This window comes from Natrix helvetica (assembly GCF_964273705.1).
Source record: "Natrix helvetica genome assembly, chromosome: 2".
NCBI lineage: Eukaryota > Metazoa > Chordata > Lepidosauria > Squamata > Natricidae > Natrix > Natrix helvetica.
The window spans coordinates 229516334-229588422 of NC_138552.1; the positions used below are offsets into that span (position 1 = coordinate 229516334).

The 72089-nt window shown below is 42.8% G+C and overlaps 1 protein-coding gene across 8 annotated transcripts; it reads left to right on the forward strand.

Moving 5' to 3' along the window:
* Positions 1 to 29407: 29407 nt before the first annotated feature.
* VEGFA (vascular endothelial growth factor A) lies at positions 29408 to 57342 on the forward strand. Of its 8 annotated transcripts, XM_081944580.1 has the most exons (9): positions 29409 to 29904; positions 30312 to 30458; positions 36495 to 36546; positions 42832 to 43028; positions 45277 to 45353; positions 46629 to 46661; positions 49578 to 49649; positions 50755 to 50886; positions 53132 to 57342. In XM_081944580.1, the coding sequence occupies exons 2-9, from the start codon at positions 30393 to 30395 to the stop codon at positions 53151 to 53153; spliced, it is 651 nt and encodes a 216-aa protein (XP_081800706.1). In that variant the 5' UTR covers positions 29409 to 29904; positions 30312 to 30392; the 3' UTR covers positions 53154 to 57342. The 8 variants fall into 8 exon arrangements, with proteins under 8 accessions (XP_081800707.1, XP_081800706.1, XP_081800705.1 ...); XM_081944581.1 differs by having other exon boundaries at positions 29408 to 30458; positions 49578 to 49631; XM_081944579.1 differs by having other exon boundaries at positions 29409 to 30458.
* The last annotated feature ends 14747 nt before the right edge of the window (positions 57343 to 72089 follow it).

A 72089-nucleotide genomic window follows, 5' to 3' on the forward strand; every position in this document is an offset into this window, starting at 1 on the left:
TAAATTGGAAAAAATATATCGTAAATAAAATAAATATTTTATTCATTGCAACAATAATACACTAAAATATGATATATGCATAATAAAAACATTTGCAACATTTTATATTGCAATTATGCTTACATGCCTGTTAATTATTATTTGAATGAGTACTTTTCCATTGAATTAATTTTTTTTGTCAATGTATCATCTTCTAACAATATATTGGAAATATCTGAACAAGAAATATCCTTCATATTGAATTTTACGGCAAATGCTGCAGCTAGAGTATCAACATTCAATCTCGGTTTCTCACTTGTCGAAAAATCATTGGCAATTGAAAAAAACTCTTTCAACTGCTGCATTAGTTCCAGGGCAGCACAACGTAAATTGAACAAGTATAAATAAATGTTCACATGGAATATGTTCATTTTTGAAATGGCTGAAAATATCCACCCATCTTTTATCAATTTCAACATGTTGATTTTCCCATTGTATTAATTTTTCAGAATTTAAATATACATTCAGTCTTCTAATTTCTTCAAAGAGACAATTGTCGTCTATTTTAATCTCTAGCATTTCTTTAGATAAAAATTCAACACAAGATTCAATATCTGTTCAATATACTTGCGATGAAGTAAAAAAAACACCATTAAAAACTGTTTAATAAAATACGTCACATAACGCGCAACAGATTAGCCTTCAAATATCGAAAAGGAGGACATGTAGGAGGACACTTTTCGAGGGAGGACAGAACTTACAAAAGAAGGACTGTCCTCCCTAAAGGACGGTTGGTCACCTTACCAACAGTGACTAATCAAGCTCCTTTGGAAAATCTGCGGATACAAGCATGGTATTGCCATTCCATTTATGCTTCTCTACAACTGGTAATAATAATAATAATAATAATAATAATAATAATAATAATAATAATAATAATAATAATAATAATAATAATAATAATAATAATAATAATAATAATAATAAATATTTATTTCTTAGCCGCACCCTCTCCCGAAGGACTCTGGGCAGCGTACAACAAAACATAGGAAATAAATATATCGACATACATATAACAAAACATATACCAAGACATATACACGACATATACAAGGAGGAGGTGAAGTGATAGATAAAAACAAGTAAAAACACAATGTTTAAAAACCCCTAAATAAATTGAATGCAATTAAAATACCCCAAATAAAAAACCCGTCAGGAGCGATATAGTTGGATCAAAGTTGAACCAGGCCAGCAACTTGAAAAAGGTGGGTCTTGAGCTTTACACGAAAGGAGCGGAGGTCAGAGGTATTCCTAATATCCGGAGGGAGGTCATTCCACAGGGCTGGGCCCGCCACAGAGAAGGCTCTACTCCTAGGCGCCGCCCCTCGACACTGTCTGGTGGACGGCACCTGGAGGAGGCCCTCTCTGTGCGAGTGGATTGGTCGCAGGGATGTATGGGTAATGAGAGGCAGACGACTCCTAATACCAGTGAGTCCTTACCATAAACACTGACCTCTTTGTTCCCATGCATTTCTCTCTTATCCTTCCGCTTCCTCATCATTTTTGCCCTCCAAGCCCTTGCACCACCGCACAATAGAATTGCCCTTGCACCACTGCACAAATATCCCTATGACTGCTGGCCAATGGGGGAAACACAAAAATCAATGCTTGAAAGAATGTGCTTTCTCACCTTTGCATTCTATACTTTGGGGCAAAAAAAGAAAAGCCAAAACTGCCCTTAAGATCCAATCGAGAGGATGGAGGACTTAGTACAAGGGACCAGGGGAGAATCTGGATAGATAGATAGATAGATAGATAGATAGATAGATAGATAGATAGATAGATAGATAGATAGATGATAGACAGACAGACAGACAGACAGACAGACAGACAGATATACATAGATCAGCGTTTTCTCCACAGTAGATTTCTCCAAGAGCAATGGTGAAATTGTCATAGAACAGTGATGGTGCACCTTTTTGGCACTGAGTGCTCAAACTGGAATGTGTGTGTGCCCATGCACGCATGCCAGAGCACCAGAAACCCAAAGACAAGCTGGCCGGTGCACATGGCAAAGACTGGGCAACTGGTCTTTGCGCACTGGAGCGCACGCGCACTGGCCAGCTGGTCTTTGGGTTTCCTATGCTCCTAAAGAGTGGCTGGTGATGCCGCACATGTCCACAGAGAGGGCTCTGTGTGCCACCTCTGGCACACGTGCCATAGGTCCGCCATCATGGTGATAGAAGATCATGAGTGTAACTGTATATGTAATAGAGACTATTTTATGATATAAGCCTTGCAATTTTAATAGATGCCATTGAATAAATATTTGTCCCATATCTTCCACAATTGGACTAGCAGATGGTTTGTTTTCTAGAGGGATACTTTTTCATCTCATCATGCAACATTTTATACCCTTTTATGGAATTTTCTTTTTTTCTCTCCCTATATATACATAACGCAACCTCCCCTCACAATCAGGAGGTTGTGAGTTCAATCCTAAATAGAGGCAGATGTAGGGCATTCTGCTTGGGCAGGAGGTTGGACTAGATGACCTGCAAGGTCCCTTCCAACTCTGTTAATCTGTTAAAATATTCAGGAGTGTTGTTACAGCTTTTGGAGTATATCCAGATGCTTTCTTAGGTTTTTTTTCTTTAAAGCCTGGAAAACAGAATCTGTTCACAGACCCCAGGATTATCTAACAGCTACAAAGGATCCTTTTTGCAGGGAAAGTTAAGACCTGACTCACAGTAGCACTAGCTGTGCAATGTATACAAAAGAAATCATTTTGATCAGTATACTAGCCTGGTGATTCTCATGAATTGATGCTGAAAATCCAGAGAAACTGAGTCGCTCCCCTATTCCTTCCCTCAGTTATTCCTGCTTGAATAAATCTTTTGGACTTTCAAGTAGCCAACTCCTCCTATCTGATATCTAAATCCACTCTGAAAACCATGAGTCAGTCTCACATACATTTGGGGAAAATGTTAATTTCTTCTCCCTGTTGTTGGGTCTCTTGTGTGCCTGAACATATGGATTAGGAAAAAGCTCAGGATGAAGGAAGGCTCAACCTCATTAGAAACTTACCCTCAGTGAGAATTGCCAGTAAGAAAATCTGAATTATGTCACGCTACATAAAACTACTACAAGATGTCTACTGGAGACACGGGCAAGTGTCTTTATAGACACGTCAGTGTCTTTATAGCTGTGTTGGGCAAGGCCAAAGACAGCGATAAAGACACTGAAGATAGTAAGGACTATGTCACTCTAACAGAAATTTCAGACCTTGGGTGGCATTTGATATTTCATGAGATGAATGATTCCCCCCCCCCCCATATTTATCTGAACTGTATCAAGGGATTGCTTCTTTGTTTTCTGTTTTTCCTTCAAATAGTGGGGGGTTGACAGGAATGGTCTCACAGGATTCCCCCCTTCTAGATGATGCCAAGCATTTTCTTTTAATTCACAACTTGCAGCAGCTATCTTCCTGGGAACAAAGGGTTGCTGAAGAGGCCAGGGCCAACCACTCTGAGGAGAAAATTATTAATGATCCTTATCTTCTGGAATTTGAGTAGATTTCACAGATTGGCTGTCCTGAGCAGAGAATTTACTTCTATCCTGCTGGTCTTGTCTTCCATCTCATCTAGCATTCAGTGTGATATGCTTGAATCCTTTGGGGAATGAAAGCCTGAAGCACAGAGAATGCGAACACAAGAGAATACAGTTACGCTCAGTGGCATGTGAAGCCTTTTTCTTTTTTGAAGTGCAGGGCAGTAATCAGATAAGATTAGTTTTTATAATGACTATTTACTTTCTTATTTCTTTTTTTAAATATGGCAGGGAAGACTGAAGAAACAGAGCTATATAGAGAAGACCTAAGCTTTAAGACTACTTTTGTGCCTATGAGCAATTGCTTGGAATAATTATATAAAAGTCCAGAAAAAGATGGGCTGGGGGCCAGAGGGATAGAACAGACAACCAGCAATTGTTCTTTATAAATGCAGTTTTTCTTTCCAAGATACACATACTGTACCACATTATTTAAATCACTGTGTATTCAACAAGGGATGTCAAATACGTTTAGCATAGCTTCAACTCCATGTGACGCTTAGAGGTAGCATACAGGAAAGTTGTCATAAATTGAGAAGTGGACAGGCTTTCTAAGACTTGGGCTGTCTACATAATGTGCTTGAATTTGCTGTTGTTTCTAATTCATTCGCAGCAGTGATGAAATGCAATTTTTCTTTTACTACCGGTTTTGTGGGCGTGGCTTGGTGGCATGGCAAGGATACTGCAAAATCTTCATTCTCACCCCACTCTGGGGCCATCCATAGGTGGTATTTGCTGGTTCTCTGAACTACTCAAAAATTTCCGCTACCTGTTCTCTAGAACCTGTCAGAACCTGCTGAATTTCACCCCTGATTCTCAGCCAATCTCACTTGGATAGCTTGGTCTAGAGGCTTTATGTCAGGGGTGGGATGCTCCAGGTTCGCCCAGGTTTAGCCGATCCTCTAGCAAAGATTCTGTGGGGTTCAGTGAAGCCCCAAATCCCACTCCTGGCCTGCCACTCCCACCCTTCCCTTTTCCTCCCCTTCCAGGAGTCTCCACATGGCCTGTTTTGGATGCCAGGTAAGTGTAGGGCCTGCAGGGAGGCTTGAGGAGGGCGAAAAATGGGCCTCTCGGATGCTCAGGAAGGTCATTAATGGCCCATTTCTGGCCTCCAGGGAGCTTCCGGAGCCCGGGCAAGGCCTTTTTTGCCCTCCCAGAGGCTTGAGGAAAATACCCCCCTACCATGGTGCAGGAAACCGACTCGGGCACGCCCCCCATGGCCATGCCCATCCAGCAACCGGGCATTTTTGAAGCCCACTCCTGCTTTATGTGACTTCGTCTCAGCAGCTAATCTTTCTTTTCAGAGTGTTCCTCAGCTGGTGATGGCGAAAGTTACCTCATTTCAACCACGTGGATCACACTGGCTTCTCCACTTGCATGGCTCCTCCTTGATCTCAGTGGAGGGACCTCATTATCATGCCGTTGGATACTAATGCTGCCCAAAGACTACTCCCAGTGATCAGAGAGGGCCACAAACTATATGTTGGCAGTACTAATGCCCAGTGGATCTAACAGTTCTGGTTATAGAAGGCCAGCTGCTACAAGGAAGCCATGTGGAAGCTTGCAAATGGACTGATCTAGAGGTATTCATGGTAAGAGAGAAAGGAGAATGAGCAGCAAATACAGGTACATTGTGCAGATAACCTTTAATGAGAAGAAAAAGATAGAAGTGATTGTGAGAGGAAGAGGATAATGACAGGTTCTAGACCTAAATTCCCCATACCCATAGACTCAGGCTTTTATTATTTATGGTTAAATCCGCAGCTTTATCCTGGAACAGAGCTCCTATGACTTACAGATATATACAAACAATATTCAATGTATGAAACCTAAATAGGATTCTCAAAGATTCAATTGTTGGTGTCCTAGCCAGTATCTTATTCTAACTGGTGTTGAGTTGGGTTCTTCTTAAATTAGCAAAGGTTATACTTGACTCTAACTTCATACTGCTGCTCATCCCTACCAGTGGATCAGCCAACTAAAAGAAAATAGCACCAAGCTAAGAAACAACCGAGCATCAACTGTCCCCTTCCCCTGCACCATACTAAGATTAAATGGGCCTTAATCTCAAAGGCTCATTCACTTGTCAGTGAAGTTTCTAACGAATAAATATTTGTTTATTTTATAGTCAAACCTTCTAGAGCAGGGGTGGGGAACTGTGGCTCTTTTGCGACTTGTGGACTTCAACTCCCAGAATTCCTGAGGCAGCTATGTTGGTTCTGGAATTCTGGGAGTTGAAGTCCACAAGTCGCAAAAGAGCCACAGTTCCCCACCCCTGTTCTAGAGTATCTCAAGAAATAGATTCATTAACATTAAACAGTATGAAAGCAGAGCTCTGAGATACACATTTAATGTACTTAAAATAGATTTTGTTCCTTGTGATTATATTAAATATTATGGATTTAAATGTCATGATTTTATTGACACAAACCATGGTTTGAAAACCACAGTGGAAAGGTTTACACAAAATGTCAAATGAGATCTATCCAGATCTTGCCTGCAAGACTTCAGGAGACCACAAAATGGCAGAAGTAAGACCTGAACAGTCTTTAACTTCTGGATTAATTACATTTTAGAGTCTTCCACAATCCAGCAGTCTAGATCTGGCAGCTTTAATCAAATAATGTTATCTTCTTGCCATGATGTCTGAACCCCATGATTTTAAAGCATAATAATGGGGTTCAAGCATTGTGGGTAAAAAAAGCAGGGCTGAGCGACTTAGGACTTCCATGAAATACTTTTTTTTTAAAAAAAATGTAGATGTCCAACAAATCAGAAAAAAGATATGAAATTTCTGTCCCAGTCTTCTCCATTGTTCACTACCATGTTTCACACACTCTGGATGATGAAAAGGTGCATTTGTAAAAGGCACAGGCTTGCCTGCCCACAAATAGTTTGCTTGCCTTTATTATATGCTATAATCAACAGCCACAGTATTCAAATTCACATGATTACATTGGCAATAGCCCAAATCAAACAATCTTATGAAATCAGCTACAAAGATTTCTTTCCATTCAGGTAGGGTTATGGTAGAGTTGTGTCTGTGTATGTGCTGAAATAAAACAAAACCCCAACTTTCTATTTGCTTCACTTCTGGCGCCTTGGAATGGTAGAACGTTGTTTGCTCCAACTGTGAGTAGTTATTGCTATTTAAGAAGCCTAAAGAATGTTCTAGTGGGGGTTTTGTAACTTCCTGCTGAGATTATGTTTAATGTGGGATACTGTAATTATTTCTGCATTATTTCAATACCTATTTAGGCATTATGTAGATTATTTAATTACAGGAAATATGTATTAATATGGAATACTTTGGTTGAGCTATTAATATTTCTGTGGCTATTTAAATCTTGTAGACATGTCTAGCGATTATGAGCACACTACTTTCAAATATTGCTATATTCTGTCATTTCTGGAATTAAAATATAATATGAAACTTTTGAGTTTATAAAATAGAACATAAATAATCCTAAACTTTTTCAAGGGGGGGGGATCCCTGAAAACATAGACAGCTCCTACTCCACAGCCATTCTAAAAATCAGTTAAAATTGGCTTGTTCCACTGACCCTTAGTTAAATTCAGTGGTGCCTGCAATGCATTAGATTTCTATTATTTATATTTACTATTTATATACCTTTTAGCATCCTGTTCTTGATTTGTGATTGAGGATATTTTAAAAAAATCCAGAAATAGCTGATGGTAAAGCTGTCTGAGTGACTTTGGGCCAGCCACTCTCTCTCAGCCCAATACACTTCTTGTTGGGAAGGAAGGAAAGAAGGAAGGAAGGAAGGAAGGAAGGAAGGAAGGAGAAGAAAAATTTGTATCTTTTCCACCTTGGGCTGTAGATTAAAAAAAAGGTAGAATAAAAATATAGTAGTAATAATTATTGCAATACTAGTAACAGTCTAAACATCTAGAGGACTGTGTAACCAACTATACTAATAATAACTATATAATAAGTTATTTTTTCATCATTGTCATAACTATGGGTGGCTGCTAAACAAGGCAGTACTAAAGGAAACTACCTGAACATATAGAAGATATGACGAAGAAGAAATTGCATCTGCCACACCTTGCAATCTCTTTGTATCCACAGTAGCTTTTGCAAGCATTAGCTTCATTTAAGTATTTACAAATTATTTACCACAACATATGAGAGAGCAGAATTACGAGGGTAGCATTATTTCCTCCCGTCTTCCAGGAAGATGGCACTTTGTATGGTGTAAAAAAGCAGGAGCAATCTCCCATTGACAACTTCCACTATAGGACCTCTACCTGAACCTGTTTGTACCTGACTACAAAGGAAGAAAGGGGAAAAAGTTTGGATGGATCTAGTATATTCATTTTCATCCTCCATCCTGTATGTAAGTTGTAAAATTTCTAAAGACAGCTTGCCTTTCCCTTACAGGCTATTTAAAGCAGTGGCGTAATTTGTGTATTCGTTTAAATGCTTTTGGCTTGTTTGTTTCTTCCCTCTGATTGCCTTTCTTTTAAATCCAACTACTTCTGCTGGATTTACTAATAAATCCTAGTGAGGTGATCAGTGATCTTTCCCTTAGCCACCATTAATAGCTTAATGAGCTGGAAGTACTTCAAGTTTATTTGGTGGGTAGGTACTAGAAACCCACAGGCCCATTTTTGGGAGGGGGGAAACATGCTTTATAAATTCGGTCATATGACCAGCCAGGGTGACCTCACCACATGACTCACATGGTGTGACCATGTGAGGTGACCAACTGACCACCTAAGACCTATAAAAGCAGGAGAGAACTGAAACAGGACATTTCAGCTGAGTTCTACTGATTATATTATCTAGCTTGGCGAGGAAGCATTCAGAAATTAAACATCAAACTTGGAGGACAAACCACCACCAACTTATAAATTCTCACCACAATAAGGAGTAGATGGGTTGGGGGTCACTGGTGGGCAAGGATGTTAATGCTGAAAACAAAAAGAATTCCTTGAGGAAAGAGAAAGATACTATGTTTGAGTAGGATGATTGTAAAAAAAAAAGGAAGGGAAACAAGCTTAGTGGAAAAATAATACAATAGCAGAGTTGGAAGGGACCTTGGAGGTCTTCTAGTCCAACCCCCTTCCTAGGCAGGAAACCCTATACCGTTTCAGACAAATGGCTATCCAACATCTTCTTAAAGACTTCCAGTGTTGGGGCATTCATAACTTCTGGAGGCAAGCTGTTCCACTGATTAATTGTTCTGTCAGGAAGTTTCTCCTCAGTTCTAAGTTGCTTCTCTCCTTGATTAGTTTCCACCCATTGCTTCTTGTTCTACCCTCAGGTGCTTTGGAGAATAGTTTGACTCCCTCTTCTTTGTGGCAACCTCTGAGATATTGGAACAATGCTATCATGTCTCCCCTAGTCCTTCTTTCTCTTAAGCTAAACATACCCAGTTCCTGCAACCGTTCTTCATATGTTTTAGTCTCCAGTCCCCTAATCATCTTTGTTGCTCTTCTCTGCACTCTTTCTAGAGTCTCCACATCTTTTTTACATCGTGGCGACCAGAACTGAATGCAGTATTCCACGTGTGGCCTTACCAAGGCATTATGAAGTGGTATTAACACTTCACGTGATCTTGATTCTATCCCTCTGTTGATGCAGCCTAGGACTGGGTTGGCTTTTTTGGCAGCTGCTGCACACTGCTGGCTCATATTTAAATGGTTGTCCACTAGGACTCCAAGATCCCCTTCACAGTTACTACTACTGAGCAAGGTATCACCTATACTGTACCTGTGCATTCCATTTTTGTTGCCTAAATGTAGAACTGTAGAAATGTAGAACTAAATGTAGAAATGTAGAATGATGGTAGCATGGCAAAACTAGCTATACATTTAAGAGTTACAGCTTCTCCTGGAGCGACCGAATTCCCCATCCTCCCATGACCATAGAATCTAATCTAATCTGTTCAAAAAACCTAAATGTGTTACTACTTCAGAGGTGGTATTCAGCAGGTTCTGACCAGAACCGGTAAATACCACCTCTGACGGGCCCCGCCCCCATCTATTCTCTGCCTCCCAAGTCCCAGATGATCGGGAGAGAATGGTGATTTTGCAGTAACCTTCCCCTGCCACACACACCACTCCACGCCCACCAAACCACACTCACAGAACTGGTAGTAAAAAAAATTGAATCCCACCACTGCACCATTAGGTTAGAAAAAAAACCCTTAGTTCTAGTCCCTCTTTAGGAACGAAAGCTGGCTGGATGACTGTAGGTCTGTCATTCTCTCTCCCAGTCTACAACATCAAGCTTGGTGACAAGCTGATTGATTAATTCCTGTCAAAACCAATGGATCAACACTTGGTTGATTTAAAAAAAAAAGATCCTCTACATGCACAAAAGCAAAGCAAAACAAAAAACTCTAGGAAGGAGACCTCCTTCTGCTTCATTCACAAGCTATAAATTTTTTAAAAAAATTACATTTAACCCTTACCCACTCCACCTTTATGGAGCTCAGGCCTTCATCTTCAGACAGTCTTTTCCTTTGCTTTATAGACTTGTAAAGTGAAAGTCGTAAAAGTAAGGATTAGTTGCAAAGTTACTTTTTTCATCACTGTTGAAAGTGAAAGAAGCTTTGTTGGAAAGTCAGTTGTACATTACTTGTCACAAACTGTTCAAGACTCTAGCTGATCTCCCATACTATTTGACATCTCTTGGGAGAGTCAACTAGAAATTTGGAAGGAAGTGTCTTTATTTTTCCTTTTCATGTCCTGGAAATGCTAAGAAAGTGCTAAATTACTCTCTAGAATAGTTAATCATCTAGATATAGACTAATAAAAGAAATTACAGGGAATTATACTTCAGAAGTTCAAAGGTTAACTGATGGTAAACAAGTTCTAATCTTGCTACCGTGTTTCCCCGAAAATACGACAGGGTCTTATTTTCTTTTTACCTACAAAATATGGCTTGGGCTTTATTATGGGGGAAGGGTTTATTGTTTTGGCGTTGCTGGGCAGCTGCTCTCTTGCGAGCGGGCTCCCAAAGAGCCGGGCACAGCCTCATGGGCGAATGGCTGTGTTGTGCTGTCGCAGCAGCGCAACACAACAGCCATGAAGCGACCACACTCGTGAGCAGCCACCCGGCAAACCCCCTTTGCAGCTGGGCACAGCGCCGTTCACTCACCTAGGGATATTGCCAAGCCGCATGAGTGCGTGTTCGCCACCGCCCAGCTCCCGCCATTTAGCCCCTTCCAAATACCAGTGAATGATGCTCTGCACGGCTGGAGATGGGGGTTGCATGAGTGGCTTTTCCGCTCTCGCTCACCCCCCTCCCAGCCTCACGATGCATGGCCCAGCTCTCATTACGGAGCCAGGGCACCTCCGCCACCGCTGCCATCCCAGCCTGGCTTTTTCCGCGGCTTCCAACATGAGTCTTTCGGAAGTGGCTGCTCTGGGCGCACGCTCTATGGTTGTGGGCCAGCTGCCTGCAGAGCGTACAACCATAGAGCGTGTGCCCAGAGCGGCCACTGCTGAAAGAGTCAGGTTGGAAGCCGCAGAAAAAGCCAGGCTGGGATGACGGCGGTGGAGGTGCCCTGGCTCTGTAATGAGAGTTGGGCCATGCATTGGGAGGTGGGTGTGCATTTGCATTTGCATTTGGAAGGTGCCAAGCCGCGGGAGCCGTGCGGTGCTGAACAGGCGCTCACGCGGCTTGGCGATACATGGGGCTCCCCTTGAGATGCACCCGAAGGCTGCAGCTGGTTCAGAATGTGGCCGCGCGGGCAATTTCGGGAGTCTTTAGCTACTCCCACGTAACACCTCTCCTGCGCGGGCTACACTGGCTGCCTGTGGCTTTTCGGGTGCGTTTCAAGGTGTTGACCATCATCTTCAAGGCGCTCCATGGCACAGGACCTAGTTATTTGCGGGATTGTATCCTGCCCCATACATCCCTTCGGCCGATTCGCTCACACAGAGAGGGACTCCTCCGGGTGCCGTCCACTAGGCTGTGCCAGCGGGCGATGCCTAGGGGAAGGGCCTTCTCTGTGATGGGCCCGACCCTCTGTAATGACCTTCCCCCTGACATTAGAATGACTACGGACCTCCACTCCTTCCGTCAGAAACTCAAAACCCACCTGTTCCAGCTAGCCGGCCTGGCCTAATTCCAGCTTTCCCACCTCAGTTTTATTTTTAAATTTTTATGATTGGTTTTATGGTCTAAGTTTTTAATTTTTATAAATTCGTACAGGGGCTATTTAATCTAATTTTAGCTATGTATACTATTGTTTGTATGGTTTTTTAAATTTATACCTGTACACCGCCCCAAGTCCCTTCGGGGAGAGGGGGCGGTCTAGAAATCTAAATAAATAAATAAATAAATAAATAGGTCAGTGAATGGCGCTGTGCCCGGCTGCAAAGGGGTTTGCCGGGTGGGCTGCTTGTGAGCGTGGTCACTTCATGGCTGCTGTGTTGCGTTGCTGTGACAGCACAACACAGCCATTCGTCCATGAGGCTGTGCCCGGCTCTTTGGGAGCCCGCTCACAAGAGAGCAGCCGCCCGGCAACCCCCCTCTTCAGCTAGGCACAGCACTGCTCACCAACCTAGCGGTATCCCGAAGGCGCCAAGCAACGCAATCACCTTTGCCTCCCCCCAAGTTCCTGCGGCTTGGCACTTTCAGGATACTGCTAGGTTGGTGAACGGCACTCTGCCTGGCCAGAGATGGGGGGTTGTCCAGGGAGCTTATATGCGGGGGGGGGGGGCTTATATTTTTGCCCACCAGAAAAATAGGGCATGGCTGTATTATGAGGACATGTCGTATTTTGGGGGAAACACGGTACTAATTTACCAGTGCTATGAGTTTTCATATTCCTTCTAAACAGGGGTGGGTTTCAAATTTTTAAACTACCTATTCTGTGGGCGTGGCTTGGCGGTCATGTGACTGGGTGGTGGTATAAGTTACATTATGGCTAAAGGTTTTACAAGATTTAGAGATATAGGTAATTTCAGATGCTGCTGCTGCTCTGTCAAAATAATTGGTATTTTTCCAGGCAGAACTATTCCAGGTAGTGAAACCAGGAAAAGAACTCTGCTTATCTTTCATTTCACTTGCCAGGATTCCTGATTTGCTATTATATGCAAATTAGAGGTGATACTTTAATCTCTGCTGCTCTTTGTCCAAAAGGGCAATAACCTATCTTGAAATGTTTAAGTAACTTGCTTAACAAGCTTCTACTTTAAACCATAGTTTCTACTTTAATAACAAATCAAGAATCAGAACAAGAACCAGAGCGCTTTCCTAGTCACATTGGACAAAGAAAGGGATGGGTGAACACCTGAATTGAATATTTTGCTCAAGCTTTGCAGAGGCTAATTCAAATAGTGCTTAACTCCAAACAATGCAAATGAGTCTAAATGCAAATAAAGCCAATGAATGAACTCCATGTTAGATAGATAGATAGATAGATAGATAGATAGATAGATAGATAGATAGATAGATAGATAGATAGATAGGAAGGTAGGTAGGTAGGTAGGTAGGTAGGTAGGTAGATGATAGATAGATAGATAGATAGATAGATAGATAGATAGATAGATAGATAGATAGATAGATAGATAAGCAGGCAGGCAGACACACACTGTAGATAGATGATATTGTAGACAGTTATCTAGATTAGTTATCCTAGTCATATTGGTTGTAGCTGATAATTGCAGTCAGCATCTAAAAAGTTTATCTGCTTGTGTAAGCAGATGAGCAGCCCATCCAAACTGGTTCAGCATAAAAGCTAAATGGAGCAAGTAGGTACACAGCAGTGGTGTGTTCCGGGAAGTAAAGCCCAGTATGGGCGTACCGATGGTAGCTGGGAGCAGCAGCTACCATACCAGAATGGTGGGCCATTTGGCCCACCCATCCGTCTGTGTTCCTTACCGCTTTTTAAGGCAAATGGGCCAATTGTGCAATCACGCACAGTGTGCAGCGCCTGCGTGACCTCCGCCAAGCAGCTGAGTGTCACTGGGTGGTGGCGTGTGTTGAGGACACCCAGCTCTGTCGCAGCGTACCAGTTGCAATGGGATCCAGATCCCACTACTGGTACACAGGCTTCTGAACATGAGTGGTTAGGGAAGAGTAATTGTTCCCACCCATTCCACAGCTCATATATCTCAAAACGTTCAGTTGGTCCCTAATTGTCTTCAGGATTAGAGCAGGCCCTCATCCCATTCTCTAGTATAAGTTATGGCTCACTGAACAATTTTGAGGAAGACTTCTCGTCAAGCAGCTGATAAGAGGTAATGATTTTAGAGCGAAGTAAAACTATATGGCGTGCATTAGTCTGAAAACAATGAGTATATTGTGCATAGGATCACTGTCTTCTTAGAAAAATAAGGTCTGAAAGGCAAGATGTTGGGTACAGGTACAGGTACTGGGTAACTGTAGCAAAGAAAGTGCTACAGTTACCCAGTACTTTCCTCTATTATTTTCTAAATGAGGCATTGCAACATTTCTTGACAATCTCATACACCGTATAGAGCCAAGGTGGCACAGTAGTTAGAGTGCAATACTGCAGGCTACTTCAGTTGACTGCTAGCTGCAGTTCGGAAGTTCAAATCTCACCGCTCAAGGTGGACTCAGCCTTCCATCCTTCCGAGGTGGATAAACTGAGGACCCAGATTGTGGGGGGCAATATGCTGACTCTGTAAACCGCTTAGAGGGGGCTGTAAAGCACTATAAAGTGGTATATAAGTCCAAGTGCTATTGCTATTTGTACAGAGCTACTGAAGGAAACATACTGCAGATTCTGATAATTTTGCTCCTACCAGCCCACTGTCAATATGAAATATCTGGCTGGCCAATTTTTGCTATAGGTTGAAAGCGGTTCCAAGAGAAGAATTGAAAAAAAATGCTATTAGGAGACGTTATGAGATAAACAGGCTAAAAGCCATCCTGTGCAGAAGCTGCCTTTTCAAAGAAAGCAACTGATGTTACAATTGCGTCTTTTAATCTGAAGAACAGATTGCTTTGATTATTATAGCAACACAGCAGCAATTCTAGTATTTTTATTAAATTTTTTATTAAATGTGTGAGGTCACCCAATCCTATTGCAAATCTCAGCAGCATTCAATACAACCAAGAATAAAATACTAAGAATCCCCCCACCCAATAACCAGAAGAACCAACATATAAAATCACTGTAAATAGCAAAATCCCTAGTACCTAGTCTTTCCTCTAAACTAAACTTGGGGGCCCAGCCAGATTTTCAAGGTTCTTTTAAACACAATCAGGATGGGGGCCAGATGAATCTCATAGAAAATGGTGCTCTAGAGGAGAGTGTTGTAGTGGTCAAGGCATCCTTCCCAGCTCCCATCAGATGGCATTGCTTCATGGAGGTGAATTTTAGGATTCCTATATGCCTGATCAAAGTAGCAGGGCAGTAATGATACCATAAAAGGGGGTGGGGGTGGGAGGAAAGGACCTGCACTACTGTCATAGGAACTATGTGGTGGCACAGTGGTTAGAATGCAGTACTGCAGGCTACTTCTGCTGACTGTTGGCTGCTGGTAGTTTGAGTCTCACCGGCTCAAGGTTGACTCAGCCTTCCATCCTTCCAAGGTGGATAAAATGAGGACCCAGATTGTTGGAAGCAATATGCTGACTCTGTAAACCGCTTAGAGAGGGATGTAAAGCACTGTGAAACGGTATATAAGTCTAAGTTCTATTGCTATTGCTACTGTGAGTAGGCATCTATGACTGTAAACATCTGGGACAACAAAGAAAAGACCTGAGGATTAGTGAAGAGGGACAATCCCTAAAAGAAAAAAACATGCCAGCCAGCCTTGATTTCCCAACGTAGATAGGAGGGCAAGAAACAGACAAATGATCAACCTGATCTAGCCATGACTGTACACCAACCCAGCCCTATTGCCAACGCTCTGAAATCCGGATGGAATTTCTGGATTTGATTTAAGGAACAGTCAAGCAGCAGCATGGGAGACAAACACTTGGCAGTATGGCCACAGTCTAGAAATGTAGTTTATTTTTCCAAGTGGACTGAATCAGACTATTGCCCTAAGAAAGATGCAGTAGCCTGGCATCTTGCCACTAACCAGTCTCATAAATTTAATTAAGTAAGTATAAGTATAATCTTTATTGTCATTGTACTTAAATACAACAAAATTGGTTTTAACCTCACTGGTGCAAAATTATAACAGAAACGAAAAAAGAAAGAAAAATAAAAAAAATTAGCGTGTGCATGGAGTGATTGTGGTTGTATTTAAAAGTCTCACAGCCCAAGGATAGAAACTATCTTTAAACCTGTTTGTTCGGCTGGCTATACTTTGATGTCTTCTGCCTGATGGTAGAAGTGCAAAGAGACACTGACCAGGGTGTGAATCATCTTTGAGTATCTTCCTTACTCTGCTAAAGCAGTGAGATCTGACGATGTCATCCAATGGTATCAGAGGGCAACCAATGGTTTCTTGTGCCAAATTGATCACTCTCTGTAGTGCCTTCCTGTCTGTGGCTGTTAAACCAGCATACCATACTGTAATACAATATGTGAGGACACTTTCTATGGCGGGCCGATAGAAAGAGGTCATCAGCTGTTATTCCACCTGATTTTTTCGCAGGACTCTAAGGAAATGAAGTCTCTGTTGGGCCTTTCCAATCACCAGAGATGTGTTGTTTTTCCAGGTGAGATCTTGACTAATAAGCACTCCCATGAATTTAAAAGATGAAATCCTCTCCACACAGCCCCCCTTGATATACAGTGGGGCAGGTTCCTCTCTGTGCTTCCAGAAATCTAGCACCATCTCCTTTGTCTTACTAGTATTTAGATGTAAGTTGTTTCTTGAGCACCATGCGGATACCTGCTGTACTTCTTCCCTGTATGCTGATTTGTCCCCTCCAGTTAAGAGGCCCAGCACTGTTGTGTCATTTGCAAACTTTATTATGATGTTGGATGGATCAGAGGCTATGCAGTCATTTGTATACAGCGAGTACAAGTATGGGCTGAGCACACAGCCCTGTGCTGAGCTTCACCGTGGAAGATGTAAAGGACCCAACCCTTACTGTTTGTGGATGATCCATCTTCACAGAGTGACCTCTGCCTCGGAGTTTGTGGCCGTGGTTCCCATGGCCTCGGGCCTTGCCCCTTCAGACTCTGTCAATGCTGGAAGCTCATGGGGAAGATCAGGTAAGTGTCTAGGTTTTTCTATTCTATTATGTGATCGCTCGGGGGAGGTAGACCGGGACCTAGGCGTTTGCTCTGAGCTCTCGGTGGCTTGCCTGTAGGATAGGCCCTGTTGCTTCCCCGCCATGTTTAACTCCCTTTGTCGATTTTGTAGCTTATTGATATGGCGCCTCCAAACTTGGCTGTCCTCTAGTTCTATCAGGTACGAGCAGGGGCCCATGATTTTTCTGACTACCCCCGGGACCCATAGTGGGTGGCTGGCGTAATTCCGTGCATAAACTGTTGCGTTTAATGGAAAACTCTTAGGCTGACTGTGCGAGTCTAAAGGCTTTGAAGGGGCACACTCTGGGTGTAGCCTGTCTAGTGTTGTTCTGATTCGCCGACCCATTAACAATTCCGCCGGGCTCTTGTTTGTCATGGAGCATGGTGTGGCATGCTGCCATAGCAAGTATGTGTCTATGTCTTCCTGCCAATTGAGGGAGCAAAACCTAGCCAGCGCTTCTTTCGCTGATCTGACTGTGCGTTCCGCTAGGCCATTGGCTGCTGGGTTGAAGGGGGCTACAAAAGTGTGTCGGACCCCTAGCCTGGCAAAGAAATTGTCTAGCAATGCTGCAGTAAATTGGGGCCCATTGTCAGAAACGACCAGATCAGGTAACCCGTGGGTCGTGAACACCCTCCTTAACACCTTGATAATGGCAGGGGCAGTGGTGGTAGACAATAATGCAATTTCAACCCACTTAGAATAAGCATCAACAATAACAATAAAAGATTGGCCCTTTACTGGGCCTGCCAAGTCCATATGAATCCTGGACCATGGAGCCCTTGGCTGCTCCCAATTCTGGATGGGAGCTCTGGGACAGGCAGGTCGGGACTCCTGGCACTTAGAACAGCCAGAGACCCACCTCACAATGTCCTGGTCTATGTCTGGCCACCAAGCATAGCTGTGGCCCAGTGACTTCATCTGGACTATGCCCGGGTGGCCCTTGTGAAGAGTTGTCAGCACCGCTTCTCGCAGGGAGGCAGGAATGATCACTCAGCCACCCCACAGGAGGCAACCCTGATGAGAAGAGAGTTCATGTTGCCTGGTTGAAAAGGGTTGCCACTCGGTGCCCAGTGGTTTCGCTGGCCATCCCCGTTCAGTCCAAGCCAGCACCTTGGCGAGTAGTTTGTCCTGACTTGTGTGCTCATCAGCTGCTGTTATCGGTAGCTGCATCTCGTCGATCAGCAAAACCTCAGAGGCAGGCGTTGGGTCTTTCACTGCGATGGGCAAGGGGCACCTGCTCAAGGCGTCAGCATGGCAAATGTGCTTCCCCAGTCTGTGATGCAAGGTATAGTTGTAGGCAGCCAGGAACACAGTCCATCTCGTGAATCTGGGAGATAGAATTTGGGGCGTTTGTCTGTCCCCAGCGATGATGCCCAGCAGGGGCTTGTGGTCCGTCACTATGTGAAAATGACAGCCATAGAGATAAGAGTGGAAGCGCTTCACCCCGGCTACTATAGCCAAAACTTCTCGATTTAGCTGGCTATAGTTCCTTTTGGGGCGAGGACAGGATGAGAGAGAAAAATGCCACAGGGGCTTCTAGTCCTGGCTGCAGACGGTGGCTTAAGACTGCACCGACCCCGTAAGGAGACGCATCACAAGTCAGAATCACAGGGAGGGATTCGTCGTATTGGAGCAGGACACTCTCAGATGTTAAGAATTTTTTAACATTGTCAAAAGCTGTGGCTTCCTTCTTGCCCCAAACCCACTTTGCTAAATGGTCTAGCAATCTGTGCAGCGGTTCCACAACAGACGCCTTGTGAGGCAGGAAAATATTATAAAAATTGAGCAGACCCGGGAAAGCTTGAAGCTCAGCTTTGGTGGTAGGCGGAGGAGCCTGACTAATAGCCCGCACTTTCTCAGGGGTTGGATGAATGCCTTTCTTGTCCACTAAAAAACCCAAAAATTTGACTTGGGGAACTGCAATCTGGCACTTGGTCATTTTAAGTTTTAAGCCAGCATCACGGAAACCCCCGAAGTACGGTTCGCAATCGGGCCAGTAGGTTGGACAGGGAGCGGGCTGATATCAGGACGTCATCAAAATAGGGAACGACGCCTGGTATCCCTTGTAGCAGCCGTTCCATTAAATTTTGAAAAACTCCAGGTGCTACGCTGACCCCAAATTGTAAATGGTTACACTTAAACACGCCCCTATGTGTAATTATAGTCTGGGCTTCAGCAGTCACCTCATCCACAGGCAACTGCTGATATGCTTGAGCTAGGTCAAGCTTCGCAAATATGGTTCCCTGACCCAGGGAGTGCAGCAAATGCTGCACCACGGGCACGGGCTATGCGCTCTGCTGCAAGGCACCGTTCAAGGTGCATTTAAAGTCAGTGCAGATGTACACAGAGCCATCATGCTTAACTGGTGTAACAATGGGAGTTTCCCAACGGGCATGGTCAATAGGCTGTAACACCCCTTGGGCCAATAACTTGTCTATTTCTGCGTCTACTTTAGGTTTTAACGCAAATGGTACCCTACATGGCTTCAGACGCCGTGGTGGTACCTGGGGGTCTAGGTTAAAAGAAATGGGGGTGCCAGTGTATTTTCCCAATCCTTCCCCGAAAACTTCAGGAAATTCTTTGATTAGCATGTCAAGGTATGGAGTGGTCTGAATCTGATCTATTCCCGTTGAAGACCCAGGGCTTCAAACCATTCCAAACCTAACAAGCTTGGCCTGGCACCCTTGACTACAATAAGAGGAAGCCTCTTATGATATTGTTTAAAGGACACCCTACAGAAAAACTGTCCCAGCACTGGAATGGGATTTCCCTGAAAATCCCTCAACTTTAATGGGCACGGTTTCAATCTCGCTTGGGAGATATCTGGCACAAGTCTCTTAATCCCTGCCCAAGATATATTATAGACACGGCTGAGCCCGTGTCTACCTCCATCTGACAGGGTTTGCCCTCCAGTCTAATGGTGAGGAATATTTTCCCTCTCGGGGTATGGACAATCTGGTCTACTTCAGACTCATCTCTGTCCTCACTGACTGCAAAACAGGAATCCTGCTTCCTGAACCCTGCACTCCTACCAAAACTGGAGGGTTTTTTGAAACCCTAGCTGGTGCTGGGGGAGTTCCCTTCTAAAGCACTTGTGCAAGGAGCAGCTGCCCTACAAACCCTTGCTAAATGGCCCCTTTTTCCACAATGGAGGCAGGACACATTTTTGAAACGGCAGTCCGCTCTATCGTGCCTACCCCCACACCCTGGCCAATTTGTTCGGGACATGGCCTTACCCTGCCGACCTTTGGATTGCTCACCCCATAGGCGATGTACTTCGTCATTCCTGGTGGCCCCGGTGTCATCGATAACGTCGTCCTAGTGCACCTCGGTAGTCTTATCTGCGGGTTGTGATTTGGAGAATCTCTGGATTTCCTCCATAGATTTCGTTGACAGCTCTACCGCCCTGGCTTCATCCAGGGCCGTCTGTAAGTCGAGTTCAGGTTTGGCCAGCAGGCAGCATTGTATATGGAGGTCTGTAACACCCCCCACAATCTGGTCTGTCAGGGCTTCATCTAAGTCTTTGAATCTACAATGAACAGCTGCGGCTTGTAAAGCAGCCACATAGTCGTTTATTGTTTCTCCCTCAAGCTGGACCCTTCTGTAAAAGGCAAATATGCGCGTTGTGTGGGACAGTGCTAGGGTGTAATGATTCTTTAACTTGGACATTAAAACGTCCCAGGTCACATCATGGACGGAGTGCGGGGCAACTAGGGTGTCCAAAAGATTAAACATCTACGTACTACATAAATTTAGGAAACATGCCTTTTTCCGCTGTTCAGTTAGGTCTGTAAAGCCGTTGGCTTCTAAAAAACACTCAAAATGGGAAATATAGCAGCCCCAAGTCTCTGCAGTCACGTTAAAAGCGGCTAGTGTGTTCATTGAGGCCATCTCTGAGGTAACTTCTTTCTTCGTTGATTAAACAGAGGCAGTCTTCGTAGGCAAGTGACTCACTCGACCTCTAGTTGAGTGATTCCCTGAGGGAATTCAGCTCTCAGTGACTTAGCTCGTAGGTTAGTGAGTTTTCACAGCTCTGCCTGGGCTCCGTCTGTTGATCCCATCCTTGTCGCCAATGTTCTAGCTGGGAGAACGCGGGTGGACAAACGGAGGCGAACCAGGACTTAACAAATGCTAACAGTTTATTGCTAACAGGTTGCCAAATGCGGCACTTCACATTTCGTGCGTCTCAGCTACATGGCAACAGCTGAGCCCTGTTTGACAGCCCTTTATATATGCCGGCTGTCAAACAGTCAACCAATCAGCGTCGAGCACAGCACCCCCTAGCGAAACAGAACAGAGGGAAAACTATGATACATAACAAGGTCAGTCAACTTTTCAATGAGAATTCCTGGTAAGATGGTGTTAAAGGCCGAGCTATAGTCTATAAAAAGCATTCTGACATAATTCCCAGATTTCTCAAGGTGGCTCAGTGCAATATGTAGAGCAGTGGTGATGGCGTCCCCTGTCGACCTGTTGCTTCTATAAGCAAACTGGTGTTGATCAAAATTTGGTGGAAGACAGGACCTGAGGTGTTGTACGACCAGTCTCTCAAAGCACTTTTCCAAATGTAAATTGATTTATGGTCTGTCCCCCATCTCCCTCTCTTCAAATATCCATTCAAAATGATTAGCACATACAGTATGTTCTAAATACATTATACAGCAATAAAGCAGCTATGAATTGGTGTTGCTGACATTTCCTCCAATTAAACTCTAAGCGGTAGCTAATTGAAAAAGTGGTTTTAATGCCATTGTCGGCTCTACCACATAGCTCCCAAGCTGCCAATCAACTGTTTGAGATGCAAAACAAGTTCACCCAACAGCTGATCGGCAGCTAATAGAGACTCACAGTAAAGGAGGCTCCCCTACAACCCCCCCTATCCCCCCCAGCTGCAGATTGGCTGTTCAATGAGTTTGTTTTGATAGGGTTTTCACCATTTTAAAATCTGCTATAGCTACAGTCAAAACAATGGCGGGAGGACCTGCACAATATAATGTGGAGTGCTAATTCTCTCCAAGTCTGAATTTCACAGAGATGGTTCTCCTGCTTGACCATGACATTCTACCAGTCCACAGATCTACTGCCTGGCAAGCTCCAAACAGGGGGAAAATATGGTGATAGACCATCGTGCTCAGAATCCAAGTACCTGCAACAGTCTGAAGTATTATAGAGCTGTCCCAGGATCAATGGATGGCAGCGCCAATAGAAGAGCTGACCAAAGTGCATCAGCTTTAAAAAAACCAGGGGGAAAACCAGAATCGCTTAAGCCTTTCTCACATACAGGTTGAGAATGAGATGAAAGCAGCATCATAGAATCATGGCTGAATACCCTGTTTCCCTGAAAATAAGACCTCCCTGGATAATAAGACCAATGGGGCTTTTGAGCACATGTGCTAAAATAAGCCCTTCCCCGAAAATAAGCCCTTCCTGAAAACATTGCAGCAGAACAGCAGCCATGAAGTGACCACGCTCGCCACCTCCCGCACCTCAAAAATAATAAGACCTCCCTGAAAATAAGGCCAAGTGCTTATTTCGGGGATCAAAAGAAAATAAGAACATGTCTTATTTTTGGGAAAACATGGTAGTTGTCAGTGCATGTTAGTAGCCTGAATAGATGGCAAGTGAGGAAGCTGACTAATATTCTTTGTTTATCCAGCACTCTCCTCTCCTCCCCCCTCCCCACATATCCAAGTGATGCTAATATAATAGTTGTAGAGAACAAATAGAAACAGTGAAAATATGGTCTTCAAAGGGTAAGAAACTGATACCAAAATCAGGACGGCTGAGGTTGTTTCTGAAGAGCTATCTATAAATAAAAAACATATTCATTTTTTTGCCTACATTTAACAAATATGCACCTTTTTTCCCTAACTAGTTCAATTTTTGGTTGGATCTGGAAGCTTATGTGTGTGTACTCCATAGAACTTGTGAACATTGTCTCGTGGTAGCACATTTATACATCATGCTTCTATAAATTAAATGCATTGCAAATATAGAATAAAATTATTACTGCTCAGTGAACTGCACAGGTTCCCAATAGCTTTCCAGGTGCAATTCAAGGTGGGCTGATTCTCACATGTAAAAGCCTACCTGGCTCAGGACCAGGCTTTTTAAAGAACTGCCTAACTTTGATTGTGTCTGCTCATCCCATGTTTTTAATGAACTCAAAGCTCTTCTTTTCCAATTTTGTTGTTGGGTTTTCTATGTTGGCTTTTGTACTCTTAGCCAACCAGAGTTATGGCAATGAGATGGGTGAATAACTATTATAACACATCGCATTCAGTTATAAAATCATAGTACAAAATACAGAGCTTATAGATTCAAGGTCAACATCTATGCATTAATATAGTAAATAGATTAAAAAAATAAAAGTTGAAGGCTTCATGAGAGTGTGGTGGGGTGGCGAAGCAAAATAAGATTTTTTAAATACTTATATAAACTTTTGGGGAACTGGGTTCAAGTGTAATTTGGGAATTTGGAGGAACAGAGCCAAGTGGGAAAAGTTTCTCAGGTGTAATGTGATCGTTCTTGTATGGGGGAGGACTAGTTCCTCCTGATCTAGTAGCTAGATCAAATGCACAGGCTCATGAGCCACCATTCGGTCTTTCAAATAATTGGGCTTGCCTATATGCAGGACAAGGTGGATCAGCACCCTTGGTATGTTGCATGAATACTAGGTAGGAGCCAAATAAAGAAAGCCCAGAACAGGAGGGACAGCAGCATTATGGCCTCACATAAGAGGGCAGAATGAGATCTCAGGTAACCTGACTATTGGTTGCTACATTTGTTCAAGTAGAACCCCATCAGGTGCGAAATAATTGCCTAGTTGTTTTAAAAATACGGAACCAAAGGATTGCAGTCACACTCACTCAATAGAAATTACAGTTTTTGCATTTAATGAAACTCTTTAAGCACAGGTGTCAAACCTGTGGCATAACATTGTCGTCACGTGATGTTTCATGGCATTTCCCCCGTTTGCGGAGATGGGATGGACGTAGCCTATGCGTGACGCGTCTGGCCCATGGGCCGCTACTTTGGCACCCCTGGTAAGATATGCTTGTGTTGATTTGCATTCCCAAGATCCCCAGGATCAAGGAGATCTAAGGGAGAGAGAAGAAGGGAAGGGAAAGGAGCTTTAAGATGAAAGATATTGGGAAGGCATTAAAGTTTTTAAAGAACGAACCTATCTTTCTTGTGAACAATTTGCGGTGTTTCTCATTTTTATACTGTAATGTAACAGACCCATACTAGTGTAGCTACTGTAAAACAAATAACTAAATAACTAAAGTCATCAGACCAGCCCTTCCCCAGTCCAATCCTTCAGGCAGAGAGACTAATCTTCTCAAGAAGTTTTTGGGCTTTTCGGCAACAAGTATGAGAGAATCCCGGAGTCATTGTGTAAGCAAACTCCTATGTGCACTTGGGACAGTGATGGCTAAACTTTTTGTCATTGCGTGCCAAAAGCGTGCGCGTGTGCATCCATAATGCAATGAGCATACAACATCCGCCCCGGGTGCTCCCCCCCCCTGTACATGCACGGCAAAGACTTGAAAACCAGCTGGCCAGTGGGGAGGCACACTCATGCGCAGCGGGGCTCATGTGGGGTGACAGCTTGCTTGCCCGCAGAGTGGGCTGTGTGTGCCACCGGTGGCACATGTGCCATAGCTTCGCTATCACGGGCCTGGAATGTGTGCTGTCCATTTTGTATGCTGCTATTAGTTGAGAGACGGAGAGGAGGGGTTTGAATCAAGTTGTGGGAGCCTGGTGGAGCTTCATACATGAGCCTGGGATAGGTGGGTTCAGCAGATGCCACCAGAGAGAAATGGTTCAAGCATATCACAAAGTGATGTTATTCCCAAGAACGTTTGAGCCCTGAAGCTGCTACTTCTGTTACCATAGGCCCTCACACTCCTAGATCTAGCAGATTTGGGCTACAAAATATTGAGGTCAAAAAGACACAGCACATTCTAACCCTGGTCTTGTTTGGATTCTTGTCCGCCTTTAAAAAAAAAACCCAATTAAAAAAAATACTGTATCTTTGATACACTCCCTTTACATCCCTGTAATTTTGTATAAGAAATGACTGTCCTGAAAAAGGAACTTTTGGGTTAAGGTAACAACTACTAATTCAATTCCCAGTTTGAACTATAATGGAGCTACTAGACATGGTCTGGAGAGGTTCCTGTGACTCTGTTTCCAAGAGTTAAATACAGAATAAAGGGAAATGGAATCATTTTTAAATATGTATGACACTCTGAGTCACTTGCCCAGGAATATCCAGTTTATTTCAGAGAGATTTGTAGGATTTTTTTTCCATGATAGAGAATTCTAAATCTGTCTGATTTAGCTCAGGATTAGGAGTTCAAATTTAATGCATACCTGATCAACTATTGACTCACTGGCTGTCAGTGCTGGGGGGAATAAAGGCTGCAACTTATATGGAGTAACAAGAGACTCTCAGTTTTGAATCCTTTTAACTATCTCAAGATTTATTTGTCCTTAAAACCTATTTTACTTTGTGCTTCCTGAATGTTAATGGAGATGAAGCTGGGCTTTTATGAGTTGTTGGTTGGGAAAAAAATAGCACAATGTTTTTTCCAGTCATTAAAAAATAAAAACTGGTGGAAAATTGAAGAGGAATATTTTAAGTACATTTGGGGAAAAGCAATGCTGCCTTGCCTGGCATAGCACAATTTTTGGTCTAGGGCTGGGTAGGGATGATAGGATTTGTAGTCCAGAATATGGAGAGGGCACTTGCGTAAGGAAATGTAACATTTATGTTACATTTGTAGTTTCACAAGCTCCTTCCCAGCCCCCCTGATTTGTAACTTCTATTTCAGGACCTCCACAAAGCACTGGTCTGATTAATCCTCCCCCCACCCTTAAGGAATTAAAAGTAGCTGTTATTCTCTGGTGTAAGAAGCAGCAAACCCAAAGCTATTGCCAAACATAATATTTAAAGAATATTTCATTTCTGTCCTACATACTAAATGCTAAAAGCATGAGTGGATTTTCGATTTAAAAACGAGCTTGGCTAATTTCTAGAATGCCTGAACAGGATGGCTACTAAACAAATATTAGGCAAAATAGTAATCTTAGCAATGTATAAGATGGTGTGCAAAGACAGGCAACATGATGTGTAAATTTCACACCTAACGTTGGCGTTATGTCTTCAGCCCTCTGCATGTTTATTCAGAAGTTAAACGCATCAAATTCAGCGGGCTTTTATTCCTAATTTTCCATAGGATTACATCTAAAGCTTCTCACTGATGCTGCCTGTAAAGGCAAGAATTGCTGAGTGTATTTCTACTTCTGTCACACCAGAGGGAGTGTTGGCAAAGCAATGTTGAAAAGGAACAGCCACTGTTTACAACGTGTATGGAAGTTAAACTAAACGCTACCAAAGACCTTTCATCGCTTGTACTTAAGCGTATCAATGTGCCCTGGCAACAACCTTCATTCTGCTGTAGTTCCATAACACTACCTTCATCTCACCTGCAACTTATTATTGACACTGACTTAAGTCATCCTTGGGTGTTAAAAGTTGAACACCCCCCCCCCCTTTATTCTAACACTGTCTTCTTCAAGATGTACAAAGTCTACCAGGCTTTGTTGCCTTGGAAAGAACTCAAGAAATGACACTTACTTAAAGTCAGTAGGGACATGATACAGACCAGCAGCGGCTATAGCAAACAAAACTGCTATAGTTTTCTTTTGTTTCAAGAATGCCTAGATGGCACTTCAAAGTCAGTAGTAGGGAGAGGGTTTGCTAGAAATATAGAAGCTGAAAGCCGACACATCTGGAAGCCAGAGTATGGGTAGTCCGTGTTAACAGCAGGGCTGCATAGCAAATGAGCTAGAATTCCTTAGTACGGTGACAGTGGGGGTGGGAGGGAGAAAATACATTTGTCCCCTTTCTACTGCAATTCAGGTGGAGGTTTCTTCCGAAGTTGGTGTTTATATTTCAAGGGAAGTTTCTGCTGATGTGAACTGTAGGTTTATCTGAAATGTAAACAGCAACATCAGAGAATCAACAGAAGGGAGTTTATAGTTATAGAAAGTGCCAGTGTCCTTTTTTCAGGTCACGGATAGGTAACTTTGGGAACACTTTTTGTTGTTGTTGTTGAAAGGGTTGAAAGAAAAGCAAATGAAAAACATCGACAAAACTTTAAGAACAATTAAAAGGACCCAAGAGTTTAGATGACAAAACAGATCTTATAAGACTGGGCTAGTTTGTGAGATTTCCGTTATTTTAATTTTTTTTTTTTATAAAGGGGTGACAGGTGGCATAGCACAAGCCCTGCATTTAAAGTGTTTCTCTTCACTCCATGCTTGAGGCAGTTCAGGCTACCCTTAGCTTCCATTTACATAACAAAGGAATGTGCCTATTAATTGTGCTCATAACAAGTCACGCTCTCTTGTTTGACACCTAGCACTACACCATATTTGTCTCAAATACAAGGCAAATGCCCTTGCATGGGAAACAGGGATCTTCTCTGCTTGAGATGCCAAACTATGTTGGAGAAAAAAGTCAAGTCCAGCTGAGCTAAGGGAGAGACAGACATAGATTCAAGGAAAGATGCAAGCTTTCCGCTTGGCATCTGACCACTGTTGGTTTGCAGCTGTTATACCAGGCCTGCCAGAGTCGTGGTGGTGAAGAGCCTCCCTTTCTTCATGTATCACTTAACACTGCCAGAGTAACGAGCCAGGAGATGACCAAGTAAATCCACAGGTGGGCAAATAAAGCTATAAAATACCTAGCTAAGATGTCCAACTGGAAGCCACATGTAGACTTTGAATGCAGATGCTTGACCTCCATTCAGACTGCCAGCAAATTTTACGTTGTTGTCGTGGAAGTGTGTGTGTGGGGAAATGATATACATGAAGCATTATAGTAACAAGTCATCAATGAATCGGTTATTTTCCAAACCTAATATAGATCAGGAGTGTTCCCCGTAACTTTATAGCATCACTCACTACAAGCAGCTAGCAATATAGCCCTGTTCCTAGTCTTGATATATGTCTGCAGGAGAATGATTGGGTGACTCTACACAGGGGTGTCAAACTGGTGGCCCGCGGCCTGGATGCGTCATGTGCAGGCGACGCCCACCCCAGATCCGCGAAAGAAAAAACCCATCACATTACATGACGGCAATGTGACGCCGTGAGTTTGACACCCATGCTGTATAAGATGCTGGGGCTTGTGCAATGGCATTTTAGTGCCGTGACATAGCTGGATGTTCATATTGCCAACTGCATGTGAATTTCATTTTTTTCTTACATGGAAATTCTTGACTGGAGCAGTGGGGGGAAAAATTAGTGGAGTTCCTTTCCCTTCACTTTCTCCTACCTGCTGAAGAAGAACAGGATATTTTCTCAAATTTCAAATTGTTACCACCAGGTTGTGCTACAACCATAGTAAGAGCTCTGTCCTTTTTTTCCTTCCATGGTCAAATGCAGACTGCTTTCTAATGATATTTTCCTCACATACACCAGCAATCTTGCCCCCCTCCCCATTTTCCCCAAGTACTAATTTTTCTTTGGACGAAGCTGGGAATATGTGAACGTTATTTATTTCCAGGGTATAAAATAACAATTTTGGCAAATAGAATAAAATTATTTCCCCCAGGACTGAAAAATTGCTTATAGCTTTGCAAAACCAAAGGTGACCAAAGGAGAATCTAGTAAGCAGAGGGGGTGGGTGGGGAGGGAATGGTGATTGTCATCTTTGGCCAAAATGTATAAGGAGATTTATTTGTATCCACAAATTAGAATAAGAGTTTTATTTGTATCCTTCTCAGAATTAAGGTGATCCTTGTGATGGTGCAACAACATAGTCCTACCCAGATCCCTTGAGATATTTAGGTCTTTTCTGCTGCCAAAAGTGAGGGAGGGGTGAAGCCCCACCCCACCCATTCAGTTGTAAAATCAGAAAAAAGAAACACCAAGAAGGCCCATCAGAATTCAGTGTGGTGTGATTGTCAAAATGCTAGTCTTGGACTGGGATAACCAAGTTCAAGTTTGCTTTGGACCTCAGGATAAGTTTGGGCTAGTCACTCTCAATCAATCCATTTCAGGCGTCTAAGGATAGGGGGATATTTTATGGGGATAAAATTAGGGGAGGGCGGCCATTCATGTCACTTGGGAGTTTTTCAGAAAAAAAAACCCCAAGTATCTAAAAGTAACTTCCATTCCCTTCCCTTCTCCATTATTCGTTTTTGTAGAGCAAGTATCATTAATTGGGGGTGGGGGGTGGGAAGTGCGCGACTCTTAGTCGTGCCAGGAAGCCATCTGTGATCGATCCGATCCATTTTTACAGATTTCTGCACTGAAATTATATGATCAGGCTAAAAGAAGGTTCAAAGGGAATACACCAGCCAAAGATTCCTCCCCCCCCCCCTCAATTTGCTGCCGTTCGTTTCTCCAGAGGAAGAGAACATAGAGAAGAAAATACGTTCCGGTCTTATTCTCACCCTGATAAACCTACGAAACCTTTTGTGTGTGGCGGGGGTGGGGTACGGGGGGTGGGGGGACGACGACGACAAGAGATGTTTTAATTGAGAGGTAGAGGTAGGAGGAGTGGCGAGAGGGAGGGAGGAGGCGGAGGAGGGGCTACGAACACTGAAAAGCTGTGAGTGCCATAGCTTAAGAGAACGAGAGACAGCGCTACCCGGAGCAGGCTGGACTTCTACTACTCCGCCTAACATTCGGGAGAGAGAGAGCGAGAGAGAGCGAGCGAGACCGGAGACGTTCATTGACATAAAAGTGAAGACGCTCTCCCGGTTTAAAAAAATAAGCAAGCGAGATCGGGCAGGGAAACGAGATCCAGAGTTCTTCCTTCTCTCCCTTCCGTCTTCCTTGCGCTCTAAGGATCTGCGATTCATTCTTTATTCGCCCTTTATTTATTCCCCTTTCCCTTCATCTGCCGAGAAATCTCGTCGCTTAAAAAACTTGGATTTTGCCCTCTTTGGTGAAGGAAAAAAAAGGGGGTGTGTGAAGAATTTTCCCCCGGGTTTTTTTTTTAAAGCCAAGAAGAAGAAGGGGCCCGAATCGAACCGGGCTGAATGAAGAGTTCTTCCTAAAAAGCTTGCTGTTCAAACAAGCCCAAACCATCCAACTTCAGCTGGGAAGCAGCGAGCCATAGCAGCTGTAAGATCCGAGACCTTGGAAACGGGGGAAAAAATGCACTAAAAGTTTTGGCAAACTTTTCTTCTTCGTCTCGGCTTCTTTTTCTTTTTCTCTTTTCTCCTCCTCCCCGGTGCTTGTGTTGGTGGTGAGAGCGAGCCGCTCGCCTGAGGTGCTTTTGCCACCGAGGGATAGAGTGTGCGTAGAAGAGAGGGGGAAGAGGAAAATCGGTTACTATTCGCCGTGCTGCCGGGAGGGAATTGTTCGGGAGAAGCGGAACCGGCGGATCGGAACCAAGCCGAGCCGAAGACCTTGAGCGCGCGGCAAAAGCGAGGGCAAACTGCGTCTCTGGGGCCTCGGGAGAGCGGAGCTTATGGACGGGTGAAACCAGAGTCTAAATTCTACCCCCCTCCCCCCCTTCAACCCCTCAGCTTGATCAGAGCGACCGCCGAGCAAAGGAGAAGGGCTTTAGACAACCCGACCGAGCCGATCCACCCCTCGCTCCTGGAATCATGAACTTTCTGCTCACTTGGATCCATTGGGGGTTGGCGGCGCTGCTTTATTTCCACAACGCCAAGGTAAAAAGAGAAAAAAGAAAAAGGGGGCGGGCGGGAGGATCTGGGGCGGCGGGGAAGCCTTCCTCCTCCTCCTCCTCCTCCGCATGGCCTGTTCGCCGCATGTTACGCTTGAACGTGCGTGACGAGCGCCAGGGGATCGCGGGGCCCGAAGGGAGCCCACACGCGTCGGAGGAGAGATCGGGTCCGCAAGGCGCCAGGCAGACCCGCGGCCGGGTTGTCCCCGCGCTCAGCCCGCGCGCGCGCTTGGTTGACCTTGTGAAGGGGCAACGCGGCTATCTCGTCTCGGCGCTCTTCGGGGCGGCCGACAAAAGACCGGTCACCGACCCCCCCCTCTTTTTTGGGGGGGAGGGGGGAAACCGAGGGCGAGCGAGCAAAGCCTTTGCGTTATGGCGTTTGAAAGCTGTGACCGCACCACCCGCGTGGGGCCTGCGCGTGCGATCGCAGGGCTGGGAAAAGGAGAAGTAGACCAGAAGCTGTTGCCCACCCCGGCAGGTCTGGCTCCCTTCTTGCACGTTGCCTTAGCCCAGTGAGAACAGTTCCGAGTAGGTTTCCTTTCTCTTCCTGTCTGGAGAGCTGGGTAGTTTGGAAACCTGGTTTTTTTTTTTTTTGGAAGGACGCCCTACGGAGGAGGCACGTCTCTGCATCGTCATTGATCGGAGCATATAGGCTGACTTCTTGTAGCAGCAGCAAGCGGCGCGCACGCTGCTCTCCCTCCCTCCCCCCACTTGCTCCTCCTGACATTGCAAAAGCGGTGTTTTTGGCTTGTTTGCTTTAGTTAGTTAGGCAGGTTTACTGACCGGAGTTCAAAATTCCTGCCTTGCAAAAGCAAACAGAGATCAAAGACCGCCAAATGAATTCTGTGGCTCTTCCAGATTGATTTTCAGACGGAACGACCCTGCTGAGTTTCCATAAATAAGAGTTCCTTCTCTATACCGTCTCCCCCCACTTCTAAACTCCTCTCATCTTTATTCGTTTCCTTATTATAAAAAGTACGATAGAGGCCATTACCCGAAGACCCCACTAGCAGGAGCTTTTGACTTGCTCCTTAAAGGAATTAAATAAGCTGGGATGGTTGTGGCAGTTTGCTTGGGTTTAGGTCCTGTTTGCTGTTAGGTAGTTGATTCACAAGAAAGAAAGTGGTTTTTAGGGGAGAGAAGTGAAGTCTTTTAAAACCCTCGCTTCAAATGCAGGCGTGCTGGCCTTTGCCACTTTTCAGAAATCTTGGTCCAAAAGTCTTCTCATCTCTAGCCAATAAGTCACCTGGTGGCGTCATGTTAAACAAGAGTGTAGAAATAGTTATAACTTTTTTCCCCAGCCACAGATGTAAGATAACCTGCCATTTCAGATCGGTCTGGTTAGATGTCACCAGCGTTCCAAGCTGTTTTAAGTCCAGCTTTTATGCAAGTGACAGCAGCGTATTCATCTGTTCAGGACAGATGATGTTCTTTGGGAAAAAAAACTTGTGAATGGGTTAATCTGAGACGGCCATGCTTGCTTTTGAAAATGATCCTCAGGTTACACAGTTTTACCAAGCCTACCCAGCCTGGTTTTACGGATTCTGTCATCCTAAACAATCTGCCCAGTGATGATAGGAGATTTCATCCAGCGTGCTTGGATGCCACTAGATTAAGAAAACTGATTTATGCATGAACTACTGTGAAGACAAGTAAAAATAGAAAATAAAAAAGTACACAGAGGCAGAATAGGTGGAATGATTAGAAATATATATCACTCCCCCATCCCCATTTAAGGAGAGAGATGATCTTCAACTCTTAAGACCTGACAATCTCTTAGGTACATTGCTAGGGGCCATAGTCTTATACATTACTAACCCAAAGCAGATCCAGTCTATGAAATATGAATCTCTGGGGAGTAGACAATAAATGCATTTGCACTTTTTGACCCCAGTAGTTTTGAAACTGCTTAACCTATATTGAAAATGTGGAAGGAAAAAACTATAGGTGAGAAGAGAATTAAGTTATTCGATGCAGTATGGCTCTTTAAAGGAGCGTGGAAGGCAAGTGTAATCTTTTGCTGAAAGGGAGATAGCATTTATAATATGTTATTTGGGACTATTAATGCTTTTATTAATATATAATATAAACTGATTTCATAGGTTTAATGCTTTTATTAATTATGTAATACTATTAGGAACTAATTGTTTTATTTATGTTACTGCTTTATTGCATTGCTGTTCACTGCCCAGAGTTTCTCTTAGTGAAATGGGGAGTGATATAAATTTGATAAATAAATAAAATATCCAGCCTTGACTTGTTAAATAAAGCCGTAGTTAACTTGTTTGATATATTATGTGACGTTTTAATCCATGGTGCCTTTATGGTGTGTTAACCATTATGGTTAACACACCATAATGGCTGGATTCAAAAAAGCAATCTGTCAAAGCCAAACAAACCACAGTGTAGCTTAATGTAAGTTGTGAGCTCATAAGTCAGGTGAAGGAAATGCAGGGCATTGGTTTCCACTTACAGTTCATCTGTTGGCTGTAATAATGGTGCAGTGTCGTCCCCCCCCCCCCAAGTGATTAATCACTTTTGAAAGTGTTACTCTTGGAGTGAAGCATGTGTTTGTTAGTGGTGAGAAGACCCATGGATGAAAAGACTGAAGAATCCAAACCGAAATCTGCCTGCCTTTTCCGTTTTGCTACATTGGCAATACTTGCGTCCCCTTTTATTATTACCTGATGTAATCGGTGGGTGATTCCAAGTTTGTTGCAGTGAGCAAGTCCTGGGGCTCTCTGTCAAGACATCTTTCTGGTGGGACTGAGCAAAGATCAAACAGTAAGGGTGGAAACGAGCGTGTGACCAGACTGCTAATGATCTCACAGCCATCAGCCTTTTGCTCAGGCCACATTAGGGCTCCTGCTTACCACCCAGCTGCTGTTTCTGAGGGAAGGCAGGGGGTCACCTTCCTCCTTTTAACTATGTAGCCAAAGGTGGAAAACTCTCCCAGTCATATCTCTTCCTGATACAAAGTGGATGTTGCAGCCCTCTTCCGTGTATCCTAGTCATTTTCTGGATTGGTTTTCCCTCTACTTTGGGCCATGTCAGAAATCCCTTCCTTATTGGGCCATTGCACTTTCTTTCTCCTTTGAGTGCATAGCAGGGAAGGAGTGGGGGGTGGAATGCAGCATTTTAGGCAAAAAATAATAATACTAGAGGAGGCTTCCCTCCCAACCCCCAGCACCTAAGGTGGCATGGGTTTTTAACTCTGGTCTCAGGGGCCCTCCCAAAGTGGCTGGATTGTTTGCTCCAGTCCAAAACAGTTACAAAGCTCTTTTAATGAGGCTGCTGAGATTAGGGGGAGGGGGAGGAGAAAGCTAGAGAAAGAATGGTTTTGATGTGAAAGAATAGGAAGTGTGTGTGTGTGAGTGTAGAAGCAATTTATTGAGTTAACCTTTTCCTTGCTTCATACAGGAAGAGTAGGATGTAAGAATAGAATTGCCAGCTCCCTGCCAACTTGCTGTTGCTCAAGCATTAAAGGAGATATTTCTCCCATTGTCTGTGCTGATGAAAAATCTAACACGAGACAATTAAGTGTCTCAACTCTCAACGGGGGAAACAATGAGTAAAACCCCAGGCCAGGGAAAAGAGATGGGTACAAGCGATGTGACCTTCAAAAAGGGCACTTGTCCCTTGAGGAAAAAAAAGTTTGTGTTGTCCTTCCTTTGATGGGAAGGGAGAACATTTACGCTCTTCATTTAAAGCCCTGATACTTGGGTTAAAAGTAGCCTGTCAGCAGCCATTGGCCAGAGAACATGTAAATTCATCAGCATAGGAGCAGAGACGAACCTTCATATTTCTCAAATGGATTCAAGGTGACTCTGCTGTATAAATAGCTCCTAGATTCAAAGGCAAATGGCATGAGCAATGGGGTGAATAGGGATGGCTAATGGGGTCCTTTTCTTTGTCTGATTGGTGAATACACTGCTTCCAGTTTCTGCTAATCAGGAAATAGTAGTGTAGCCGTGATAGGTAGTTTGAAAGGGGGGGGGAAGCAGGGAGGAGGAAGATGGATGCAGATGATACCAAGTCCCTATTTGCTATCTGAAATCTCTTCTAGTGATTTTTCAGGTCTCTTTCCTAAATGATCTTCACAAACACCCTCCAACCCCCGCTTTGAGAGAGAGAGAAGGAGAAGGCTGCTTTGGAGAAGGCGAAGCAGCAGCAAGGGGCAACTTTAGGTCAGAAGTATGGAACAAGTTTCTAGCTGATGCTGCAGCTGGGTCAAGCAGGGCTTTGAAGGATTGACGCCGGAGGTGTCTCCTTCCTCAGAGCCCTGACCAAGTTATGGCAGGGCTGCATGCTTGGCTGCTCAGTCAGGGCACTTGCGGGCAGCGTGTTTGCCACAGTCCCATCCTGCAGATGGAGGAATCCCAGGACAGCCTGCCACGGCCTGCTGGCTCATAAAGACTACGTGCTCGACGCGATGCTAGAGAAATGGGCGGACACCTGCCTTGACAAGGAGCTGTGGCAACTTGCCACCTCACCAGAGGAGAGCTGCCTGTCTGAAGCGTCTTCAGACGCAATAGAGGCTGTGCTCGGAACGGATTGTAGCAGCTTGCTGTCCCATGAAGGCCTTGGTGATTAAGCTTCGTCTCCCCGCCCCCCCCCCCCGGCTTGTTTGCAAAGTTGCTGTGACCTTCACCCAGAGATAGAAAAACCTTGTCAGCTTAAAAAGGAACATGGTCACCTGTGTGCTGCCAGACACCCTTCTTTGCAGATCCAAGTGATTCTATCAGTTGGGCCATCCCGTAGATCAATCCTCCCCCAATTCCAGGAGTTCCTAGTCATTGGCCACGTGGGCCGGGAGTTCTTGGAAATGTAGTCCCAAGTCAGGTAGAGGGTATCAGTTTAGAAGGGACCTGCGTAGACAGTGCAACAATTAGACATGCACATTGCATTCTTAGCCTCTGTTACCTTTTGCTGACAGCCTAGTGAACCAGCTGGATTGCTTTGGAAACCCACTGGCTGATTCCGACTCCCATAATTTGCAAAACGGGAGGATCTGCTGGTTCTTCCTCTCTGCTGAAACTGGGCTAATGACCTTGGCTAAGTACCCCAGAGATCTGAAACACTGACGTTCAGATTCCTTGTCGTGTCATTTTTAGAAGGTCACCAACATTGTTTTCCCTTTTGCCAGTCTCCTCCCCTGTTCAGGTTTGTGTTGTAGATTTTGATCTTAATAATAATAATAAATGCCTTAAAGCAGATTATTCTGCTGCCTAGGAAATCGGAGCGCTGTCTGAGAAAACTTTTGAGTTCTTTTTGTCCCAAGTCCAGAAAGCAGATATATAGCTGTGTAGCTTCTTACTGAACAGAGATCTTGGTTTCTCACATTTGTACCCCAGGGAATCTTGTCTAGAGTATGATAATAGCTTAAATCTACTTTTCTTACATACTTAGAAAATGACAACTCAGTGTTTTGCTAGGGTAAAACCTGTATTTTCCCAATGTGTGTCTATATTTTTAGCTCCCTTTTAGTTCTGTGATACCTTTCTGTAGTATTTCCCCCTCTAAAATAGCTCCACTAGCACGGAATCATAAAAGCAACTTAAGTGTAGTAAGCCAGCTAAAATGCAATTTCAAAAGTCAACGATTATTTCATCTTTTAGACAACAGGTAAGCTGCAGTTTGCCAACTTTGCACTCCAGGTGTATGGAATCAAAGTGGGAATGCTGGCATGGTATGCAGCCCTTTTAAAAGCAGGTCTGGAATCTGGCCACGTACAGTATATTTTGTAGACCACCACTACAGAAGCAGAAGCAGAAAGTCTCCATTAAGTTCCATATTTCCAACAAATGTTTTGATTCACAATTCAGGTGCATTTTCTTTTTGGATTTGGGTGTTAGGATATAATGGGCATGTGCCATTTTTGGTTTGCTTTTGTATTCTGCAAAGTGCAACAGATTCTGATCTTTATTACTGAAACCTGCAAACCTGATCGAAAAAGACCTTCAGGGTTTGTCGGGTGAGGCACCGGATTTGTGTTCTGATTAGTTCTCTGTTGGTTTTGCAGGTGTTGCAGGCTGCTCCTGCCCAGGGGGATGGAGACAGGCAACAAGGTGAAGGTAAGTACTCTCTCTCTGTCTCTCTGTCCCCCCTCTGCCTCCCTCCCTCTCTTCTTTTATGAGTACATACTAAAGGTCCCTTCAAGAAGCTGAATGTATTGATGGTTTGAGGAGGAGGAGGAGAAGGAGGAGATGAACTGGCATCATTCCATTAGCTGGACTGCTGGGAAGGGAATCCTCGCTTACGTTGCTAACTTTTGGAAAATGAATATATGTGGGGGTGTGGGATGAAGGTGGTAATTCTGTGGACAGAAACAGTGGAAGTGACATCACTAATTGGAGTGAAGTCGACTAAAGATTTCCAGCATGACCACTGAAAATGTTTAAATGAAGACGTGGGGGGGGGGGGGGACTCTTAGTTGCCAGATTTGACATCTTTGGCTTCATGATTTCCCAGGATTTTTTTCTTATCAAGCAGCTGCAGTTATGCACAACAGCATTTTGCTTTAAAGGAGAAATGAGATAACACCATGTTTTTATTAAACTTCAAAGAACTACCTTATCAACCCAGATGTGTTAGAGTACAGCTGCAGATCACACAGGCTGTGAATGGCAGGAGTTCAACCTCTACATGGAGAATATCCAACTGAAGAAGGTTGTCAGGGAGAATTTATTGGACTGGAATGTTGGCATTTTAGTGTTTTTAAAACCTTACTTAAAACTAAGATCAGGCATCTCAACAATTCTGTGAATAATAGTTAGAAGAATTTACCATGATATTCAAAGTGAAGTCACTTGAAAATTTCTTGTCTCTCATCTTTTTTGCTGTCAGACCTTTGACCCATGTTGTTTTGCTCAGACACACAAAAAAGTTATCGAACTGTCAGTGATTAAGTTTGCAAGGAACATGGCATTGGCCAACTGAACAGATGCTTTTCCAGAAACAGTTATGAAAATGTTGATCCATCTTTTTAAAAACCACAGTGCTGCATGCCTACATGGGAATATGCCCTACTGTAAGGAATGGTGGTTTCTTCTGCACAGCATTTGCTGTTGGTGTGTAGAAGAATCACCTGCACCTTAAGGTTGAGTCTGGGAGCATTTGTGCAAATAGGCCATTATAACCAACTGCACTTGCTGTATAGTTGGATATTGTATTTGAATGTGTCAAAAATGGAATAGAATGGAAGCTCCATTGTGCTTCTAAAATTTTAGGCCAGTCATCTCCAGCCAGGTTCCTGGATCTGCATCTATGGAAATGTTTACTCACACCGGATGGGGATTATGGAAGCTGCAGTCGGGAAGCTATCAGGTTGCTACAAACAGTTCTGTTACATCTGGAGCCAGGATACTCTGATTTTTGGCAGTGTGGGTCTAAATGCAATTTGTCTTTTAGCCAAATGCTTATTAGACTTGGGTCTTGCAAGAGATTTCTCATAAATTCCTCAGCAAAGACAATTTGTGAAAATATTCAGTAACCGTCAACTCTTATACAGTACTTTGCAAAATATGTGGCAGGAAGGAAGGAAAGGAGGAGATGTAGAAATCGGACCTACTACCAGTAAAAAAAAATTGAGAGGGATTTAGGGAATAATGGCAGTTTCTAAACTACTGATAAGAGGGCAGGGAGCACTGGTTTAAACTTAGTATCAATCCTCAAAGCCTTCGAAGCTTTAGGCAATAGATGGTCACCTAACTTCAAGATTTGTGGCAAACAACTTGTTTTCCAAAGTGTGAAATTCTGCTGTGGAATCCCTTTAGTTTGGGGCATTCAGGGTGTGGCACTTGCTGCTGTTGTTAGAGTTAGACGGCAGCAGGGGGCAGCCTTTTCTCTTACCAAGGTTAGTTTCAATTGCAATCAGGTTTTTGGCCTGGTGAACTTGGAGGAGTGTTGTCAGAATCTAAGGGGAGCATAACTTTGTAAGAGCACACCCTTATATTGTAATCTGATGGCTGTTCTGGTTTTAACATTTTTTTCTCCCCCCTGAAAATGAACACATGGTTGTTCCTTTTTCTGCGTATGTGAGAAAAACCACTGGCAGGTTGTTCTTTAAAACAGCTTGGGCCCTTTTATCTCGAGCTGCAAATGCATGAATGACATTCAAACACTGGCTTGTATTTTGTGGTGCTACTCTTTGTGACAAAGGGGTTGTTTGGATTTCTTTGAGCTCAGCGACTGATACGAACTCTGTGGAATGTTGCATTTCGGAAAAGGCCAGCGAGGGTTTTGCAGGTTATCGTAATTACATTTTTTCCTTCTGCTTAAAGGTTAGGTGTTATGTCACCTAGTCAACCGGTAGCCAGATAAAACCAGGCGCTCTCACGGAGCCCTGATCTGATTGACATAATTGGATATCAAGAGATGTGATTAGCAAGCAACTGCAAAACAGTTGCGGCAATAACTTTGCACAATGAGATAATAAAGGGTTTCTGTAGAACCGTAGAGTAACTCATAGCGAACTCATAGTGAAGCTTTAAAGCAGGGGTGTCCAAACTTGGGAACTTTAAGACTCGTGGACTTTAACTCCCAGAATTCCCCAGGCTGGCTAGTGAATTCTGGGAGTTGAAGTCCACGAGTCTTAAAGTTCTCAAGTTTGGACACCCCTGCTTTAAAGAGTTTGACTATTTAAGACTTCACATTATTACACATTAAAGTGCAAATTAGAAGACCAGCAACCCAGTAATTGCCTCTTTCTGCTTGCCTATCAGTGACTAGTCTCTCTTTAAATCTCGCATCTCTCTGCATTATTTTGTACCATTTCTCTTGTTTGAATATCATTCACATGAAAGGATGAAAAGCAATAATGCGATTTCTTACCTCCCCCCCCCCCTGTTGATGTGTCTGTATTGAATCTGCTTTTGTAGGGTTCTTTTGTTAACAGATTGGCAAGTTAATTTAAGGAATGTTACTTCCAAATGAAGCAGAAGAATAATGCTTTTTGCTAGAATTGTTACCTTAATGGAGTGTGCCAGCAACGGAGTTCATTATTCTTGGGGGCATTCCAGGTTTGATATCACTGAGATGCCAACCTAAGTTTCATGTAATTCATAATTGCATAGGAAATAAGCAAAGAACTCAGAAATAAGAAGGTTCCTTTATTCGCTTTTCATATCATGATGATGATGATTAGTTTTTAGAAGCTGATAATTTCCCCATTGTCCTTCTTCCTTTTCAAACATATTTATATGTTTGAAAGTGATGAAGCAAAAACAACAACAAAACGCCCTCTGTAGAAGGTGCTTAAATGTCTGCCAGCTATATGTGGACATAGGATGCGTCTCTTTGGATGATCCACAGGTTACATACTACTTTGCATTTTAAAAAAATCCCAAATCATTTAGGACAGCCATTTAGTTACCTTTAGAAAGATTTTAGAGTCACCTGACCTGGTGAGATGGGCAGCACATAAATTTAATAAATAAAGATTTATATGAAGTTAAAGGGTGAATTAGCTGCTCAGGCAAAGACAGCACCTATTTGGGATACATCCCCTGCAGTGTATGTGAGGTGTAAGATTTCATTACAGGAAGTCTTTGACTTACAACAGTTCATATAGTGGCCGTTTGAAGTTGCAGCGGCGCTGAAAAAGGTGACTTATGACCATTTTTCACACTTATGACCTTGGCACCATCCCCATGATCATGTGATCAAAATTCATATGCTTAGCAGCTGGTTCATATTTATGACTTGCTGTGTCCCCCAAGGTCACCTGTTGTGGCAAACAACGTCAATGGCGATGCCAGATTCACTTAACAACCGGGCTACTAACTTATCGACCACAGTGATTCATTTAACAACGGAGGCAAGAAAGGTTGTAAAATGAGACAAAATGTACTTAACAACAGAAATATTGGGCTCATTTGGGGTCATAAGCCAAGGGCTACCTGTTCACGGGAAAACTTCTTGAATTTGTTTCACGGCACGAGAGGCAAGTTGTTTGAGATGCTCAGTCTCTGTCTATTAGCTTTCTTCTGAATGCAAAGGTACAAGGAGGCAGCTAATAATGTTTTCAACTCAGTGTTGTTATGACAAAGTTTCTTGCGCTCTTAATGCTCAGAAAGAAGTGAATAATCAGCAAGGCGTTGCATGTCTGGCTATGTGCCGACAAGTTTTCCAGACACTAAATTGTTTAATTCTCCAGTTTATAGATAGCTGCATGTTAAGATTAAGGTCAACCTGAAAGGGAACAAGGAGGAGTTGGCCCACGCTAATCCCAGAAGGCCCGAGAGGCTGATACTAGAGTTTGGGCTTGGACATAAGGCTGCTGTGGATGGAAGAGCTCCTTTTGAGCTGGAGACCGCTCGTCACTACACATTTTCTCTCTCTGAGCAACTGTCTCTTTAAATAGGCACCTAGGCTGGGCAGCCAGTAGAAATCCCAGGCAGGCTCCTCCTCAGATGGTCGCCCTCTCAGCCCCACATGACCAAGAATTAACTTTCCGCAATTATCAAGAGCCCTGAGCTCACCAGGCAGCTCTCTTCTCTCTCTCTCTCTCTCTCTCTCTCTCCTCTCCTCTCCCCACCCCCAGCACGTGCCTGCACTTCAGTGGAGCAACCTTTATGCTGGTTTGTCACAGGTTCAGGACTGTTCAAAACGTTTACTGGTTTCTGTTTTTTCCATGATGCAAGCAATTTGTGCTTGTTATCACACTGGGCTATCACTGCAGGCCTTGGAAGGAAGGCAAAAAAAAAAAAAGGCACTCAAATCAAACAGTATCTCCTGCTTCTGTAAGAAATCCCTTCGCTGCTTCTAATGTTCCTGTTGGAGGAACAGGCAGAAACGTAAAAGATCTCACATTCGGTTTGGAAGATAGATTTTGTACTCTTGCGTTGAGCCATGCCTCTCTATCTCCCGTCCTCTCTTTTGCAGTGAACCATTAGCTTTAGCCTGGTCATGGTAGAATTGTGGGTTTGTGTGTATGTATAAATCCGTTAGGGCTGGGGACTTTGCATTCTTTTTTTCTCCCCTCTGTTGCATAAAAAAATTGGAGCGGGGTGAATTCCAATTTTCATGTGCCTTTTCCTGTATATTTGGATCAAACTTTCTCAACCCTAACTGTAGGCTGTTCAGATGCTTTGGACATGACAGCTAGAATTTCCAGCCATTAGCCATGCTGGCTGGTAACTGATAAAGGCTGAGCTAAATTCTGATGACTGAGCTGGAATAAAATACATAATTTCCCAGGTAGAAACTCCCTCGTTAATCTAAACACCTTTCTAACATTAAAACTTAATGCGGTAGTAAATATCGTAATCTGGAATTAATAAGGGGCACTGAAGTTCTTTTGAACTTTAGTTTCAATTGGATTGTAGCCTCAATCCACCCCAGAATCAAATTCTACAGTGATTGAGGCAAATGATGAGGCCCTTTGGGTAAATATGAAATTATGAAAATGGTTTGCCAGCCATCCAGAGTGCACAGCACAGAATGGTGGCAACGCTTTTGGGGGGAATGAGGTGATTGTTTGTTCCTTGTAGTTTAGAAACATAAATAAGGGGTATTTCTGTGCTGGAATAAAACTAAAATTAAAACATTTTGGAGGAGGTCAGGAAATGTTACGGTGTAGATTTACGGAAGGGAGGGGGACCTTCCCTCCCGTTAAGTTACTTGATTTTTGTGCTGAAAACTAGACAAGTGGTGCACTACAGTCAAGAATGAGTTTCTACTTCTTCTCCGGCTACTTTCCATATAGTCTTGGCAGTAGCATAGGACCAGAAGTTAAAGGAAGAAGCATATTTTCCAGCTACATGGCACTGTGTGATGAGCCCCGGAAAATGTGATATTCCCACTGCAGAAAATTTTCTGAGGAAAAGGTATCTGGTCCTGCTCAACAGCTGCGCCGTTGAGATAATCAACTAGGAGCTGTGTTACTTTACATGTGAGGAGGACACTGTGTTGGAGCCTCTGGGTTTCTGAAATGACCAGCTTCCCTTTCCATTCACTTCAAGGTAAAGCTTCTCTAACCAGCTGCCACCATGCCGTGAGACTTGTGGCCTTATGAATCACTTTTATTTTCAACTTGCAAACACATTCAGTGTCTAGCTGATTAAAATTCAGACGAGACAGATGCTAAACTTGTCAGTGATTCATCATATCTTGCTCATCCACAATCCCTATAGTCTGCCTTCTTAGGCCTTAAGTACATTTTAAGTAGGCTAATGCATTTACTGAGAGCCTGTATTTGGGTGAGCCTGTTAGATAAGAATCCAGTAGAAGGAGGCAAAGTCAGTGGTCCTTGCGCTTTAAGTCTACGTCTATACTACACTGTAATGTTAATGTTAGACTTCACAGAATAAGTGTAACTAATCCCTCCTTTTCTTTTCTCCCTCCCTTTTGTTTTCTAGTTATCTCATTTATGAAGGTCTTTGAGCGTAGTGCCTGCAGGTCAATTGAAACCATGGTAGATATTTTCCAGGAGTATCCTGATGAGGTGGAATACATCTTCAAACCATCCTGTGTGCCCCTGATGAGATGTGCAGGATGCTGTAATGATGAAGCGCTAGAATGTGTCCCTACAGAGATCTACAATGTCACCATGGAGGTGAGACTATGGTTTAACAGTCAAGGCGACTTAACAATGAGGAAGAGTCTTTTGGCGTGCAGTTTTGCCTTGCTTTCTTTAATAAATTCCACTATGAACGGTTTCTATAATTTTGGGAGAGGTCAACTGGTGGTCTAGGACCACACCCAGTTCCTAATATAACCATTTATACCTGTTGGATGTGGAAAGAATAGGGAAAAATGAATAATAGAATTATAGGGCTGGAAGAGACATCAGAGGTCTTCTAGTCTTAACCCCTAGCTCAAGGCAGAAGCCTTATACCATCTCAATCAAATGGTTGTCTAGTCTAGGGTAGAACAAGAAGCAATGGGTGGAAACTAATCAAGGAGAGAAGCAACTTAGAACTGAGGAGAAATTTCCTGACAGTTAGAACAATTAATCAGTGGAACAGCTTGCCTCCAGAAGTTGTGAATGCCCCAACACTGGAAGTCTTTAAGAAGATGTTGGATAGCCATTTGTCTGAAACGATATAGGGTTTCCTGCCTAGGAAGGGGGTTGGACTAGAAGACCTCCAAGGTCCCTTCCAACTCTACTATTGTATTGTATTGTATTGTAGTTTTGAAAACTTCCAGTGATAGAGCACCCAACAGCACCAGGAGGCAAGGTATTCCACTGATCAATTGTTCTCACTGTCGGGAAATTTCTCCTTCCTTCTAGGTTGCATCTCTCTTTTACACCCCATTACTTCCTGCCCTTAGAGAATAAATCAATCCTCTCTTCTTTGTGACAGCCCTTCAAATACTAAAGATGGTTATCATGTCCTTCCCCCATCCTTCTTTTTGATAGGTTAGACCAGGGGTGGGGAACTGTGGCTCTTTTGCGACTTGTGGACTTCAACTCCCAGAATTCCAGAACCAACATAGCTGCCTCAGGAATTCTGGGAGTTGAAGTCCACAAGTCGCAAAAGAGCCACAGTTCCCCACCCCTGGGTTAGACATACCTAGGTAATAGCTTTTACCTATTTTTAATGTGACCAGAGCAATGTGACTAAGTCATGTTGTCCCTGGGCAACATGAGTAGGTCAGAAGTCCTTCTGAGAAAGTGCAGCCAAAAATTAAGAACAAAAACACCCCACCCACTAAAATAGAACAGAAAAGAAATCGCCCTGGTGGCCTTTGTTATTTCAAGAACTATAAATACGGTTGTGGCTACCATGATGCTCCCCTATGTTCTGCAAAGGCTAGTGAAGTGAGGTGCTGAGTTTTGTATGCATTCTTTTGAACCTGAATATAATTCTCCCTGAAAATTCAGACCGCTTTTTGACTGTACTATATACACAGGTATGCACAGAGAGATATAGAGACCATGTAATAACAACCTACATTTCAGGTTTCAGGTTGTGTTGGCTACACTTTCCAAACACCTTAAAAGACTTTGGTAGTTAGCCTGATAAACCAAATAGCCATGTTACTAGCCCCAGATCTGTTATTCTACATATGCCTTGCTTTGTTCTCTTCAAATAACATCCAGATTTTAGAATCTATATATCAAAGGATCTGTGTGTGGTAGCCAAGACCACTTGGTAAGGCAACCTGTTTTGGAGATCAGAGCAAAACATATATAATCTTTTAACTTTTAAACTTGTGGGCATGAGGCCCATTTACGAAGTAGTTCTTGTTGAGTGACTGCCTCATTTAGTGATTGATTGTAGGTATTATTAAAAAGTGACTTTATAACCAATCAGGTTTGCAGGTTTGGAAAGCAAAGGGAAATTGAAGATCGTAAACACAGTTATGGTTTCATCTAATGACTGATTTGATTAATATCTCTTATTTGCTAAACCCAATTGTGATTGCTAAACGAAGACTATATTGTACTTTTTTGGCATGACATTAGCCATTCATATCAGAATTTGGCCTTACTTATTGCTTCTGAGCATTTTCCTGTAATTTCCTGCTCAAAACTGAGTCCCATGAGTTTAGAGCAGTGCACACTTTTAAGATATATGGATTTTGACTCCCAGCATGGCTGGCTGGGGAATTTTGATAGTTGAAGTCCACATATCCTAAAGTTGCCGAGTTTAAGAAATACTGGCTTTGAGGGTAACATGGGGATAAGACAGCAGCTTAAAGATGCTCACTCATGTAGCCTTCATTTTGCCCCCTCTGTTTTAGCATTATTTTGCTTATTTGTTTGTGAGATGGCTGTTGAGCATTATCCATTTGTAAACGTGACTCACAGTTCCTCTTTTTTCTTTCTCCCTTCTGCCTGCATTTTTTCCTTCTAGATCATGAAACTCAAACACTTTCAGAGCCAGCATATACATCCCATGAGCTTCCAGCAGCACAGTAAATGTGAATGCAGGTGAGGATGGAGAGCTTTTCTGATTGAATTTGGAGAAGAACCATGCCACTGTACCAATTGTATCCAGCTGCCCACCTGTATCCACCTATCCACCCAAAATCCTTGTGGTCTGTTTTGTATTTGGCTTGTTGATTTCATCTATCTTGATGGACAGATGATGTAATAAGTCCACTGTTCAGTAACAAGAGAGCTTTAACTTTTCTTCTTAAGAAACCTCAGTTGCATCAACATTGCTTGAGCAGGAGAAGCATTCCTTATGGGTCTGCATCTAGGTCACAAAATAAATGTGTTTGCATCTGTGTGCTTACATGCTCTCAATCTCTGTCATGGAAATTTCACTGGCTGCTTGGTACATTCTTTGGGTAGGTGCAATTGAGAACCAGCAACTGGTTGAGAAACATTGTATTGCTGTTCTGCTCCAACTGAGTAAACAGGTGGTTGGGTTGTGCCTTATGTCCCTATGTGCTCTGAACCCTTAACCCCCCCCCCACCTCGCCCCCAACCTTTGTTATATAAATTTACATGATCATGAGAACATGATCACAATCAAGAGAGCTGCTTTGGTGTAGTAGCTAAAGCGCCTGGACTAGAAGTCCCAGAGGCTGCAAGTTCTAATCCTCCTTAGGCGTGAAAGTGAGTTTGGCGACTTTGGGCCAGTCACCTCTGCAGCGCAACTCACCGTAAAGATTTATTGTAGGAAAAATTGAAGGCAGAAATATTGTATATTTTGCCTTGAGTTGCACAAAATAAGAATAGATCTGTTTAATAATAAATAGATCGGTATAAAGCAGAGCTCCGACGTCATTCCTTTTCATGTCAACGTGTACAAAATTTCCCTTCAGATTTTGCTATTCAGTCCATGTTGAGCAAAGGGAAATAGAGCTGGGGATATTGGGGGCAAGGACATAACGTATGACTTTTTAATGCATATATTTGGGCATAACATCTGAACAGTGTTTTAATTTGGTCAGAAAGAAATGCGCTTCTTTTTCTGCCTTTGGCTGTCATAATTAAGGCCAGTCTTCACCAACCTGATAGTCATATGGCGTTTTAAGCTTGTGCTGCCATTATCCCCAGATAACGTTGCTAGTTGACAAAGATAATGGAATTGGTAGTCTGGAACATTTGGAAGGCTGAGGCAGGCAGTGCTGGAAGGCAGAAAGAGCATCCTTTATTATGTTTGCTGCTGAAAGTGGGGTGGTAAAAGCGTGGATGGGATCTTTGTATTTATTGCTGGTTCTCTTCTAATCCTGCTCTTCTTTACTTCCATTATAGACAAAAGAAAGAAGTCAGAGTTAGACAAGAAAAGTAAGTGACCTGGATTATATCCCTCCCCTAAATTGGTGTTGGTGATCTCCCTCCTTTCTTTCCCAGATCACTACAAATTAGAACTGGTTGTTGCTGTTATTTTTTTAAAAAGTAATAATCTAAAGAATTATACCTTGAATCCATTCCTCTTAGCTACAGTCACACATGTAGCTTTGACAGCTGTGGTTCCCTTATGCCTTGAGGCCATTTCGAAACAGTTTACTTATAAAAGAAAATATGTCAGGAACAGCATGGAATTAACCGAAAGCTTTTATCCCTTTTCAAATGGATTCTAGCTGAAAATTTCCTTCCACATGCATTTAGACACCATTGCCCTCCCCTCTCTTTGCTGCTTTGATGAAAACTTGCTGATGTTAACAGCAACTTTCATAGATGCCTAACATTAAGGCTGTGCATGGCGGCTCTGCTATCTCACTTAGAACAAGGGAGTTTACCCTTTCATGAACCAAAAGCCACGTACACCCAATCAAACGGTGGGTAGTGTTCTGATGTGAATTAACTTTGCATATCAATCATGAAAGGTGGAATAAAGGGAGTTGTATTCATTTTATCGTCAGCACTCCCCAGCATGGTGCCTTCTATAGTGCTTTTGGAATATCTATCCCAGGCTATTGGTGTTGCAGTCTGGAACCAATGAGATAGTAGTTCAAAGCATCTGGAAACACTGCATTGTGGTGACTGTAGATGAGTTGTGTTGTGGGAATGGAAGTAGCCGATCTTGTAATGTGAAACTGACATCTACCTTGAGATTTGTGTAGTACTTTGAATGATAAAATAGATTTCTCCTCTATACATTAGCCAGCCTAATCAAATATGGATATACTTTCCCCATTTCTAGCTTACAAATCAATGCATGCATGCACTGTGAGGGTATACTAAGATCATTCATGGTCTGCAATTTGGCTTGGAAGCTGGGGGAGAAAGAGAGAGAGAGAATGGGGGTTGGGGAGGATATTTTTAGTTAGTTGTGCTGTTCTCATACATGTCCCAGCTTAATTGAATTCTCATGAATTCACATTGTGGAGCCATCAGTGGATTGCCCAGGGAAATACTGCTAGCTTGACTTACTCTTCTGGTGCACATGTTATTCTGCTGAATGGCAGAGTGACTCAGAGATGTAAGAGTGTTGTGATTGAGTGAGCACCGTGGCCACAGTCTTCCCTCTGGGACTATAGCTTTCCACTCCTTCAGGTGGCTTACTTTGCTTCGCAAATCTCCATATCGGTATCGGGTTCCTCTGGTTTGGGTTAAGCTGAAATTCCTCTTATGCTTGATGCCTTTTTCACGGTGTGCCTCTGGATGAATGTGGCATAAATGAATGTAAATCTTTGTGAGAGTTTCCTGAAGTAAACATGCTTCCTCTGCCCTGCTAGTAGGTCTGTGTTCTTGTGATGCTTACTTTGCTTGTGGTTAGGAGAGAAAAAACTGATGCCAACCAAGAGGCTTGAACAAAATCCAGGGCACATCCTGTCCATTAACCTCAGGGACTTCATCCTTTATTACAGCATCTCCTTCTTCCAAAGTTTAAAATATACTGTTTCTAGGAAGAAAGGAGTACTTTTTGTATTAGGTATTGTCCCAAGAATATTGCATTTTTCCATGTGCATTTCTCCTAGAGCAGTAGGTACTAAGTTTCACCTGATTTTCTCCTTGGCTGAGATTGCTGCTCTAGACCAGTCCACATGACCAGAAAGTACATAGGAAGACCTTAACATGTGTGAGTAGGAATTTGCTTTGCAGAAGGTCCCAAGGTTTTTCCAGGCGGAGCTGAGAAAATCACCTGCCTGAAAACCTACCAGAGACTCTGGTGTATAGTGTAGACAATATTAAATCAGATGAACTGGTAGACTGGGCAGTCGAATAGAGTTGGTTTCTTAGAATCACCATTTTTAATGAAAGGGTCGACAACCAGACCTATATATTACTTTCTCTAGCATTTGCAACAGGGAAGGAGTCTCAGATTCTCTGTTAATATGTATATATATGTATATGCTGGTCTTGTTGTATTCAACCTTATCTCATTGCCTTACCCAAGTTGGCTCTATTTTAAACCTCTAGTACCAGCAAGGGCTTCAGAAGCAGGAGGGTTCAGAGTTCATCTGCCTATATGTAGTAGCTCATAGGGATTTTGGTTATTAGTGATAATCCCTATAGTAATGGGTCCAGACAGGCCATAATTACCTTATGCTCCAAGCAAGATCAGAGCAGTTGAGGTTGAACTGCATATTAATAGTTTACCTCCTTTTTCACAATGAGAATTACCTCCCCATCTTTCACTGTTACCTGCCTGTAGGTGAACAGCCTAATGATGCTTTCTGATGGTTCCAGTGGGAAGTCTCAGAAATAATTTCCTGAGGGCAAAGCTTGTACATGTCAAAATGAAAACCATAAAACAATCCGGTGCAAACGGAGCCTTGTTGGCACATTGTTAAGTGCTGCTCACCACCTTTCTTCCTCACTGAAGATGGAGAGCCCATTCTATCTGGGGTCCAGTGAAGTGACTTTTTGGGCCCATACTGGAGCCAAAATAAGGCATTTCAATTTCTTGGGGAAGGAGCAGCGTTGTAGGCCCGGTCATATTTGAAGCGAGACGTGCCTATCTGTAAGTTGAGAGTCTTGTCAGGTTTCAACTTTTGACAAGAGTTGTGTGAAGCATAAGAAGCAAATTTATTTAAAAGATCTATATGGCCACCCATCTATCTTAAAAAAACAACAACTCACAGCAAGAAAGCAGAAATGCCTCAACTCCAAGGACTTCCACAGTTTACATGCTTATATTTTAGCTGAGTGCATATGGTAGCTTCTCCCTCTTTTCCCTCCTCTTTTCTCCCCCCTGTGCACTTTCTCTCTCTCTCTCTCTCTCTCTCTCTCTTGCTTGTTTTGTTTTTCTTCCAGAAAATCAAAGCGAGGAAAGGGGAAGGGTCAAAAAAGAAAGCGCAGGAGAGGCCGGTATAAACCACAGAATTTGTACGTTTTTGCATCATGTGCTTTTAGACTCTGCCCTTTACCCATTTCTTTCTATTCACCCCTCAAATCAAAACTCCTGCTTGCATTACATCTAATTGAACAATCAAAGGAGCAAACAATTTTCACTCGCATCTCCAAAATCACTTGTTCTTGTGGTGGCACTATATGTTTGGGGACATTGGGGAGCGCATAGAAGCTGTGATTCTTTTGTTTTTTCTTGCTTGGGATTATTCTGGTCTTTGAAAGACACAGTGACCTAAAAGGACAGGCAAATTTCTCTTTATTTTCACTCTTGCTTTCCCCCTAAAGCGCTCTTACATGATTTCCCTCAACCCACTTCCTTAATTTCCTCTTGGCTGTCACTTACAATCCTGTTGGTGTGGCAGCGAGAACTTCATACTTCTCTTTCATGCATGTTTGCCTGTGCGTGTGTGTATGGAGACTGATGGCAAGTACTAACCATTACCAGAGGGGAGCTAGAGGATTCTGGGAAAGTTTGGGGAGTGCTCTCTCTTTCTCTCTTTCTGGCGGAATTGGGTGCCTTTTCTCTTTCTCTGCCTTTTCTACACCTCAGTTCACCAAATCCTGCATTTCCAGTAATTCTTAGGTGGCGGGGTGATGGCGGGTGAAGGATTTCAAGAGCTGCTGTTTTGATTCAATCCGTATGGAAAACGACACAACTTGAATAGGAGCAGCTGGGTTCTGAAGTCTGTTTTCTCTCTCTCTTTTTTAAAGACGGGGGCTTCTCTGTAGAAAGAGTTGCCCTTGACTATTATTATTATTTGGCTATTGCCTCAGAGACCTCAGTTAACAATAAGGAGGCTCTCCTTTCCACTGCAAATTGGACTAATGCAGGATTTGTGGATTAGGCCTTTGCAGAGAGCCCATTTCTGCCTTTTAAAAAGCTATTGCAAGTAAGTGTTGGAATGCCTTTGGGAGTGTCCTCTCCCCTCTCCCAGCAGTGCTCTAGAGGTGCAGTGTTGGGAGTGGGGTGGGGGCGAGGGGTGGGGGCGAGGGTTGCTTCAATGTGTAGGGTGTTGCATGTGTACATTTCTTCCCGCTAAAGCGCTGTAGCTTAGACCTCTTTCCTTTTGCCTTTTTGCAGTCACTGTGAACCTTGCTCAGAAAGGAGAAAGCACTTGTACAAACAAGATCCCTTGACCTGTAAATGTTCCTGCAAATTCACAGACTCACGTTGCAAGTCGAAGCAGCTTGAGTTAAACGAGCGCACTTGCAGGTTTGTGTCCTGAAGAAAATGAAAAACAGAAAACAAACCCCACGTACTACTCTCTCAGACACATTCATTCAACACACATCGAGAGAGAGAGAGAGAGAGAGAGAGAGAGAGAGAGAGAGAGAGAGAGAGAGAAAGAAAAAGAAAGAAAGAAAGAAAGAAAGAAAGAAAGAAAGAAAGAAAGAAAGAAAGAAAGAAAGAAAGAGAAAGGAATGAGTTTCTGCTGGCTACTGGTGCCAGGATTCTAGGGTCCTCCTTTTCTTCTGCTTAGCCAGTTGGGCAAGAGGGAAAGAGATGGTGTAATCTGCCTAAAGTTTAAAACTTCCCATGTTCTGGCAGAGTTGAACTGTACTGTCAGTCAGTAGGGGGATGATAGATAATCTAGAATACATCTCTTAGGGAAAAGGTGGCTCCTCCCACATTGCTAGCGCCCAGGAGAAGTCCTCAGAGACCTTTAAGCAAATCCTTGTTTAATGCAACTGGCTGTTTAAGGAGATTGCCAGTCTTTCCCTGCCCCTCAAAGCAAATATCTTGTCCCAATCCATCTTTTTAATCTCTGTAGCAGCCCTGATTTAAAACTACCTGGGACTGAGTCACAAATCCAGACATGCATTCTTTCCTGCACTTCTCTTTTACTCTAGAACGTGTGTGTTTTTAAAGAAGAGTGTGTGATTAGCCCCTTTCCTTCTCTATGTTATTTCTATGTATTCAGAAGAGTGAAGTGCCTGGCTAGAGCTCAAGTGGTCCAAGTAAAAACCAGGATATCTATCTATCTATCCCAGATGGATACCCTACCTGGTGCCATGCGGATGGCATGCTGCCATCTGAGTTACCTGCTTTGTGGCTGCAAATCTTAGCCCACCATCCCTAAGTCTGGTTCTGAAAAGGCAGAACACATTGGCTGTGACTCTGAAAAGAGTGCATGAGATTGTTCTACCTTTCCTGGCACATCACAAACGCTCACCTAGAGCCAGGCTGATGGCGTTGGGTTATATCTCACGAAGCTCAGTTCTCTGCCTGGGCAAAGAGACTTGAGACATGGCTGCGTGTGTAGAGGAAAGACGTGAAGGTCTGTAATCTGAGCGTGGATGCCGCAGCAAGAAGAGAGCCAGCTCTTCTTGTGTTACAGTTCACCGTGCAGAAGTAGCCCCTGGAGAGAAACCAGGCAGTTGTCTGACCTTGACCTTTATAGTTCCCCCTCAAATTAAACCAATGAGAAGTTTGAAATAATCCTTGAAGTAAGTGCCATGCTATTCCCAGGAGAAGAAGGGTGTGTGTGTGTGTGGGGGGGGTGGCTAATTAAGAAATTGCCCCAGCGTAGAACCAAGGCCAGCATACAAGTTGCCCCTCCAGTCGTGCCAGAGGATAGGTTGAATTGTTTTGGCTTTGGCAGCTGCTCGGCTGCTTCAGATGAACTCTTCGCTGCAGGGATGAAATCTGGGCCTCAAAGGGCACAGCTGATTCTTCGTTTCCTGGCTGCTATGGTTGCTGCTGTGCTAAAGCACTAATCTCCGCCTCTGCCAGCAGCGGAATTAGGCTCTTTGTTTTCTCTCCCTTTTTGCTGGCACGGGGCACCCCGGTTTGCTTTGACTGCACCTCTTTAAAATACACAGCAGAAGAGGTTAGGGTGGCAAAACAAGGTAGATTGTTTCTGTGCAGTATGAGAGAGGTATGCCAGGATGTAGAAACCGACTTTGGAGATGAAAGTCGCTGAGCTTGTCGATCAGAAAGGTCGGCAGTTCGGCGGTTCGAATCCCTAGCGCTGCGTAACGGAGTGAGCTCCCGTTACTTGTCCCAGCTTTTGCCAACGAACAAGCAGTTCAAAAGCATGTAAAAATGCAAGTAGAAAAATAGGAACCACCTTTGATGGGAAGGTAACAGCATTCCGTGCACCTTCGGCATTTAGTCATGCCAGCCACATGACCATGGAGCTCTTTGGCTTTGAAACGGAGATGAACACTGCCCTCTAGAGTCGGGAACAACAAGCACACATGTGTGAGGGGAACCTTTTCCTTTACCTAGTGTTCTTAACAGAATTATTGTTTGCGGGGAGAAAACTGGAGGAAATGCCTTTTCTTTTTCTTTGCTGTTGGTCCCTGTATAGGATTTTGATTTATTCTGTGGCAAAACATGTTCGCTAATCTTTTAACCCAAGAGGCTCCTTCTCACCCGTTAATGCTGTGTTAATGTAGGAGAATCCCGCATGCAGTGACGTAACCTCTCCTCACTTCTTTCCTCTCCTCCACAGATGTGAAAAACCGAGGCGGTGAGCAGCAGAGAAGAAAGGGAGTGCGGGCGCAGCCTTGGTTCTGGAGCCTGACATCTCACCTGGTTAGAAACGGAAAACAAACACTAATCCAAATGAACACTAAAAATGAAGGATCAGCAGCGCACAGCACTTTTGAGTATGGACGATGGACTCTGGAAGGAACATTCCCTGAGGACCTGTGCAGGATTCACCTTTTGGTTTTGAACTGGTTTTACAGAGAAAAAAAACTTTCCTTCTCATGCTGCTAAGATATAGAGCCAGGGAGAGTGGAGTGATATATGCTTGGGACTCTCAATACACATGAAGTATATGTATATGTATATGAATATGTATGTGCATATGTATATATACTGAGTTTCTAAAACATTGCTAACATTATTGGTGTCTTCACTGGATATACTCAACTGCTGTGGACACAAGTGGGCTATTTGGGACATAAGAAAGAAACCACGACTGGACTCCAGTCAATACTGCTCCATATATTCTTCATACTCTTCCTGACCCTCAAAAGCCTGCTGGTCTCACTTCCTCTCCCCACTCTCCTGCCCCACTCCCGTGTGGGAGTGAAACATTTGTACGAGAAGAGATGGCAGGGGATTCCCAGAATGGCACCTTGGAATACTGTGGGTCAAAAGGTCAAGGAAATAACTCTTAAATGCTGGAACTGATGATTCAATCAAATTCCCTTCCCCTTCCTTCTCGAAAATCTCTTCTGAGTCTGGCTCACAATCTACTGGGTCGTTGGTGTATATTTTTGTATTGACTTGCTGCAGGAACATTTTGCCGCAGATAACGTGTTTTGGCCTTAATGATGGGAAGCGGCTGACGTTTGGACTTGTCAGCTCAAGGAGGCGTCCCTGGAATCCTGCCATCCCTGTTGGCTACTTAAATAATGGATGTCATATTGGCAGAAGAAGACGGGGGAAAGAAGGGGGACTTGCAGAGAGCCGGGCAGTTGAACCAGCACTGTCAACCATCATGCACAGAGCTGCCACTGAAGATACTTCTGGAACATCTCTGGAAAGGGATATTAATTTAAGTATATATGCACAATAGGCAGGATGCGTGAGTGTGTGTGAGTGAGGGGGTACATACATACAACTGTATAGGGTTTTTCTTCTTCTTTTTGTGCCTAATAAGTTTAAAATTGGCTTGTTACATTTTGGGCCTTCGAGGGAAAAGCTGGTGAGAGCTTACTCTTCAGCATTGTAACTTTGTTATTCTCAGTCTTATACCTTGAATATATTAAGACATAGTGTTCTTTGCTGCACTTGTGATGTAGGACCTATTACCACCACCAAAAAAATTAGCATAGAGCCTTCCCATTGTCAAAAATATCTGAATAATTCGGCCCAGCCATTCGGATATGACTTGTATCAAAGGTCAGTGGGACTCTACATTGAATTCCAGAGTTATTCTGCTCCCAGTGTTGGCAGAAGAACTTTTGAATTAAAGAGGGCCCTCGTGTGACATTCTAAAGCAACCTTCACGACTTCCCTATTTAAGAAGATTCTACAGTTCAGTTACAGGAAATATGGGGGATGAAAGGAGCAATGTGATTTGGGGGTGGTTCTAAATGTGTTGTCCATTTATTCACTGCACGAGCTGAAATAACTAAATAACACTGCTATGAAGCAGATGTAAGAAGGAAGACCAAAGCCATACCTATGCCCAAATTAGATAATTCCCCTTGACTTTGACCTTTTCTTTTGGAGTGCCCACTGTAGACTTTACAAAGTATGATTGTTTTACCCAGTTTCCCATTGACCTGTATAGACCAGCCATGTAAGCTTTTGGTTAGCCTCCCTCAATCCAAGCTCTTCCATAACTGTTAGACTTCAGAGCCAATATTCTGAATCAGCAAGACTGAGAAAAGTGGGAATTGCCTTTGGATAGTTCTGGAAGGTAGCAGATTGGGGAAGGCTATCTCAAACTTTTTTTGCTAGTTTCCTTGAATGCTTGGTTGCTGGGTTATTCCCGTAACAGTTTTGGAACCTAATTGAATAGCCTTAAGTGCTTTTATGCAAAAAGATTTTTAAGTTCAGGTGCACAGAGTCTGATCTAAGTCCCAGAGTTAATAGCATTTTAACCTGCTTGGATTTTGATTCATCACCAAAATCTAAGCCAGTGTAAATCTGATGAAAGAGGGAGGAGTGAATGGTTTTCTTTTTTGCATATAGGTCCAAAACAAGGTATTTTTTTTAAAAAAAAACCTGACTGTAACCAAGCCAGGTTATACACAACTTTCAGAGACAGTAGACAAAGCTCTGATACCAGGCAATTGACAAGATTCCATTTAACTCTGGTTTGAAGACGTCCTTTGAACAATGTTTCTCAAATTGGCAACTTCAAAATATCTGGACTTTTAACTCCCAGGATTCCTCAGCCATGGCAGATTCTGGCAGTTGAAGTCACACCTCTTTAAGGTTGTCATGATGGAGAAACACTGCCTTAGAATATGGGACTTGGACCAGCCAATCTGATTCTTTGAGATTCAGTTTAAGCAATCAGTATTGTTCTTGGGCTACAATTTTCAGTGCCTTGCATATAAACACTTGAAACACCAAAGCATCTCAGTCACCAGGCATTTAATAGGTATTTGGACAGAAGGTGATAAGGCAGATTTTTAAAGGCAGCAATACACTCTTATGAATGTCTGAAGCCATTTGAATTGTCCAAAGATGACATGGCTACAGCTTGCTTTGCTAGGAAATGCAAAATGATGCTGGTTGACGGCCTCTGGGTACCGTTCTCTGTTAAAACGTTCTGCAGTCCTAGATCAAATGTGTTAGGAGAATTGAGGCTGCTGGAGATCACTGAATCTGCAAGGACAGGATTCCCCATTTTTCTTACTGCATGGAACTTTGTTGGGCTATCACCAGGCAGCATTCCATCCCGATCATCATTGCTGCCACGGGAAGGCTATTGCTGTATGGGGTGTATGTGATGCTTCCGTAGGTTTCTGGTTGCTATGAAGTGAGTGAATCAACTCTGAAGAGGGTGACTATCTGTATATGTTTGAAGGGGACGGAATCCAAACAACTCCTTTCCCTCCCACAAAGGAGTGCGAGATCCTCCTTGCCCTTCTACGTCCCCGCCTTCCCCTTCCAGTCCCTCTCTTTCCCCAAGACATGTCATGTTGTTTGGATCTGGCCATCTGTTTTGGCATTGTCAGACCATTCATCAATCCATTGTTGGAGATTGATTGCGCAGCTGAGTGTGCAAATGTAGAGCACTGTTCTGTGTACCTGGAAAGTTGCATCTCATTGCCTTCATTGGACTGGTGGGTGTGCCTGTTTCAGTATTTGGTTGTTGTTATTTTCTTTTTGGTACTATACTTGGTCCATGTCAGAATCCTGCCCAATGCTTGTCTTGTTTACGGAAAAGCAAGAAAAACTGGCCTTAAATCAGCCTTCGAAGAGTGTTTATTAACCACTATAAAAACCCCCTCTAGCTGATAGAAATATGGTGTGCATTCAGTTTGTATGCGTGTGTGTCTGTGGGGACACGTGTGCCCATGTGCACACACGTATAACTGAAATGTATATATTCATGCTGTGTGAGGTGATGTTCTATATACTTGTTTAATATCCCTTTAAAATTAGAAATTAAAAAGTAATAATAATTTAAACTAGGTATTTTTCAGTATTCTTTGTTTAATATTTAATTTTACTATTTATAAACCGTACTTCTTTTTTTTTTTGTACTGTTATGTATAAATTTTTAACTCTTCTGTTTCAACCAATCTCCCCCAATTGTTGAGAAAGTGAATAGCATGATCAGTTATTTAATTAATACTTAACACTCATCCCTACACATTCCTTTTAAGCAAAGTTTATACATCTACATCTACATATATATATATACTCTGTATATTTGGCTCTACATATGTAAGTGTGTGTGTGTATATATATATATGTTTATGTATATGTGTGATTAATTAAGACACTACATTTTTTATATATATGTAAACTTTTCTTCTGCCCCAGATTATAGAAAATTTTACTATCATTTTATTTATTGGTGCTACTGTTTTTCTGTACTGTGGCTAAAAAAAAAATCACTAGCCACACTGGCTAATCTCAAGATTCCATAAGAAATATTTATTTTTAGACAAAAATATCTTTTAAAAAACGCCATCTATGTTTTTTTTGTTTTTTCCTTTTTTGTAATAAAGAATTTAATTCACACTTGTTTTCTTTTCTTTTTCTCCTCCCCTCTACGCTTTGCATATTATTTTTCTGTTTGATGCTTTCGTTTTGCTAATTGGCTGTAAGGGTGAAAAAAAACCCCCACACATGCTCAGGAACCATCCAGATATATTACCAGAAAGGAGGATGTTCTTAATGCAAGATGAAAACAGGTTGTTTTCTGCAACCCCTCCCCCCCAAAAAACCTTCTCTATCATATAGAGAATGCACTGTATAGATGTAGCTTGCTTTAACACCATGCCTTCTATGTAGAGTACATTCATTTGTGTGAGTAGTATCAGCTTCAATAGACTGATACTACTCATTGGGCACTCGAAAGCCCTACAACTAAATTAACGGATGACTTTCATGCAACTTTATCTTTGGTTTAACTCTGGAAATGCATCTCCCGGTACCATACCTGTATTTGTCCTTCTAATCTGCACTTGAGGTGTGAAGTGCCTGTAGAGCAGAGTTGGCTGGTGTGTGTGTGTGTGTGTGTGCGCGCTGGAATGTCAAGGGAACCAAACATCTTCTCTCAGGGCAGGAGTAGATTCATTGGTACAATGTTGGACCTTCCATAAGATACACACCAAAGCTGCAGATGGAAAATATTTTTCACAAAAGGAATAGAATTCTTTCCAGACAGGAACGAAGCTGAGTCATAGAGGAAAACAGACATCAGTGTAAAATAAAAGTGCATATCATTTCATAAGACAATTGCTTAATGTCATAGGCAAAATAATTCTACTAGGTAGGATTTCTTTAGCTGGATGATGATTGGGAACCTTTTTCTGTGGCTTTGCAAGAAGATGCAAACATACGTTGTGCCCCTCACCTCCCTGTCCGTATTAGTCTAAGGCTGTGATGGTGAACCTATGGCATGCATGCCAGAGGTGGCACGCAGCAGCCTCTGTGGACATGTGAGCTGTCATCCTAGTTCAGTTCCCCTGTGCATGTGCACACGCTTCCCGACAGCCAGCTGATCTTCAGGTCTCTGCTGTGCATGGGGGGGGGGCACATGCGGTGGGGTTTGCATGCACATGCACAGGAGGGGCCTGCGCAGAGGGATGCATGTGCATGCAGGGGGCGGGGCATGCGCAGAGGGTGTACGCACATTGCATTTGGGGGGTTGGGTGTGTGCACATACATGCTTTGGGCACTCGGTCCAGAAAAGATAGATAGATAGATGATAGATAGATAGATGATTTATAGATTGATAGATATATATTTATTAAATTTATAGACCGCCCCCTCTCCCCGAAGGGACTCGGGGCGGTGTACAGACCACACAATAAAAACAGTATACAAAATTAAATATTCTTAGATACCCGTAAAATCAGATTAAATACTAGGCTGTACAGTATGATTAAAAATTAAAACAACCTAAAGACCTACCCCTAGAAATTTAAAATACAGGCTAGAGGGACACAAAACTACAGTTGGGCCAGGCCAGCTAAGTTGAGCAGGTGGGTCTTAAGCTTCTTACGGAAGGAGCGGAGATCGGTGGTTATTCTAATATCGGGGGGGATGTCATTCCAGAGGGTTGGGCCCATCACAGAGAAGGCCCTACTCCTGGGCGTCGCCCGCTGGCACTGCCTAGTGGACGGCACCCGGAGGAGTCCCTCCCTGTGAGAGCGAATCGGCCGCAGGGATGTATGGGGCAGGATGCGATCCCGCAAATACCTAGGTCCTGTGCCATGGAGCGCTTTAAAGATGATAGTCAACACCTTGAAAAGCACCCGAAAAGCCACAGGTAGCCAGTGCAGCCCGCGCAGGAGAGGTGTTACATGAGAGTACCTAGTACCTCCCATAATTGCCCGCGCGGCCGCATTCTGGACCAACTGCAGCCTTCGGGTGCATCTCAAGGGAAGCCCCATGTAGAGGGCATTACAATAGTCCAGTCGGGACGTCACTAGCGCATGGGTGACTGTGTGCAGGGCGCTCCGGTCCAATAGATGATGATAGATTAGATAGATAGATGATAGATAGATAGATAGATAGATAGATGATAGATAGATAGATAGATAGATAGATGATAGATAGATAGATAGATAGATAGATAGATAGATAGATAGATAGAGGATTGATAGATGATAGATAGATAGATGATAGATAGATGATTGATAGATAGATGATAGATGATAGATAGATGATAGATGATAAATGATAGATAGATAGATAGATGATAGATAGATAGATAGATAGATGATAGATAGATAGATAGATAGATAGATAGATAGATAGATAGATAGATAGATAGATAGATAGATGCATGTCTTCTGGGAAGTGATGCACATGTTTGTTACGTGTGCTTACAATCTGATCCTAAGGTGTCTTCTTGATCATGCGGGGACAAATACCTGTTTTCCAGGAGTAACTTATCAAGTCCCATGTCATATTCTCCCATTCAGCTGTTTTGCCTCAACAAATTAAAACTTAGAAATGAACCCAGTGGAGGGACTGTGTTCATCTGAAAGCTCTCAACTTACAATGCATCCGGTAAAAAAAAAAAACTGATAAAAAACTAAAAGTCAGGGTTTGGAATATGGCCATCCCCGTATTACAGAATTATGGTTCTTGGCATTTCTCACTATTGATCAGGCTGACCAAGAATACTGGAAATATCAGTCCTGCGATGACTAAAGTGAACACTGACACAAATCAGGTAAGCTGCTGTGCATGTTGAATTGTCATGTTACTCTGAAACTAAGATTTAATGACCAGAGTTTGAAATAGCTTTTTCTAGCAGAAACCGAAATGATGATGAGGTTTTCTCTATGATATTTTATGGAAGTGAAAATGGGAAGAAGCAGAATAGAAACAACAGAAAATAAACCCTAGTTGTCCATGGTATACACAATAATTTACACCAGCCCATAGTTCAAAGGCATCAATTCGTCTCAGCCCTTCTTAGTACCTAACTCTCACTCCCATACATCATTATAGGGAAGATTATTGCTCTAATTAGCCTGCTTTTTATATTTATATCAATATCTCTGTTTTTAGAGTAGAGTAGAGTAGAGTAGAGTAGAGTAGAATAGAATAGAATAGAATAGAATAGAATAGAATAGAGCTGGAAAGGACATTGGAGGTCTTCTAGGCCAGCCACTGCTCAAGCAGGAGAACCTATACCATTTCAGGTAAGTGTCTGTAGTCTCTTCTTAAAAACCTCCAGTTATGAAGCACCCTCAACTTCTGGAGGGAAGCTGTTCCACTGGTTAATTGTCCTCACTGTTAGGAAGTGTCTGCTTAATTCCTGATTGCTTCTCTCTTTGATTAGTTTCCAACCATTGTTTCTTGTCCTGTCCTCTGGTGCTATGGAGAATAATTTGACCCCCTCTTCTTTGTGGCAGCCCCTCAAATACTGGACTACTGCTATCATGTCACCCCTAATTATTCTATACTTCAGATTAGCCAAACCCAAAACCTGCAGCCATTCTTCATATGGTTTAATCTCCAAACCTTTGATCATCTTAGTTGCTCTTCTTCTAACTTTTTCCAAAGTCTCAACAGTAGTAGCAGCAGCAGCAGCAGCAATAGTAGTAGTAGTGACTGGCAGGGTGCTGCCAGAGGCATCCATCCTGTTGTCGTCCCCCCAGGCTGGCCCACAGAGGAGAACTACAATGCTGATCCCGCCCTTGAAGAAATCCACTTCAACACTCCTGCCCTAGATTACTCCGCATTTGATTTCAGGTGTAGAACTACCGTCGTGAACATTTTTTGATTTAAGGAAAACAAATTCTTGAACTAATTCAATTTCCTCCTTGATGATTGTAAACACCCCGTGTCTTTCGGCAGCTATTGTCACTACCTTTGCCTGAAATTTAGTCTCAATCCTACTTTTTCACTTTTTTCTCTTTATATCATTCTAAATATGATTTCATGCCAAGATCTGGTGACCTCTCATCCAATTTCATCCAAACCCAATCTTCCAAATTCTAAAATACAAGGCTGACTCCTCTCTGCTCCTCTTCATTTTGACATTATAAACTCAAGTGCAATATAACAACTTTTTCCCAAGGTTTACTTCTTCAGCACATTCCTCCTTATTGGTAAGAATTAAATACAAGATAACAGGTGCCATTCTTATTTCTTACATCTTCTGACAAATGAAGTTGTCAGAAACGTAGGACAGGAATTTGTTAGATCTCTGACTGCAGTTAGATTTCCAGATAGTGTTGGAACAGTTGAAATCTGTCAATGTCATTATTTGCATATACCCTTAAAAGCTTGGTAATCTGATGTAGATGTATTTGTTCTGTCTATATTTTCTACCTTTCCAGACAGCCTCCTGTAACCTTTACAGTGATGTCACTTGTTACATTTGTTCTTATATTTCAACTGAACTTCCATGTTCAGTTCATGAATTTCTGTCCAAACCTCCCTTATATTGAAGCTACTCCTATTAAATAAGTTATAGACTCTAGGACTGTTTTTCTAATCATGTGTAATAAACTTTCATTTATGCCTGCAACATTATATTTGCCTTCCATTGCTAAGATTTCAAATTCTCCCTGCTTGATTTTGCTATTGGTCTTTCTTGCAAGTCTCTACGTTGCTTTCCATTCTCATGTTTTTCTCTTTATCTGCTGCACTGTCAGCTTCAGTCCTTGATGGTGTATTTGATTCTTGGTTCTTCCTGCCCCCCCCCCCCCCCCACTCTTTGGTTCAAGTTTAACGAAGTTTATAAGATTGGGAAAGTTCCTGCGAAAAGTCTGCATGTGAGGTAACCTATCTTTTGTCAGGAGTCCTTTGTGCATTCCCATAGTATGGGAACTCCAAACTGTCTTTGTGGTACCATAAATACTCAGTTCTTCATTTCCAGGATTATGGGCTCTCTTCTTATGCCATTCTTCTCAGCTGATCAAAACAATCTGCACTCTCAGTTTCTATATTTTTCTATCCACGGCCTCATAATCAAACAACTTGTTTAAAATATTTTCCAGCAGTGTCAGCCATTTCCACATGAATCAATAGGAAGGCACAATAACTGGTGAGTTTGAAGAGGTAGTGTGTCATCACATCTTATATGGGTACCTTGTTGTTGTTGTTAGTTGCGAAGTCATGTCCGACCCATCGCCACACCATGGACAACCTACCCCCAGGCCTTCCTGTCCTCTACCATCCTCTGGAGTCCATTTAAGCTCACGCCTACTCCATCCAGCCACCTCAATCTCTGTCATTCCCTTCTTCTTTTGCCCTCAATCGTTCCCAGCATTAGGCTCTTCTCCAGTGAGTCTTTCCTTCTCATTAGGTATACCTAAGAGAAAACAAATCTCCCATAGCATATATCAAGTCTGATAATGATGGCCTCAGTTCCTCTCATGAGGGAAATGTCTTTTCCTTCTCAAAATGGCTTTTCAGTTTCTTTGGCTCAAGCAGATCCGCGTATCTTTTCTCTTGTTCCATGAAGCCTTATATCGGTTGCTGAGCTGCACTAGGACTACTTCCTGATCAGCGGTGGTTGCTAACCGGTTTACTACCACTTCGCTTGTGCATGCGCAACACTTCTGCGCATGCACAGAAGCATCCGGGTGGGTGGGCGGAGCCTCCCGCCACCACCACTACTGGTTCAACCAAACTGGGCCGAATTGGCAGCAACCCACCTCGGCTCCTGATCCTTTTGCTTCCCTGGATTGCATACTTCCCATGTATCTTTTTTCCACTTGTCTTTGTAAATGTTGGCATTCATTTCCTTTCTCTGCTCTTCCCGAGGAGCTTCACCTTTCCTATTCAGAAATGTATCACCTTCCTTGGGGTGTTGCCATGTAAAAAATCAAAACCTTGACCCATTTTTATTTTCCTCCAGTAATAATGTTTTTTTCTTCTTCTATTCAATCATATACAGTTCTTAAAAATTGCCTGGACAAATCTCTGCAGTTTTCTTGACAAGGTTTCTTGGAAGTGATTTCCCATTTATTTTTATTTATTTACTAATTTTTTATGCTCCCCATCTCCCCTTTAAGATGACCCTGAGTGGCTTACACATTATGACATCTTCCTAGGGCTGAGACAGAATGATTTGCCCAAAGTCCTCCAGCTGGCTTTGTGCCTAAGACAAGACTTGATGCCTTAACCACTATATCCATTATGGTAAACCTATGGCATGTGTGCCAGAGGTGGCACACAGAGCCCTCTCTGTGGGCACGCACACCATCGGCAGCTGCTCTTCTGGTTTGGCCAGCTGGTCTTTGGGTTTCTGGCACTTCATGGGCATGCACATTCCGGTTTGGGCACTCGGTGCTGAAAAGGTTCACCATCTCTGCACTATACCAAACTTGGCTGTGCAGTAAGTATACAAGCTTGCAGTTCTAATAGGTATGCTTTGGGTTCAAACTGGAGGACAAACATTGCACTAGTTTGTACTAGAAACAGTGCAAATCTTTCTTCATTGTCCATGTTACTTGGAGTTACTTGGAGTATTCCTGCAGAACTCTAGTCCAAAGTTCCCTCTGCAACTTTGGAATAGTTCTAGTCTGGATGAAACTCCTTCACCCAGTTTAGCCAAGTGCCACAGTTTTGTATCTTCCTTTCTATTTCCTGTACACATCCCATTTTCTTCTCAACATTATTTTCCAGCATTGGTGACAATGTAGTCGAAACATCTTCAACTTGATCTAGCAGGTGATGCACAGAAAGGCCCAATATACTTCTAGTAGATGTCAGTCATTGAGCATTTTACAAATGAAGACATTCATATTCACTGTGGCCAGTGCTTCAATGTGTGGATATACTCAGTGATTCATATGCATAAATATCTCAAATGATGTAGCCTACCAAACAAAAAAAGAGATAAGGATGGGATAACTAGGTTCAGAAGATGACAAATAGCCTCTTTACAAGAAATAAGAGAGAGAGGAGGTGTCCCTAGACATCTTAAAGGAGATGGTTATAAGACTACTCCTGTAAAACTCCTCCCTAGACTCAGAAAATTGCAACAACTACGGCTGGTTGCTAATATTATTTTCTTGGGCAAAATGCTTGAGTGGATGATAGTTGTGTAGAATCAGTATCTCTTGGATGAGATAGTTTCCAATTGTATTTTTAAGCCATTCATACGTTAAATGCTTTGGCCATCCTGATAGATGATCTATAGTAGAACAGGAACTGAGCGATCCCCCTTGATTGCTTTGTTCTTCCTCTGTTTTGCACTCAGATCAAAAACATCTAGGCTTGCTTGTTGAAGAATGTGGACTTCAATTTCCAGAATGCTGGCTGGGAAATCCTGGAACTTAAAAGTCCACACATCTTAAAATTACATCACATGTTGTTGCCTTTTTAAAAACCAAACTGGAACATTATCAGTTATATCGTGGAAGAATGCAGAAGCTTTCAGGTTCTATAGTCCTTTGGCTGCAGGGGCTCAAGCCACTGATGCAAACTTCCTAATAATTATTTCTTGTGCAATTTAACAGAGACCCCTCTGCTCATCCGATAGTTACTCTAAGTAAAATAACTTTCACACATGATGTACATACCTACAAGTGGAACTAAAATGGGAGAGGGAAGAGGAACTGCATATGATGAAAACACACAGGATAAAAGGATAGATGGAAGGGGGGAAAATTAAGCACAGAGACACCATTTTAAATGTCTTCTGTATTTAGAATGGAGGACACCGATGGTTTCTTTTCTTTTCTTTTTGCAATTGCCTGTGAACCAAAACTAGAACAAAACTATAACTTGGGATTCAGCACTTTAGCAAATTGCATTGTGAGAACAGGATGGATGCAAGATATTTCAATGCCAGAGAGCAGATTGCAGAGCAAGATATACACCTGGCACTGTGGAGCAAGCAGGACTTCCTCTGAAGCAAGAGAAGAAAACGTGATGAAAGGCTATCACTTCCAGAAAGGGAAATTTATTTACTGATTGTGGTGTAACTGAAACGAATTCCCCACCCTTTTGTTAAATATGGTTCCAGAAAAGATGACTAAGATGCACTTACAATTCCATCCAGCTCTGACCACAATCAGCCCCAAAGAAAAGACTCATTGCTGGATGGATAAAGCAATGTTTCCCTCTTACCATAAATTATGTATACCACCCAGAATCATTTTCATGCGAGATGGGCGGCTTTACAAATGTGATAAATAAATAGAAATAAATTCTTGTAGAGAAAGAAGGTAACTGAGATTCCTTTGAAGGGTGTGTGGACATTTTGGGCTACACATTTACAATAGAGGCCGATTTAATCACTATTGGCTTTTTTTTATTTTTTTATTTTTTTTGAAACAGACCAATCTTTGCCTGTTTCAGTTAAGAGATAAAAGAAGAATGTATAAGCAGTCTTCTAGTCAATTGTTCAGCAAGAAATAAATATGCTCCAGGTTGCCAGTATTTTTAGTGAATACAAATACTGTACACTGTAATCATTGACTGACTTTTGACTAAATTTTGGTTAAAATGTAATAATGGATACAAAGAAATTAATAGTAACATATTTCTGATACTTAGATTTTTACTACTTTGGTTTGAATTCACAATTATTCTTGCATAGAGGTAGTCCTCAACGTACAACCATAATTTAGCCCAAAACTTCTGTTGCTAAGTGAAACATTTATTAAGTAAGTTTTACGCCATTTTATGACCTTTCTTGTCACATATGTTAAGCAAATTGCTGCAGTTGTTAGGTTAGTAACCTGGTTGTTAAGTGAATTTTGCTTCCTCAACTGATTTTCTGTCAGCATTCCAAATATCATCCAGAATTAAATCAGAGTTCAAGACATAACTTTCACCAAAATTCCAATTTAATAAGACAGACATGTTGGTACATCTGTGGAAAGCCAAATCTGAAAGCTTCCTGGGGTTTCCACCCAGTTGAAAGTTCACGATCTTGTCCCCACACCCACAAGTCCATCACATGGTCCAATCTTCCTCTGCCACGCTGGCATTTCCATCCATCTAGTTCCGGTCAGGTGCAGAGGTGCGGAGACAATGAATGACCTTATGCTTCTAGAAAGGAATGTTTTATTTTAACCGCAACACATTCTACTCCTTATTATCCCCCCTCCCAATTCCTCACTAATGAAACAGCATAGTAAAGAAAGAGAGAGTGTGTGGCAGGCCAAAGATCCTAAGAGGAATATGACTGCAGGCCTGACCCTTTCCTTGTCAGAAAGTCGCAAAAGGAGATCACACGACCCCGGGACACTGCAGCCTTCATAAACATGAGTCAGTTGCTAAGCATTTGAATTTTGATCATGTGACCATGGGGATGTTGTGAGTCAACGACTACTTGTATTCTTCCTAGCTTCCATGAAAGTCAGATTTCTGGGTAAACTGCCAAAACAGAAAGATTATGAAATTACCATGTAAAAATCTCCTAACTCCCATTATTGGTGGAGAGGATCCCACCGTGTACATACGTGCTTCAGTAAGATAACTAATAATACATGGCTTGTAATAAATCCCCTTCATGGATTGTCGTGGTGAAGGGGCTTGTGTAGCTCAATGAAGCTATGAGCTATGCCGTGCAGGGCCACCAAGACGGACAGGTCATAGCAGAGAGCTCTGACAAAACGTGATCCACTGGAGAAGGAACTGGCAATCCACTCCAGTACCTTTGCCATGAAAACCCCATGGAAAGTACCAAAAGGAATAGGCCTGGAGGACATTGTCCATGAGGTCGTGATGGGTCATACATGACTTCGCAACTAACAACGACAAAAATAGCTGCTCATTGGCCCAAAACATGGCAGTCCAAAAGGAAAGGCAAGTTAGAGCCTACAGGATTTTGCTCTGTTGCTTCCTGTAGAACATCCCTTAGGAGCAGTGCCCCACTTAAAGCAGCCTCCCTCAGTAACCAAGAAAGAAACCACCCAACTCCATTTTTTTTTAGAATTAAGAGTACTTTTACTGGTTATGAGTAGATAGCAGCTAAGCAAAGCAAGATCTGAGGCAAAAGCGTACATAATCATAGATATCAATATGTGACCCAACTCCCTCCCCCTGGCAACCCCATCCCACAGTCCAATCCGCACACCGCACCGGTGTCATGTGGGTTTCATCTTCAAAAAGCATCATCAGGTTGGTATGCCGGACAGTTGGCCTTGGCGGCAAATCCACTATCTGCAGCATGCGCAGTAGATGGTGAGAACAAACATCCCTTTTCCACTCACTCCTGCACTAAAAGCTTCCCCTCCCAAATACCACATCACCCCCTCCCTGTTTCAATGGCAGCCAAAAGCAAGTAGCAAAGCAGAGACTGACAGCACAGTGGCTGTCTTGAATGGGAGGGGTATGTTGAAGAAGCCTGTACAAGGAATGCTAGTGTACTTAATGAAGAAACTACCATTCCAGGTCTGCTGAACTTCAAATTCTTCTGGCAAAGTATTTGGGAAAGTGGTCCTTTGTCACTCATTAGAGACTTGTTAAAATTTTTCATAAGAGCCTGGAGAAACAGTGGGTTAAATAAAGGAGGCATAAAGAAAGCAAAGGTAAAATAGGAGAGAAGTAAAGAAATGAGGGAATGGATAGAATGGATTGCGTAAGGATATATGTGAAAGAGTATGAGGTGACTCTGGCCAACCCACTTTAATATTGACTCCACCCAATTTTGCTTCCTGTTTCCTGCCCACTGCAGGAGATAATATGGCTCACAGTTCATATCCTTTATGGACTAACAACTATTGGTACTTGTACCATAAGAGGACAGGTCAAATGCCCCCTCCTCACTTCTGATCCTTCTCTATACTGTAAATTATGTCTCACGATTTATTCAATTAATCAAATTTTATGAGTTTACATCAAGCAGCTGTAAACTACCTAGGTACCCTGGCTGTGTTTGCACAACCCAATTAAAATATGGTTGGCTAATTTATAATTTGGTGTGTTATACTGTGCAGCCCCTATAAAGTTAGTTGCAACCACCTTAACATCTTTGTTATTGTTTTTTAAATCAAGCATTCCAAAATTCACCATGAGGAGAGTCACGTTGTTTATGAACCCACCTGGTGATCTTTCTTGTATAGATTTGTGACTGGCACCTGTCTTCACACTTTAGTCCAAAGAAAAGAAAAATCTGACTTCTCTTCACAAATGAACAAAGTAATAAAATGAGCGAACTGACTCCATAACAACAAAGTCTTCAGACCTTGGCATGTAATATCAATAACCTCTGAGCTACTAACTGTTGCTGAGCAATAAACACCTCTCACACTATTAATAAAGCCCTGTCAGCCTTGGTATTTATAATATTAGGACACAGCGCTCTAGTGCGCAGAACAAAGGCTAAATTCAGAGGCACATTTTGCAGCTGGTTTGATACACACCTTGCTTTGTCGTTCCTTCTGGGAATATGTAATGTTTTTCTCACTCAACTAGATGGAGAGATAGAGAGTTGTATTGGGTATTATGCATCCAATTTATCCCTTCACTACGCTTGTCTCTTGTAAGATATAAAGTTAATCTTATAGCAATAGCAATAGCACTTAGACTTATATACTGCTTCATAGTGCTTTACAGCACCCTCTAAGCAGTTAACAGAGTCAGCATATTGCCCCCAACAATCTGGGTCCTCATTTTACTTATCTTGGAAGGATGGAAGGCTGAGTCAACCTTGAGTCAGTCAAATTTGAACTTCTGGCAGTGAACAGTGAGTTAGTCTGCAATACTGCATTCTAACCACTGTGCCACCACAGCTCATGGCAAAGTTACATGACTGTTAGACACTTTTAAGTATCGTTCATCTTGAAGGAATTGGGGTATCTAAGTTCTATCAGATTGGTGTTGATCAGTACCATGGAAAACATCTTTACATCTCTGCAAGACTTTCTGCCTACAAAGATGTCTCACATCAGTACTCATCAAAGAAAGAAGGTGAAGTTAAGTGATACTTCAACCCAAAGTGTTCAACATCAGCATGGGTTTTAGTCCACTCCCACAGCCATGGAACCACTTCTCTAGACTGGGACTTTAAAACAACTGAATAGCTTACAAGTCCAGAGGAACATTATTGCTATTAGACTGAAAATGAGATTGTCCAGAGATATAAAAATTCTATTGGAAAGGACACTTTGGTGTACTCTTCTCAGTTTAGTCAGGAGTAAATGATTGTTCTGGATTAGACTTTTGCCAAAATTAGCGTTTATCCACTCTCAGGTGAATGCTTGGAACTTCCTGTATAGAAGCGTCAGTTGGAAATGCGAATCAATACACGGAACATATTACCATTTATGGTGGACCTGTGAGGAGGCTAAATTTTTTTGGAAAAAGATCAAAAATTGGCTGGAGGCAATAACAGGGGTTAAAATAGAATGGAAACCTGAAATTTTTTTATTAGGAATAATGTCTGCGAAATACAAAAAAGAAATCCAGTATTTAATACTACATATAATTACGGCAGCAAGCATTGCCTTTGCCCAGAAATGGAAAAACAAACTAACTCCAAGTGAAGATGGAATAATAAGAAAGGTTATGGATTGTGCTGAAATGGACAAATTAACTAAAGAAATTCAGGGAAAAGTAGAATCAGAATTCTATCAGATATGGGATAAATGGTATAGGTGGATGGAGGAAAGAAACAAGAATCAATGAAGGAATATAACAACACTCAAAAATAATAGTTATGAGTAAAATAAGAGAGTTAAGAATGGTGAAATCCAAATGAAATACAATAGAAGGGGAAATAATATAAGGTGAGCAGTATCGATTGATAATTGCTATTAGAAAGAACAGGAAGCTCCTGTTTGTATTGCACTGTGTAAACATGTTGTACGTCTAAGTTTTGTGTGTGTGTATCTTACATGTTTGTTAATAAAATTGGAAAAAAAAGTGAAGTGTCAGCCTGAGGACAGTAATGGGAGTTATTGATCTTTGTTTTCAGATCCACTGCTGCTCAGATCTAGGAGAGAAGCAATCTAGAACTAAGGAGAAATTTCCAGTCAGTTAGAACAATTAATCAGTGGAACCACTTGCCTCCAGAAGTTGTGAATTCTCCAACACTGGAAATATTTAAGAAAAGATTGGACAACCATTTGTCTGAAATGATATAGGATTTTCTGCCTGAGCAGGGGGTTGGACTAGAAGACCTCCAAGCTCTCTCCTCTCCTCTCCTCTCCTATTCTCTCCTCTCCTCTCCTCTCCTATTCTCTTCTCTCCTCTCCTATTCTCTCCTCTCCTCTCCTCTCCTATTCTCTCCTCTCCTCTCCTCTCCTATTCTCTTCTCTCCTCTCCTATTCTCTCCTCTCCTCTCCTATTCTCTCCTCTCCTCTCCTCTCCTATTCTCTCCTCTCCTCTCCTTCCCTATTCTCTCCTCTCCTATTCTCTCCTCTCCTCTCCTATTCTCTCCTCTCCTCTCCTATTCTCTCCTCTCCTCTCCTCTCCTATTCTCTCCTCTCCTCTCCTATTCTCTCCTCTCCTCTCCTATTCTCTCCTCTCCTCTCCTATTCTCTCCTCTCCTCTCCTCTCCTATTCTCTTCTCTCCTCCCCTCCCCTATCCTCTCCTCTCCTATTCTCTCCTCTCCTCTCCTATTCTCTCCTCTCCTCTCCTATTCTCTCCTCTCCTATTCTCTCCTCTCCTCTCCTCTCCTCTCCTCTCCTCTCCTCTCCTCTCCTATTCTCTTCTCTCCTCTCCTATTCTCTCCTCTCCTCTCCTATTCTCTCCTCTCCTCTCCTATTCTCTCCTCTCCTCTCCTATTCTCTCCTCTCCTCTCCTATTCTCTCCTCTCCTCTCCTCCCCTATTCTCTCCTCTCCTATTCTCTCCTCTCCTATTCTCTCCTCTCCTCCCCTATTCTCTCCTCTCCTATTCTCTCCTCTCCTCTCCTATTCTCTCCTCTCCTCCCCTATTCTCTCCTCTCCTATTCTCTCCTCTCCTCTCCTATTCTCTCCTCTCCTCTCCTATTCTCTCCTCTCCTCTCCTATTCTCTCCTCTCCTCTCCTATTCTCTCCTCTCCTATTCTCTCCTCTCCTCTCCTCTCCTATTCTATTCTTCCTGGATATCCAGATATTGTTGCTTTTCTTAACCATGCCTTACCAATTTGGGTGGTGATATCATGATGCAAAAACTGCAATATAAGTTGAGGACTACAGGTAGTCCTCAACTTGTGACCACAAGTTAGTCCAAAAATTATGTTGCTAAGTGAGACATTTGTTAAGTGAGTTTTGCCCCATTTTACAACTTTTCTTGCCACAGTTGTTAAGTGAGTCCTTGCTGTTGTTAAGTTAACAACAGTTAAGTGAATCTGGCTTCCCCATTGACTTTGCTTGTCAAAAGATGGCACCACAACCATCATAAATATGAACCAGTTGACAAGCACGTGAACTTTGGTCATGTGACTATGGGGATTCTGCAATGGTCGTAAGTGTGAAAAATGGTAATAAATTACTTTTTCACTGTGATTGTAACTTTGAACAGTCACTAAATGAACCCTTTAAGTCATGGACCTGTACATGCAAGCACAAAATATCTGTGGATTGATGATGATCAATGCATTGGTATTGTCGCTTTGGCATCATTGTTGTTTGCTGGGGTCCCCATGAGATATTCTGCTGCTTGCCTGGATTCTGAATGCAAGTTATTGTTTTCTTGAGTTGATGCTATGCTACCTACTCTGAATGTCTGCCTCTCATCATTGAAATCCTTCAATAAGAACATGATTGATCTTTGTCTACATGATTCCTATTAGCAAACCTCACATAGAGCAAATGAAGATTAGTTGTGGTATGTGATCATAACTGGTCTGGGAATTAGAGGAGTTGGGCAAATCATCTGAAAGTCTCCAGATTGGAAAAAAAATCTTTT

What these genes read in the sequence shown, in the direction of transcription:
- VEGFA (XM_081944579.1), top strand. Translation starts at nt 30,393, where the DNA reads ATGAACTTTCTGCTCACTTGGATCCATTGGGGGTTGGCGGCGCTGCTT. An exon ending in AGACAGGCAACAAGGTGAAG is followed by an intron (nt 36,547 to 42,831) that starts GTAAGTACTCTC and finishes TTTGTTTTCTAG; the next exon opens with TTATCTCATTTATGAAGGTC. An exon ending in TCTACAATGTCACCATGGAG is followed by an intron (nt 43,029 to 45,276) that starts GTGAGACTATGG and finishes TTTTCCTTCTAG; the next exon opens with ATCATGAAACTCAAACACTT.